Source organism: Bos indicus, chromosome 28 (assembly GCF_029378745.1).
Source record: "Bos indicus isolate NIAB-ARS_2022 breed Sahiwal x Tharparkar chromosome 28, NIAB-ARS_B.indTharparkar_mat_pri_1.0, whole genome shotgun sequence".
Classification (NCBI taxonomy): Eukaryota; Metazoa; Chordata; class Mammalia; order Artiodactyla; family Bovidae; genus Bos; species Bos indicus.
In genome coordinates, this window is record NC_091787.1 from 14,023,814 (window position 1) to 14,095,902 (window position 72,089).

At 40.0% G+C, this 72,089-nt stretch overlaps 1 pseudogene; it reads left to right on the forward strand.

Annotated features, from left to right (window-relative positions):
* Positions 1 to 1,212: 1,212 nt before the first annotated feature.
* Positions 1,213 to 33,641, forward strand: LOC139180330 (histone-lysine N-methyltransferase SETMAR-like; annotated as a pseudogene).
* Positions 33,642 to 72,089: the final 38,448 nt, after the last annotated feature.

A 72,089-nucleotide genomic window follows, 5' to 3' on the forward strand; every position in this document is an offset into this window, starting at 1 on the left:
GGATAGCATCCCCGACTCGATGGACTTGAGTTTGAGCAAGCCCCGTGAGTTGGTGATGGACAGGGAAGCCTGGCTGCTGCAGACCATGGGGTTGCAAAGAGTCGGACACGACTTACTGACTGAGCAACAACAACAGAGTGTATATTCGTTCAGCTTTGGTAGCTTTTCAAAGTGATTTACCCATTTAGAAAGGACCATAATGGGGACCTTCCCTGGTGGTCCAGTGATAAAGAATCTTCCTGCCAATGCATTCGACCCCTGGTCTGGGAAGACTTCACATGCTGAGGGGCAGCTGAGCCCAGTGCCACAACTACCGAGCGAGCACATGTGCTGCCACTACTGAGGCCCGCACGCCCAGAGCCTGTGCTCCACAGGAGAAGCCGCCGAAATGAGGAGCACTGGCGCTGAAACTAGAGAGGAGCTCCCGCTCGCTGCAAGTAGGGAAAGCCTGCTAGCAGCAATGAAGGCCGGCACAGCCAATAAATACATAAAAGTTAAAAAAAAAAGAAAGGACCACACTGGGACTTCCCTGGCAGTCCAGTGGTTAAAACTCCATGCTTCCACTGCAGGAAGCATGGGTTCCATCCCTGGTTGGGGAAGTAAGACCCTGCGTGCCACATGGTGCAGTTAAAAAAGTTAATTAAAAAAAATTAGGACCACATTTAAGCAGAGGCCCGAAGGACAAAGGGACATGGAGGCTGCGATGAGATTTCTCTCCTAACATCTCCACACTGTTTTGCCAAAAATATGTCCTTAAAGTGGTTAGAGTCAAACGGGAGAAGTCCCCTGCCTCCTGTCGTCTGTGGTCTCTCAGTGACACTCCGGTGAGAGGAGCCTCTGTCATTTTGGTCAGACCCCGGGCGACAGGGGATGATGACTGATGACTCAGCCTTCCTGACTCCACTGCCCAGGGCTCCGCTCACCACATCAGTAAGCCTGGCACTGGGGGGAGATGTAAACACAACATGTGTCGCCATCGATTCTAGCAGAGATGTCAAGAGCCAATGCCTGAGAAGAGGAGGAGAGAATTGGGGTAAATGTGTCAGTGGGAAAAAAGCCAAGCAAGGGACCTGAGAGTCATGTCTAAAGAATTAAGTAACTCTGGCAAATCGAAACAAAAGATCTGACTGCTAAAATAACCTGTGGTACCTGTCTCAGATTCCCAGGTGTCTCTATGTTTTGAGGAGGTCTTGGGACCCAGGGTTTGGCCAAATGTGTGGCCTTAGAGGAAAGCCGTCAATAGAGGTTGGAATTCTCAACAGAAATGAAAGGAGGCAAAAAACAAAAACAAAACGAAACAACAACAACAAAAAACTGGCCGCAGTAAAGCCTATAAATGGTGTGTGGGTGTGACGGCCTGCCTCTTTGTCCTGGTTCAGGAGGTATAAACAAAAATAGTAGAAATGGGTCATTTTGGGGAAAAGTTTCCAGTGGGAAAGAGAAGAGTGTAGTGTTTGCCCTTCAGTGTTTTAGAATTCCTTCCAGGTACAGAGAGATGCCAATGTGCTGCTTTCAGATGCTGCTCATTAAAGTTCCGTTTTTTTTTTTAATTTTAATTTTTTTTGGCCATCCACACAGCTTGTGGGATCTTAGTTTGCCCACCAGGGACTGAACCCAGGTGGGTCCACGGCAGTGAAAGTGCTGAGTCCTAAGCAGTAGTGTGAATGTGTGTGTGCTCAGTTGTGTCCAACTCTTTGTGACCCCATGGAGTGTAGCCCGCCAGGCTCCTCTGTCCATGGAATCCTCCAGGCAAGAATACTGGAGTGGGTTGCCATTTCCTCCTCCAGGGGATCTTCCCAACCCAGGAATCCAACTCGCATCTCCTGCATTGGCAGGCAGATTCTTTACCACTATCACCACCTGGGAACTGCCAGGGAAGTCCTAAGTCCCATCCTTTAAAGAAACAAGACAGCAATCCTGATTGGTGCATCGAAGTGAGGTTTCCTTTCACACACATGTGACTGATCCCTTTTTGAACCACATGCAGTGTCTTTAAGGTGTGAGCCCGATGTGTTGCAGACTGCACAGTGTCTAGGGCTATAAAGGACTGAGTCTTGTGCCAAGATCTCTCTCTCTCTTTTTTTTTTCCCTTTCTTTAGTTGGTACAAAAAGTTAGACATTTAAAAGTATCTCAGGCTCATCATTCTGAACTTCAGTTGAGTGTTCATGTTTATAGAGTTGTAAAGATTGGAATGTATATACTCTGTCACAGTTGTGTATATGCATGTTCTGAGAGAATTTCTCATACAAGATAATTCTTTCATTTATTTGTTTTTCCTTTGAGTTTTCTGGGAAAATAAAAGTTAAATTAGCTAAGGAAATGCTGATTAGCTGGGTTCCACATATATAGGTTTCCTTCTATAGGCATAAAGCAAAGACGAAAGGGATGAGCAGCCCATTTAAACATGGGGCCCCATGTGGTCCAGTTTGTATGACACATCACATTCCATTAAACACAAGTTTGACAACCGAGAAGTTAATTCAAATATTTACTGAGATTCTCAAAGAATGTCAAAAGAATATCTAGAGTCCTTAATTATTTCCTCATCTCTTGGCACATTTTCTGCCCATGCTCAAGATCTTTGCAAAGACTTTCTCAGTTCACCAAACCTCTTTCTCATCCCTGCATGCACTCAGAGTTCTTGTCTTTCCCCCTTTTTTCCACCCCCCCTTTCTAAGATTAAAATTATATGCATCCTCAGTTTGTCTATTATCTTCTAATATTCAGATCTTTATTTTTTAAAATTTTATTGAAGTAGAGTTGTTTACAATGTGTTGATTTCTGCTGTAAGCAAAGTGATTGAGTTATACATGTACATTCTTTTTCATGTTCTTTTCCATTATAGTTTATCTCAGGATATTGAATATAGTTTCCTGTGCTGTTTAGTAGGACCCTGTTGTTTATCCATCCTATACATAATAGTTTGTATCTGCTAATCCCAAACTCCCAATCCTTCCCTCCCTTCCTTGACAGCCACTGTTCTCTATGTCTGTGAGTCTCTTTCTGTTTCATAGGTTTGTTCATTTCTCCTTCTGTTGTATTTTATTATTATTTTAAAGTTTTCTTATTCCTTGGGTTCTTTACTTCCTGTAGATTAGTTACTAGCTTTTATTTATTTATTTGAAGGATAATTGCTTTACAGTGTTGTGGCAGTTTCTGTTGTACAACAAGTGAATCCCTCCCTCTTGAACCTCTCTGCCATCCACCACCTCCCATTCCACCATCTCACCCACCTAGGACGTCACAGAGCCCAGTCTGTGTTATACGCTAGCTATCTACTTTACACATGGTAGTGTGCATATGTCAGTGCTATTCTTTCAATTCATCCTACCCTCTCCTGTCCCACTGTGTCCTCAAGTCTCTTCTGTACATATGCATCTCTATTCCTGCCCCGTGGATAGGGTCATCGGTACCATTTTTCTAGATTCCATATATATGCATTAATATACATACTTGTTTTCCTCTTTCTGACTTACTTCACTCTGTGTGACAGACTCCAGGTTCATCCGCACCACTACAAATTCATTTCTCTATTATAGTCAAACAGGATCTGATGTCTGCTTATCCAGGAGGTAGGATGGGCCAATGCCAGCATCTGAATCTCAGACCCGAGCCAGAGCAGACAAAGAGGGAGTTGAAGAGCACCCATGATAAAGACATACATGATTTGATAAGATAGAAGCATAATAAAAAGTTAGAGTTGAAAAGAGAGATGGTTAGATACCATCACCGACTCAATGGACATGAACTTGAGCAAACTCTGGGAAATAGTGGAGGACAGAGGACCATGGAGTGCTGCAGCCCATGGGATCACAAAGAGTTAGACATAGTGACTGAACACCACCACCACCACCACTATATTAAATGTAAACATGCTGAGGAGATTGCCACATAAGAGTGTTTTTATAGTGTGGCAGGACAGATAAATACTTCCTTAATGAATAGTGTATTTAGAAAATTTCCATGTCATTTGTACTTGTCTGGAAAGAACTATTTCAAAAGCATCTAGATGTCTTGAGACTAAACTTCTCAGCCCTCAGGGAAAGAAGCAACTGCCTGTTGGCTCATTCTTTAATTCAAAATGTGTTTACATGGAACTTACCATGCATCCAGCACAGTCTTATATGGGGCTTCCCAGGCAGTGTTGGTGGTAGAGAAACCACCTGCCAATGCAGGAAACATAAGAGACATGACTGTGATCCCCAAGTCAAGATCCCCTGGAGGAGGGCATGGCAACCCACTCCAGTATTCTTGCTTGAAGAATCCCTTGGACAGAGGAGCCTGGAGGGCTACAGTCCCTGGGGTCACAAAGAGTCGGACATGACTGAGTGACTAAGCATAGCACCGCATAGTATTAGGTACTAGAAGGAGGACAGAGAATAAGACGAGCAAGGTCCTTACCCTCAAGCAGCCTACAATATAACAGGGAAGGCAGACACTGAGTAGGTTATTTCTCATTCAGACATTAAATGTGTGCATTCAGAGTTGTGACGAAGAAGTGTATGGTGCTATTGAAACTAGTCAGTCAAGGAAGCCTTTATGGAAGAATATAATTTTTTAAAAAGCAGACAGTTGCCTTCCTTTCTGTGGTGTATAAAACCAACTGAATATCTGTTGAGCTGTCCAGGTGCTACTGTTGTCATCTCTGGGCATGTCTTTCTCCTTCACTTGGGAAGACTACTTTAACATCAGATTTAGCAAAGAGCTTATAAAATGCTTGATAGCACACTGACCAATCAAAACATACCAAGCATTCTTTTCCAGAGGATTGGGAAAGAGATTCATTTTGAAATAATTATCTGGCAATATGTTAAACTTGAAAAAAATAAACATTAAGCCATAATTATTTTTCAACAGAACTAGAGACTTATTCATCCTGCTTTTTGAAATTGTATATCTATTTCAGAGCACTGGAAGCTCAATACTATGTTTTATGTTCTAAGGGTAAAAACATGATGTCTGTTTTATTTCACAACATGAATTGAAAGCATTTGTGGGACAGGATGTTGTTTTGGTTCAATAGGTTGTTCAAGGTTCCTTAGGAGTTTTATCCAGTAACTGCTTTCAGCTTTAAGACATTAATGTTTCCATTTGGTTTTCAGATCCAAAGACTGTGTAAGCAGATTTTTCTGTTTTTGATGCCTTATTCTACTGCGAGTGTGGTTTAAGGTCATCAATCATATAACACAGTAATAAAGGACTCTGGCTAAGAGTTTTTACACAAATAAAACTTGCGTTGGTTTGAGTGAGGATGGCGATTATTCAAGGATTGCAGAAATAGCTTGGAGTCAAACCTCAAAAATGTTCCAGATTTGCAGCTCATGCGCTGGTTGGGAAAGCTGCCTTTCAGCGTTAATTCAGGTAAGATGCTGGCCAGGCTGAAGCTAGGAAAATGAGAGGACCTGATGGGAACTATAAAGGAACTGATTCCCTTGGGCTATTAAGCAAGTCTCAGGAATCTTTCTGCCAGGAAAACCTGCTCTCTCCTTTCTCTGGGGATCAAAGTCCAGGGTTTGTGTTTCGGAACACAATGAACCAAGTTGAATTTGTCATGGACTCTTTTCTCTCAGATCTCCTTTCCCCTTCCAGGATCTGTTATTTCCATCTTCCCATGCTCAGAACTTTCCTAGCGCCCTCTAGAGGCCAGAGTTCACCACTTTGGAGCCCTGATAGGTCTGCTCTGGTAGGAAAGTTATGACCAACCTAGATAGCATATTCAAAAGCAGAGACATTACTTTGCCAACAAAGGTCCGTCAAGTCAAGGCTATGGTTTTTCCAGTGGTCATGTATGGATCTGAGAGTTGGACTGTGAAGAAAGCTAAGCGCCGAAGAATTGATGGTTTTGAACTGTGGTGTTGGAGAAGACTCTTGAGAGTCCCTTGGACTGCAAGGAGATTCAACCAGTCCATTCTAAAGGAAATCAGTCCTGGGTGTTCATTGGAAGGAATGATGCTAAAGCTGAAACTCCAATTCTTTGGCCACCTCATGCGAAGAGTTGACTCTTTGGAAAAGACTCTGGTGCTGGGAGGGATTGGGGGCAGGAGGAGAAGGAGACAACAGAGGATGAGATGGCTGGATGGCATCACTGACTTGATGGATGTGAGTTTGAGTGAACTCCGGGAGTTGGTGATGGACAGGGAGGCCTGGCGTGCTGCGATTCATGGGGTCGCAAAGTCGGACACGACTGAGCGACTGAACTGGGTGGCCCAATATTGCTACCTGTTTTGGTATTTTCCTCCCAATTTTATGCTTCACCGCTATTTCAGTTGCCTGTTGTTGCAAACAAGTTCCTACATACTTAGGGCTTAAATCAGCACACATTTATTTATACTGCTGAAGGTCAGAAGTCTGAAATGGTCTCAGTGGGTTGAAATAAAAATGTTGGTAGGGCTGTGTTGCTTTCTGGATCCTCTAGGAGAGAACCTGTTATCTTGTCTTATTTGGTTTCTATATTTGTCTTGTCTTACTTAGTTTCTTTCCATATTCAAAGCCTGGTTGAGTCTTGATCACTTCACGCATCTCTTAACTTTGCTTTTGTCATCACATTTTACTCTGACTCTTAACTCTCCTAGTATTACTATTTCCAGTCATGACACTCTTCCATACCCTTGGTGGTAACCACTAATCTAATTCTTATATGTTCATTTCCTTGCTTTGCATTTTAATTTTGCACGATATATATAAAACTTTATTTTTAACTCTGCTGGGTTTTTGTTGCTGCGTGGGCTTTTCTCTAGCTGCAGAGAGTGGGGGTTACTCTCCAGTTACAGTGTGTGGGCTTCTCATTGCAATGGCTTCTCTTGTTGTGGAGCACAGGCCCTAGGGTGCTCGGGCTTTAGTACTTGCGGGTGCTGGGCTCTAGAGCACAGGCTCAGTAGTTGTGGTGCTGGAGCTTAGTGGCTCTGTTGCAAGTGGGATCTTCCTGGATGGAGGAGGGAATTGAACCCATGTCTTCTGCATTGGTGGGTAAATCTTTATCACTGACCCACCAGTAAGTTCAGTTCAGTTCCGTTCATTCGCTCAGTCGTGTCCGACTCTTTGCGACCCCATGAATCGCAGCACGCCAGGCCTCCTTGTCCATCACCAACTCCCAGGGAAGCCCTAAAATATATATTTTTGTCTGTGAATTTTTTGGGTAATCTTTTGGTCACACTACATGCTATGTGGGATCTTAAGTTCTCAACCAGGGATTGAACCCTCACCCTCTGCGTTGGAAGCATGGAGTCTTAACCACTGGACTGTCAGGGAAGTCCTCATCTTCGAATTTTATATAAATGAAATCATACACTGTATATTTTATTGTGGTTGACTTTCTTTTTCCATTTAAAAATTTTTTGAAATAGATTTATAGAAAAGTTGAAAATATGGATCAAAACGTTTTTTTTTTGCACTATTAGAGACAGATGGCTAACAAAATGCCCCATCATTTTAGAATTCTATAGCAGGTATTTTTTATAAGCAGGGACATTGTTGTATAACTTAATACAGTCATCAGAAACAGGGAAATAGCATTGGTGCAGTACCATCTCCTCCATGGTACTGGAGGAGATTCCATTCAAGTTTTGTAAATTATCTCAAAAATGCCCTTTATAGCTAATGGACTCCATTCAGAATCACATGTTGCATTTATTTGTTCAGCATCTTTAGTCTCCTGCAATCCAGAATAGTTCCTCAATCTTTCCTTGACTTTCAGGACCAAGATACTTTTACAGATTACATATAAGTTATTTTGTGGAATATCCCTTAATTAGAGATTATCTAATATTTCCTCTTGATAATATTTAATTTATACATCTTTGACCAAAAAAACCTATAAAAATGATATTGTTCTTTTCATTGCATTCTGCCAGATGGCAAATAATTTTAACTTGTTCCATTATTGATGTTGTTCATTTTGATCATTTAATTAAGCTAAGTCTGCTGGGCTTCTCAGCTGTAAATTTACTCTTTTCCCCTTTATTACCAATAGATATTTTGTGAGAAGATTTTTTTTTTATGGTATTGAAGCACTTCATTTAAATATTCTACAAAGCTTTCAGTTGGTTCATATTAAATTTGAGTCATGGTTTCCAATTTTATTCAGTGGGTTACAGTGCTTTAATATATGATTTATTGTGATGCTCAAATGATGCCAGACAGGGGTCCCTTCAAGATAGCTCTTTGCCCCTTTGACATATCACCATCATTCTTTGAGCAATTTCCCATTTTCTGGCACAAGAAAAAAGAATGCTCCAGGATCATCTTCTATGTTCCCTGCCTATACGTTAGAACCAGCTATTCCTCTGATAAATTTAACACCAAGATTCCATTTAATGGATATTTAGAGAACAAGATCTGAGCCCCAGGTGTGGTTACTGCTTTTGAGGATGCTGCTGCTCCCATGCCCTCTTAGTAAACATAACTAGAGAATATATATGTGTATACACACATTTATATGTGTATATGCATATATCTAATGTGTATTTATAATATTCACAACCTCTCATTTATATCTATTTCCCCATCAATCTATGTGTTAAAAACTATGAGGCCACAATGATAACTCTAATTTTAATTCAGTACCATAGGGTTTATTCTAGTTTTCTTTCTCTTTTATACATTTATTTATTGACTCTGCTGGATCTTTGTTGCTGCATGAGTTTTTCTCTAGTTGTGGTGAGTTGGGGATACTCTTCAGTTCCAGTGGCTTCTCTTGTTGCAGAGCATGGGCTCTAGAGCACAGGCTCAATAGTTGTGGTGCACAGGCTCTGTGGCACGTGGGATCCTCCTGGCTCAGGGATTGAACCTGTGTCTCCTGCATTGGCAGGCAGACTCCTAACCACTGAGCCACAGGGAAGCCTTCTTTATTTATTTGTCTGTGCTGGATCTTAGTTGTAGCACTCCGAATCTTTGATCTTTGTTGCAGCATGCAGACATCTTTTTTTTTTTTTGCTGCATGTGGGATCTAGTTCCCTGACCAGGGATTGAATTCAGGTCCCCTCCATTGGGAGTGCAGAGTCTTAGTCACTGGGCTACCAGGGAAATCCTTTTTAGTAAAGTTTGATGAAAGAAACTGGACAGGAAAGTCCATCTTTCCCTGATAATGTATCACAACATCCCTTACTGTCACATTACCATTTGCCAACTGCTAAGAATGACAGCTGCCAAATGGTGTACAGGAATGTGTTTAAATGCCCATGGGATGTAGTAAATTACACTAGTATAGAGCCATTCTATTTAATCTTTCAAAGCATTTTCAAAGTTATCCTCTTCTTTGATCCTCACAACAACTGTGAAATAGGTTGAATTAGTAGCTCTAGCCTTGCTTTACACAGAAGTAACTAGGGCCCAGAGAGACTAAATGTTTACCCAAGACCATATGGCTAATGTTTGGCCAAATTTGGGCTAGAATTCAGGTCTCCAGCCATTTAAACTTGAGCTATTCCCTGGTGGGCTAGACGGTAAAGAATCTGCCACAATACAGGAGACCCAGGTTTCGTCCCTGGGTTGGAAAGATTCCCTGGAGAAGGGAATGGCAACCCACTCCGATATTTTTGCCTGGAGAATCCTATGGACAGAGGAGCCTGGTGGGTTACAGTCCATGGGATTGCAAACAGTTGGACACAGCTGACGACGAACACTTACTTCCTCTTCTGTGGCTCTCAGGGGCTGGCACGGAAGGGAAATGGGAGATAAGATGGAGGATGAATAATTAGGGATCTGAGCCTCCCACCCTTCTCACAGTTCTGCTGCTGTCCCCTTTACGTGTCACCATTCCAAATACTTTTTCCTTTGGAAAATAGCTCTGCTGTTGATTACAACATGAATCTACTAGTCTGTAAGCACATACTTGCTTTCTGGCACTCCGTAATGCTTCAGTTTTACTTTGTACATTCCTCACCATAGACTTGGTGGCAGCCATTTCGCCAAGGAGTTCTGGTTCCTTTTGCTGGGGAATGAGATTTAGAATACAGTGACAGGGCTCTAGGTATGCTCATTGTTTCTTACTGTTTTCAGGGACAGTACTAGGAAATTGCTTTTTTAAAAATCCTGGGTTTTTATCGATATGTCTAATTCAAGTCTAATGCCACAATATATCTTATTTTTAGATGCTTTTTCTTTAATACTTTTATTATTTTTCAAAAGCATTTATTTATTTATTTGGCTGTGCTGAGTCTTAGTTGTGGCATGCAGAATCTAGTTTCCTGACCAGGGGTCACTCCCAGGGCCCCCTTCCCCCTGCATTGGGAGTGTGGAGTCTTAGCCACTGAACCACCAGGGAAGTCCCCCAGTGTTTCTCATCTTCTCCCATTCCATTTTTATATTACCCTCTTTGCCCACTGTGAAAACCCTACTTCCCAAACGACACTGCAAATAGTGCTTACTCATTTTCTTTCAGAGAAGGCAATGGCACCCCACTCCAGTACTCTTGCCTGGCAAACCCCATGGATGGAGGAGCCTGGTAGGCTGCAGTCCATGGGGTCGCTAAGAGTCAAGACACGACTGAGCGACTTCACTTTCACTTTTCACTTTCATGCATTGGAGAAGGAAATGGCAACCCACTCCAGCGTTCTTGCCTGGAGAATCCCAGGGACGGGGGAGCCTGGTGGGCTGCTGTCTGTGAGGTCGCACAGAGTCGGACACGACTGAAGAGACTTAGCAGCAGCAGCAGCAGCATTTTCTTTATCCTGCAGTGCACACAAAACAGTATTAGAACAATACCACAATAGAACAGAACAGTACCCTAGAACAATAGAACAGTACCCTTATTCAAAACAAAACTGCTAAATAGAGTTCAAATTTTCTTTGTGATTCTTTAACATTAGACCATGTAATAATAAGTATGAACAGTCAGATAATTGTGTTCCAAATTTACTTGAATTAGTTATTTTTCTTATGTGGTTAAGAGTTCCATCCCTTAACCACAGTTGATTTATAGGTAGAGTCATTTGTTTTTGTTTGTGTTCCCTTTTAGAGTTTGGGTTTTAAAAATCCATTTTGATTTAACTTAAAAATATAATATTTACATGTTTTACAGGTGAATATATATATTTACTTAGAGAAGTCCTGATTTTGGTTTCTTCACTCTTCATTCAGCTTCCAACTATTCCATTTCATATGGATAATCATTTTCATCTGTTTTCTATCTTTGCTTCTGTATATATATGCTTTTTCTTCCTTCTTATAAAAATGGTAGCATACTCCATACCCACTTTATTGTTTCTAGCTTTTGCTCAGACAGTAAAGAGTCTGCATGCATTGCAGGAGACTTGGGTCCAATCCCTGGGTTGGGAAGATCCCCTGGATAAGGGAATGCAACCCACTCCAGTATTCTTGCCTGGAGAATCCCATGGACAGAGGAAACTGGTAGGCTACAGTCCATGGGGTCACAAAGAGTCGGGCACGACTCACAGACTAACACTTTCACTTCACTGTAAATTTTTAAGAATATGTTTGAATTTATCATCTTATAACTTTAGTACTTTCTGTTTCTTGTTTAAGAATCCCTTATCTTCCCATGAAAATGTTCTACCGTGTTATCCTTTAAATTTTTAAAGTTTTGCCTTTTTCATTTGTCTTTAATCAGTCTAGAATTGATTTTGCATGTGGTCTGAGGGAGCTATCCATTCTTTTTTTGCTGTTGTTTATTTATTTTTTAGTCCCATATACTTTGTTGAGTAGGCTGTTTTTTACCCACTGATCTATAATGTCATTTTATCGCATGTTTGCACACTTTCATGGGTTTGCTTCTGGACTTTTTTTTTCTGTTTTACTTGTCATGTCATCTGTTCCTGAGAAAAATCTCTTATTTTTAAATTTCAGACATATTTTTTCACTCTACTATTTCCATTTAAAAAAATAATTATTGTTTCTTTGCTGGAGGATTTTCTACTACTCATTCATTTGAATGTTTTTCTTCTATGTTCTTAAGAATACTTATAATAAAATCTTTGCTAATTCTGACAACTGACCAGTCTCCACTGATTGCCTTTTCTCTTGAAAATGCATCACATTGTTATAGTTCTCTATATGTCTAGCAATGTTGAATTATATCCTGGATACCATAAAGATATTTTGTAGTCTCTGAATTCTGTTATATTCCTCTGAGAGTGTTGATTTGGCAGGCAATTCACTTTGCTGACCTCAAACTCCTAAATCTATCTCCTGTGTAGGTGAAATCTCTGTTTAACTCCTTTAGCCTTAGCAGGGCCTCTTAAGAGTCTGCTCCACACATGCACAGTTCAGGGATCAGTCAGAGATTTGGGGGAGAATTTATAAACAGAATTTGAGACTTTTCTTTTTTGGCTCTCTTCTTTCTTAGATTTCTCCCCTCATTTTTTAGCTATTGTTTTTGCCCACACTCTGTTCTTTGGTTTGTCAAGCCATGAAGATTACAGGCTTCTATTTGAGTTTCAACCAACTAATGCGTGCCCTTGAATACAAATCCATTTGAAAATGGAAAACTCACCTGGTTCTGTTACCCTCATGTGAGTGTAGATTCCTCCCCAGTTTCTGCCTGCTTCTCATTGCTTTCCGGTTCTTTCAGCAAGTTGTCTTTTATATTTGTTCTAGGATTTTAATTGTTGTTGGAGAAGGAAATGGCAACCCACTCGAGTATTCTTGCTTGGAAAATCCCATGGATGGAGGAGCCTGGTAAGCTACACAGTCCATGGGGTCCCAAAAAGTCAGACACGACTGAACGACTTCACTTTCTTTCTTTCTTTTAGTTGTTGTATGTGTAGGCTTAGTCTGATAGGACCTACTCAATCATTATTGGGAGCAGAGTACTCACACTATTTTATTTATTTTGACTTTTAATTAAGCTTATAACTTGTATGACAATTGCCCTCACCTTTGTCTAATTCTTCAGAAATATGTTAGCTATTCTAGTGTAGAACCAGAAGTCTTGCCTAGTACACAATTCTACCTCCTAAGTGTAAGTGGAAGGACTTCAGAATTAGTCACACCAAAAAAAGAATATGTGAAATATAGTAGAGAAAATTTATGCTTTGCACATGCATCTCTAATGTCAGGGATGATGACAACCCGAGGCACAGACATGATATTCAAGTGCATGTCTTATGTGTTGGAGGAAGGTCATTTAATCATCAGGACAGAATATCTGAGGACAATAAGTGTTTTAGTTGAATGCAGAAAAACCTGGGAAGTCTGCAAATGGAGATGAGGGTTATTTAGTAGGAGGCTTTGTCAGGAGTCAGGGGAACTGAGAAGCTGAACAAAAGCAGTGTCAATGAGAATGCAGAAAGGGACCAGATTTGAAAGAGAATTAAAAAGTGGTAAGCTTTGTATTCAGTGATATGGTGTTGAAGGAAATATAAGGATTAGAAACATTTTCTCCACTCAAATTGCTGCATGCATCAACTCTTACTGGGCTTACATGTGTAATAGCATTCTATAAAGTCTAGAAAAAGAGGAAAAAATCATTCCAAATTCCAGTATTCTTATGAAATTCATATCTTTATGAATTCCCTTATTCAGAAACAAAGGTATATTTTTTCATATATGTAATCATGCCCCATGTTGAATGTCCTGGATACATCATAATTTTTATTATTTCCGTCATCTGACTGAATAAGAAATTTTCATTTTGCTGGTCTTCATAATTGCATTGTTTTTAATGTCTGCATAAAATAGTCCATTATTTCATACACCCCAACTTTTTAAACCATTATTCAATTTTTCTGACATTTATATTGCCACTAACACTACTATAAATAATGCTCCATGGGAGTTCCCTGGTGATCCAGTGGTTAGGACTTCATGCTTCCAGTGCCTGGAGCCCAAGTTTGATTCCTGGTTGGGGAACTGGCCAAAAAGATAAAAGCTCCATGAACATGTTTATGTATATAATTAGTTTTTCCCTTTTGTGGGACATAGATTATCAACAGTAGACATCTGTAGTAGAATAGATAACATTTAATATTGGTTTGGCTTCCCTGGTGGCTCAGATGGTAAAGAATCTGCCTGCAATGCGGGAGACCCAGGTTCAATCCCTGGGTTATGAAGATCCCCTGGATGAGGGCATGGCAGCCCACTCCAGTATTCTTGCCTGGAGAATCCCATGGACAGAGGAGCCTGATGGGCTACAGTCCATAGGGTTGCAAAGAGTCGGACACAACTGTAGTGACTTAGCATGCACACATGTATCTTAATATTTACTCACTAGAACCCTGACATTACAAAGCTCTTAAAGTATATGTGTGAGAATCCTATTCCAGATCATTACTAAGATAAGGGACTTTGCATGTTGATGGTTGTAGCATGTACCATAGTGCCTATTATTAGACTTGTAAGAGCTGCGTTTGGAATGAATAAATGAATGATTAGTTCAGTTGTCTCTTGCGAAGAGTTTCAACCCTTTTCTCACCGTCTAGATGCAGCTTGATTTCAAGTGTACCTGATGATATTGATGAAGTCTGGAAAGCCATGTAGATAGTCACCCTTGTGATTTGGATTTTACGAAAGTATGGAATGTTGCCCTGAGTACACAATCTGCAACAGGCTCTGTCTGGAATTTTTACTTGGCTTCTTGGGTCACTCACTACAGACCCAAGTCTTTCCAGGGCTCCCCTTTGAAAAAAAAGAGATCTTTTCTGGAGGAAAACTTTTCCCATTACTTTCTGCCTCAGTGTGACAGGTCTTTGCAGGACAGGCTAAACTTGGGCCAGAATGTTTGGATATCTTGGCTCAGTTCTCTCTTGGGCTTCAGATGACAACTGGGTTTATGCCCAATTTACACTGGATCACTGTTTTTATTTTGTTGTTGATGCTTCCTGCCCCTATTTTTTTTGTGTGCGTGGGGGGGCAGTAAATGGTAGGAAGCAATTTTGATTCAGATCAATGTGTAAAAAAGAAGTTTGGTTTGGGATTCAGGTAATCTGAATCATGAGGTCTTCCCAGGTAGCTCAGTGGTAAAGAATCCGCCTGCCAATGCAGGAGACACAGCTTTAATCCCTGGATCAGGAAGATCCCCTGGAGGAGGAAATGGCAATCCACTCCAGTATTCCTGCCTGGAAAATCCCATGGACAGAGGAGCCTGGTGGGCTACAATCCATAGGGTCACAAAGAGTTGGACATGAATGAGCACAATCAGAATCATAAACTTATGGAATGGAAAAATGACTTGTCAAAGTCATTTATCTTTTACTAAAAAAAAGAATAACTGCTGATGGCACTTTGTGCCAGGCCTTGTTCTATTAATTGCACTTTTCTACATGACTTCACTTAAATTAGTCATCACAACAACCCAGTCCTATGAAGTAGGTTTTATGATTTAGACTCTGTAAATTATGAAAATGATGCTTAAAGATCTTTTTTTTTTTTTAATTGAAGTATAGTTGATTTACAATGTTGTGCTAATTTCTGCTGTTGTGCTAATTTTTGCTATAACAAAGTGACTCAGTTACATACATACATATGTACTTTTTAATGTTCTTTTCCATTATGGTTTATCCCAAGATATTGAATATAGTTCCCCGTGCTTTAAAGATCTTAAGTCACCTTTTCATAAACACACGGACATGGTAGAGTCAGGATTCAGAGATAGTTCTGGCTGATACCAATGTCCATGCTTGTGTATCCATTTGCAAAGCACTTTCGTGTCAGTTCTACTCTAATCCACAGCTGCAGCATGAGGAAGGAGACCGTGATTAGTCCTGTGAGGCAGAGGTGGAGACAGAGAGTCAGAGATCGTGTTCTTCGCCATCCAAGTTCTCACAGGAAAGAGTGATAAGAGCCAGGCAGCGCATGTGGACTGTCTGGTTCCTCATCCCATACCCTTTTCACTCTTCCCCCTGGAGATCTCTCTGAATCTTCACGTTATAATTGAGGAAACAGGGGTCCAGAATATTGCAGTGATTTACCAAGGTCATACAGCTGGCCAGTAAACTAAGACTAGACTCCAGATTTTCTGCCTCCCAAACTGGTGTCTTTTTTATTGCATCTACATGGGAAACAAAACCTAATTGTTAAAGACTGTTCAATGTGAATTATATTTTAAACTAGAAAAGACATTAACAGACCCTCCAGTGCAGAGATCTTTACCACACAATTTTCTTTGGGTTCAAATGTCCTCCATCATTTGCAACACCTAGTTGATCTGTTAATCATCAAATATATAGTGAATGATCAATTTAAACGTGCTTAGCATCGGGACCAGCCCCTGAGTGGGGTCTCCATGGTCAGTCTATGAAAAGTCTCAGGATTAGCAACTCTCCCTCCTGCAGTATAGACCTCAAAGGAGCCAAAGTAAATAGAATTTTCCGCTTCAACAGCTGTATTTATTTTGGGCTGTTTCTCCACCTACAACGCCCATTTGCCGTCCTCAGAGCTTCTGAACCTGTTTATTTTCAGCCTCCCAGAGGCAGCCAGCTGTTGTGTTCTTGTGTCATGGCAGAGTGAAGTCTTCTGGAGGGAAGCAGGCCACTTTCAAAGCTTGAAGGAAATAATCCAAAAGTGAGTTTACCAACCAAGCCTATTTCCTGAGCAAGACACCAACCCCACTCTCAAATATCTTATTGAAGTAGCTTTACAAGAAATAATTGGAGATAGAACTTGAGCATTGAAAACTACACAATAAAATTAAAAAGAGCTAAGGAATATTAGAAACTCAGGTTTTAAGTGATATCAAGTGAATGTGACTGAACAGTCTCCTAGTCATTGTGTGTGTGTGTGTGTGTTTAGTTGCTCAGTCATGTCTGACTCTTTGTGACTCAGAGAAATATTAAGCTGGCCAAAAAGTTTGTTTGGGTTTTTCTGTAAGATGTAATGGATGAACTTTTTGGCCAACCCAGTATTTTGTTTGGGCTATAAGTTTGTTTTTTTGTGTTTTTTTTTTTAATTGAAGGATAATTACTTTACAGAATTTTGTTGTTTTCTGTCAAACCTCAACATGAATCAGCCATCGGTATACATATATCCCCTCCCTTTTGAACCTTCCTCCCATCTCCCACCCCATCCCACCCCTCTAGATTGATGCAGAGCCCCCGTTTGAGTTTTCTGAGCCATCCAGGAAATTCCTGTTGGCTATCTATTTTACATATGGTAATATAAGTTTCTATTTTATTCTTTCTATACATCTCACCCTCTCCTCCCCTCTCCCCATGTTCATAAGTCTATTCTGTATGTCTGTTTCTCCATTGCTGTCCTGTAAATAAATTCTTCAGTGCCATTTTTCTAGATTCTGTATATGTGCATTAGAATATGATATTTATCTTTCTTTTTCTGACTCACTTCATTCTGTATGATAGGCTCTAGGTTCATCCACCTCATCAGGACTGACTTAAATGAGTTCCTTTTTATGGCTGAGTAATATTCCATTGTGTGTATGTATCATTGGTCTATATTTCTGTTTTTGTGCCAGTACCATACTGTCTTGATGACTGTAGCTTTGTAGTATAATCTGAAGTCAGGAAGGTTGATTCTGCCAGCTCCATTCTTCTTTCTTAAGACTGCTTTGGCTATTTGGACTCCTTTGTGTTTCCATATGCATTGTGAAATTTTTTGTTCTAGTTCTGTGAAAAACGCCATTGGTAAGTTGATAGGGATTGCATTGTATCTGTAGATTGCTTTTGGTAGTATAGTCATTTTCACAATATTGATTCTTCCTACCCAGGAACATGGAATATCTCTCCATCTGTTTATGTCATCTTTGATTTCTTTCATTAGTGTCATATAATTTTCTGTGTACAGTTCTTTTGTCTCCTTAGGTAAGTTTATTCCTAGATATTTAATTCTTTTTGTTGCAGTGGTGAATGGGATTGATTCCTAATTCTCTTTCTGACTTTTCATTGTTAGTGTATAGACATGCAAGTGATTTCTGTGTATTGATTTTGTATCCTGCAACTTTGCTAAATTCACTGATTAGCTCTAGTAATTTTCTGATACTATATTTAGGGTTTTCTATGTACAGTATCATGTCATCTGCAAACAGTGAGAGCTTTACATCTTTTTTTCCGATCTGGGTTCCTTTTATTTCTTTTTCTTCTCTGATTGCTGTAGCTAGGACTTCCAGAACTATGTTGAATAATAGTGGTGAAAGTGGACACCCTTGTCTTGTTCCTGATCTTAGGGGAAATGCTTTCAGTTTTCACCACTGAGAATAATGTTTGCTGTAGACTTATCATATATGGCCTTTACTATGTTGAGGTAGGTTCCTTCTCTGCTCATTTTTTGAAGTGTTTTAATCATAAATGGGTGCTGAATTTTGTCAAAGGCTTTTTCTGTATCTATTGAGATGATCATATGGTTTTTATCTTTTAATTTGTTAATATAATGTATCACATTGATTAATTTGCATATATTGAAGAGTCCTTGGATTCCTGGAATAAACCCAACTTGATCATGGTGTATGAGCTTTTTGATGTGTTGCTGAATTCTGTTTGCTAAAATTTTGTTGAGGATTTTTGCATCTATGTTCATCAGTGATATTGGCCTATAGTTTTCTTTTTTGTGTTCATCTTTGTCTGGTTTTGGTATCAGGGTGATGGTGGCCTTGTAGAATGAGTTTGGAAGTGTTCCTTCCTCTGCAATTGTTTGAAAAGTTTTAGAGGGATAGACATTAGCTCGTCTCTAAATATTTGATAGAATTCTTCTGTGAAGCCATCTGGTCCTGGAGTTTTGTTTTTTGGGAGATTTTTGATCATAGCTTCAATTTCAGTGCTTGTAATTGGGTTGTTCATAATTTTTATTTCTTCCTGGTTCAGTCTTGGAAGATTGAACTTTTCTAAGAATCTGTCCATTTCTTCCAGGTTATCTGTTTTATTGCCATATAGTTGTTCATAATAGTCTTTTATAATCCTTTGTATTTCAGCATTGTCTGTTGTAACCTCTCTTTTTTCATTTCTAATTTTGTTGATTTGATTCTTCTCTCTTTTTTTCTTGATGAGTCTGGCTAAAGGTTTGTCAATTTTGTTTATCTTCTCAAAGAACCAGCTTTTATTTTTATTAATCTTTACTATTTTTTTTTCATTTCTTTTTCATTTATTTCTGCTTGGATCTTTAGGACTTGTTTCCTTCTACTATTTTTTTTCTTCTTTTTCCAGTTGTTTTAGGTATAAATTTTTTTTTATTTCTTGAGGTAGGATTGTATTGCTATAAACTTCCCTCTTAGAACTGCTTTTGCTATATCCCATAGGTTATGAGTTGTCATATTTTCATTGTCATTTGTTTCTAGAAATTTTTTGATTTCCCTTTTGATTTCTTCAGTAGCCTGTTGGTTATTTAGAAACGTGTTGTTTAATCTCCATGTGTTTGTGTTTCTCATAGTTTTTTTTTCTTGTAATTGATATCTAGTCTCATAGAGTTGTGGTTGGAGAAGATGCTTGATATGATTTCAGTTTTCTTAAATTTACTGAGGTTGAGGTTTGATTTGTGACCCAAGATGTGGTCTATCCTGGAGAATGTTCCATGTGCACTTGAGAAGAAGGTGTATTCTTCTGCAGTTGGATGGAATGTCCTAAGATATCAATGAGATTCATCTCATATAATGTATCACTTAAGACTTGTGTTTCCTTATTAATTTTCTGTTTTGATGATCTGTCCACTGGTGTGAGTGGGGTGTTAAAGTCTCCTACTATTATTGTGTTACTGTCAATTTCTCCTTTTATGTCTGTTAGTGTGGTTAAAGTTAGTGAAAGTCACACAGTCATATCTGACTCTTTGTGACCCCATGGACTATACATAAGTCCATGGAGTTCTCCAGGCCAGAATACAGGAGTATTTCCTCCTCTAGGGGATCTTCCCAACCCAGGGATCGAACCCAGGTTTTCTGCACTGCAGGTGGATTCTTTACCAGCTGAGCCACAAGAGAAGCCCTTATGTCTTATGTCTGTTAGTGTTTGTCTTATGTATTGAGGTGCTCCTATGTTGGATGCATAGATATTTAAATTGTTATGTCCTCCTCTTGGATTGATCCCTTGATCATTGTATAGTGTCCTTCCTTATCTCTTGTAATCTTCTTTATTTTAAGGCCTATTTTGTCTGATATGAGGATTGCTACTCCAGTTTCTTTTGCTTCCCATTTTCATAGAATATATTTTTCTGTCCTCTCACTTTCAGTCTGTATGTGTCTTGAGGTCTGAAGTGGGTTTCTTGTAGATAGCATATATATGGGTCTTGTTTTTGTATCTATTCTCTATTTGCATTTAAAGCAATTATTGATAAGGTGATCTAACCAGTCTATCCTAAAGGAAATCAGTCCTGAATATTCATTGGAAGGATTGATGCTGAAGCTGAAGCTGCAATACTTTGGCCACCTGATGCAAAGAACTGACTCATTTGAAAAGACCTGGGAAAGATCGAAGGAGGGAGGAGAAGGGGATGGCAGAAGATGAGATGGTTGGATGGCATCACCAACTCAATGGACATGAGTTAGAGTAAACTCCGGGAGTTGGTAATGGACAGGGAGGCCTGGGGTGCTACAGTCCAGGGGGTCTCAAAGAGTCTGACATGACTGAGAGACTGAATTAATATTCCTATTGCCATTTTCTTAATTGTTTGGGGTTGATTTTGTAGATCTTTTTCTTATATTTCTTGAGTATATAAGTCCCTTTAACATTTGTTGTAAAGTTGGTTTGGTGGTACTGAATTCTCTTAACTTTTGCTTGTCTGAAAAGCTTTTTATTTCTCCATCAATTTTGAATGAGATCCTTGCCAGGTAATGTAATCTTGGTTGCAGATTTTTCCCTTTCAATACTTTAAATATATCCTGACATTCATTCCCTTCTGACCTGAAGAGTTTCTGCTGAAAGATCAACTGTTAAGCATGTGGGGTTTCCCTTGTATGCTACTGGTTGCTTCTCTCTTGCTGCTTTTAATATTCTTTCTTTGTGTTTAGTCTTTGTTAGTTTGATCAGTATGTGTCTTGGCATGTTTCTCCTTGGGTTTATCCTGTATGGGACTCTTTGTGCGTCTTGGACTTGATTGACTATTTCTTTTTCCATGTTGGGGACATTTTCAACTATAATCTCTTCAAAAATTTTCTCATACCCTTTCTTTTTCTCTTCTTCTGGGACCCCTATCGTTCAAATGTTGGCACATTTGATATTGTCCCAGAGGTCTCTGAGACTATCCTCAGTTCTTTTCATTTTTTTAAACTTTATTCTGCTCTTCAGAACTTATTTCCATTATTTTATCTTCCGGCTCACTGGTTTGTTCTTCTGTTTTAGATATTCTGCTATTGATTCCTTCTAGAGTATTTTTAATTTCAGTAATTGTGTTGTTTGTCTCTGTATGTTTATTCTTTAATTCTTCTAGGTCTTTATTAATTGATTCTTGCATTTTCTCCATTTTGTTTTCAAGGTTTTTGATCATCCTTACTATCATTATTCTGAATTCTTAGGAAATAGGTAGTTTGCCTATTTCCTCTTCATTTATTTGGACTTCTGTGTTTCTAGTTTGTTCCTTCATTTGTGTAGTATTTCTTTGCCTTTTCATTATTATTATTTTTTTAATTATTGTGTTTGAGGTCTCCTTTTCCCAGGCTTCAAGGTTGAATTCTTTCTTCCTTTTGGTTTCTGCCCTCCTAAGGTTGGTCCAGTGGTTTGTGTAAGCTTTGTATAGGGTGAGATATGTGCTGAGTTTGTTTGTTTGTTTGTTTTTCTCTGATGGGCAAGGCTGAGTGAGGTGGTAATCCTGTCTGCTGATGATTGGGTTTGTGTTTTTGTTTTGTTTGTTGTTTAGATTAGGCATCCTGCACAGGGTGCTACTGGTGGTTGGGTGATGCCGGGTCTTGTATTCAAGTGGTTTCCTTTGTGTGAGTTCTCAGTATCTGATACTCCCTAGGGTCAGTTCAGTCATGTATGGATGTGAGAGTTGGACAATAAAGAAAGCTGAGTGCCGAAGAATTGATGCTTTTGAACTGTGGTGTTGGAGAAGACTCTTGAGAGTCCCTTGGACTGCAAAGAGATCCAACCAGTCCATCCTAAAGGAGATCAGTCCTGGGTGTTCATTGGAAGGACTGATGTTGAAGCTGAAACTCCAATACTTTGGCCATCTGATGCAAAGAAGAGTTGACTCATTTGAAAAGACCCTGATACTGGGAAAGATTGAGGGCAGGAGGAGGAGGGGACAACAGAAGATGAGATGGTTGGATGGCATCACTGACTCAGTGGACATGGGTTTGGGTAGACTCCAGCAGTTGGTGATGGACAGGGAGGCCTCGGGTGCTGTGGTTCATGGGGTCTCAAAGAGTCAAACACGATTGAATGACTGAACTGAACTGAGGGTTAGTTCTCTGGTAGTCTAGGGTCTTGGAGTCAGTGCTCCCACTCCAAAGGCACAGGGATTGATCTCTTTCTGTCCTCTGTTTCCACACAGGTATTGCACTCTTCTTTGATGTCTGAATGCTGAGTCTGATCAGGAAGCTGTAAGTTCCACTTGCATGAATTCTCTGAGCAGTTTCCTGTTACCGAGGCCGAGCTGTCTCTGCTCACTACACAAGAGGCCAATGAATCTGAGAGATGAGGTGTTGAGGCAAGGAATTCAACTTTACTCAGAAAGCTGGCTGACCAAGAAGATGGCAAACTAACGTCTCAAAGTAATAATCTTACTGGAGACTGGATGCCAGATTCTGTGTATGGTTGTTTTTTAGTGAGCCAGTATTTAAAAACTGAGAGCATGTACCTAAAAACTCAGGTTGCTGACTCCTTTCGGAAAAAAAAAAAAGATGTACTAATACGTATTTGTCCTCTTGTGGGGTAACTGTGGGCTGGAGAGGTGGGCATGTTAGGTGAAACACATACTCCCCACTTTGCCACAGTTCTCAGCTATAATGTGACAAGCATTGTGGTAGTTATGGTAGCTCATAAACTACTCATAGAAGACACTGCTAGATAGGTATTATCCTTCCTATTTTATAAATGGGGAAGTTGAGGCTCAGAAACGTTATGTGGTCAGCACAAAGTCACCTACCTAGTGAACAGCTAGAATTCCAACCCGTGGCTGCCTGAGTTCATCCCCTCAAGATGCTGTCTCCCGGAGAACTAGGAAGTAATAAAGCTTGGTCTTGAATTCAGAGTGACTCCAAGCCTAGCTTCCATTCTCAAATCCCATACTACATCAGAGGCATAGACCCTGCTATATGCAAAGGAAGCAAACAAATATTCCACGAAGAATCAAGAAGAAAAGAACCATTCCTACTGGGAAATGACTTAAGTGTCCTAGAATACATTTTGAAGATGTGTGTGTGCTCAGTCATGTCCAGCTCTTGGCAACCCCCTGGACTATAGCCCACCAGGCTGCTCTGTCCATGGAGCCTTCCTGGCAAGAATACTGGAGTGGGTCTCCATAGGCCTTAAATTACAAATAGACCAGACGATCGCCATACAGTTGACCTGTGCTTCTTGGGTTGATTGAAAGTTTTCACCATTAATGGCATACTGAGCTACGAAAAAGCACCATAAGGTATTTTTATGGGAAAGACTGAATCCTGTGAGGAAGCTAAATAAGGAGTACAAATTCCAAATGGCTTGGGCTCTGCCCATAAATACATGGCTGCACAGCATGTGGGATCTTAGTTCCCTGACCAGGGATCGAACCTGTGTCCCCTGCAACAGATACACTGGGAGCTCAAAGTCTTAACCACTGGACTGTGAGGAAAGTCCCCGGACAGAGTAAAGGAGCAGTAAGACCTATATTTTAGGCCTTGAAGGGCAGATCTAGGCCCATCATCTTCTGGAAGTGGACACCAAAGGCTGGACCTCAAGGAGACTGATGCCCTATGTCAAAACAAAATTCATCACTCTGTTTAAAACTTATCCTGGGTAGTAGAAATACAAAAGACTTAAATATCAGTTTTTCTGTTTTTAAAAAAAGTTTCCATAAGTTGCAAAGCTTGGAATCAAGTCCAGGACTTCCTGGGTTCTCTCTACTATGTGCCACCTTCCAGAAAACAGGTGGTAAAGAGGGGCGGGGGAGGTATTCCACATAGGGGGATGCTGTGTTTGGAATTTCCAGATTCTGTTTGGATAGATAAGGAAATAGAATATTAGAGGTTGAAGCCCATGACCACAATTACCAGCTTTATCACTTACCCTGTTAATCACAGGTTGCAGAGGACTGACCATTGCTGTTACTGCTGACATGCTGGGGGACTGTATTGCTATGGCACCCCACTCCAGTACTCTTGCCTGGAAAATCCCATGGATGGAGGAGCCTGGTAGGCTGCAGTCCATGGGGTTGCTAAGAGTCAGACATGATTGAGCGACTTCACTTTCACTTTCACTTTTCATGCACTGGAGAAGGAAATGGCAACCCACTCCAATGTTCTTGCCTGGAGAATCCCAGGGACAGGGGAGCCTGGTGGGCTGCCATCTGTGGGGTTGCACAGAGTTGGACACCACTGATGCGACTTAGCAGCAGCAGCAGCAGCAGTCTTCCCTTTTTACTCCCCATTCCCCAGCCATGGCCATTTAGCTCCACTGCAGAATCCATGCTGCTCTTGGTTTCTGGATCAGTCCTCTTCCTGACCAAGGTGAGTTAGAGGCTGGTGGGTAAACCATAAGCCAGCTGTAATGTGAGTAATGTGTAATAGCAGCAACAAAACCCCAAATGACAGTTACTATAACACTAATAATAGCATCACTTTTACTGACTTATTTCTGCATTCGGAACACTTTGTCAAATAACTTGTATGTTTTAAACCATTTAACTGTTAAATCATTGCTGTGCTGTGATTAATCACTCAGTCGTGTCCAACTCTTTGTGACCCCATGGACTGTAGCCCTCCAGGCTCCTCTATCCAAGAGATTTTCCAGAATGGGTTGCCATTTCCTTCTGAGGTCTCTATTATGAGGAAACAGTTCTCTGAGTGTCTCTTGTCACATTTCTGCATTTCTTGTGAGCAAGGTACTGGCTCCACCCTGTTCCAGACTAAGTTTTGAAGGATGTTTATATAACAAGAAACCTTGGAAGATAGAGATGTATCTCCTATCAGAATAAAGGACAGATGTGTTTATTGATTCGTGTTCCTTAAACTCAGGGCTCCTCTTTTGTAACAGAACTTTCTTTGCATCTCCATATGGGAAGTGGGACTTGAGGAGCTAGCACAAAAATGCTGATTCTCTGGCTACTGCTGTTGCTGTAAGTCATAAACTGTCCTTTGCCGCTGACCCAGGAATCTTATGTCTTCTATTATCATAAGAATTAGAAGGTAGATAAACTACTATCTTACTGTCATAAGATAGTAGTTGTCTACTATCATATGGCCGGCTGATCTATTAGCTTGAAAGTAGGGCAAATGCCTCAGTCTACACAGTCTTTCAAAGATTTTACTATTCCTATTTCACAGAATAGAAACTGAGGCTTTAGGAGATGTTTCAACTGCTCGTGTTCATTATATCTGATTTTGTCCAGTCTGTGGCCTGGATATTTTACCTTTTAGAGATTAAATCTCCACTTTGAAACGTATTTCTGGCACCCATTTCCCAGTTTTATTCTCTTTTCCTGAGACTCCTGTCTATCCATCTATCCCAGTGTTTATTCAGTGCATAACATCTATGTTGTTCTCATCAGTTCTCCTAGGGAAAGAAATCTTTCCTTGAACCCAACTCGCATAACTCATAGTGTTGTAGTGGAAATTAAGTAAAAATAATGGGTGGAAAAGCACTTAATACAAATGATTCTCAAATTTTAGGTGGATCTGAAATATTGGGATTTAATATTTTTCATTTTTTGGCGATACCACCTGGCATGTGATGTCTTAGTTCCCTGACCAGGGATTGAACCCTCGCCCTCTGCAGTGGAAGCATGGAATCTTAAGCACTGGACCACCCAGGAAGTCCTTGGAATATTTCTTTCAAAATACAGAACCCCAGACCCCATCCCAAGAGATTCTGAATCAGTAGATCTGGGTTAAAGTAAAACACTGAGTATTTCCATGATCTTAGTCCTCGCTTACCTCCTGTCCTATTGTTCCTTATCTTGCGCTTTACAGTCCAGCAGCTGTGAGCTGTGTGTCATTCTTTCTGCTCCTACTCTTTTCTACTTTGTGGCCCTTTTTCTTCTCTACCTGCAAGAGCTAATCCTCATCCTTTAGCTCAAGTGTCACCTCCTTTAGAAAGCCTTCCTCCTCTAAGGAAGGGATATCTTTTCTCCATTCTCCCAAAGCTTGCTGTCGTTTTCCTCTGTCATTTCTTGTGCCTTTATTCAGGTTATGTGTCTGTTTTTACCACTAGACTATCAACTCCTTGAGGGCAGGTAATTTTTCCTGTTCACTTTTATATTTTATATGGAAAGCCTTTTATGGAATAGTATAGGTTTGCAATTCTGGCTCACAATAGGCATTGGGCTTTGAAATCAATTTTTGTTGAATGAATTAAAGCATGAATTGATGGTAGACTGAATGAAGCCTTTTGTCTGCAGAAAATTTTCAATATAAAATCCTATTAATGAAAAAAAATCCTATTAATGATATTACTCTTCACTTTCTTAAGTACATTAATTTCATGTGAAATTAGACTAGATATATGAAGAGAGAGCAATAGGTTGAATTTTTTTTTTAATTTGAATTTTAGCATGTAGAGAGAGTAAAATTAGTACAGCCTTGTCGCCTCATTTTTTTCTTTTCCATTATTTTGTTACAAGATATTAAATATAATTCCCTGTGCTATGTAGCAGAACCTTGTTCTTTATCCATTCTACATGTCCTGTATTGGCAGGCAGGTTCTGTACCACTAGTGCCCCTGGGAAACCCATATATATAACGATTTGCACCTGTTAATCCCAAACTTCCAATCTTTCCCTCCCCAATCCCCTCTTCCCCTTGGCGACCACAAGTCTGTTCCTCTATCTGTGAGTCTATTTCTGTTTCTTGCTGTGCTGTGCTTAGTCACTCAGTCATGTCCGACTCTTTGCGACCCCACGGACTGTAGCCTGCCAGGCTCCTCCGTCCATGGGATTCTCCAGTCAAGAGTACTGGAGTGCGTTGCCGTGCCCTCCTCCAGGGGATGTTCCCTACCTAGGGATCGCACCCAGGTCTCCTGCATTGCAGGCGGATTCATTACCATCTGTTTCTTAGGTATGTTCATTTGTGTTGTATTTTAGATTCCACATATAAGTGATATCATATAGCATTTGTTGTTCTCTTTCTGACTTACTTCACTTAATATGATAATCTCTAGGTGCATCCATGTTGCTGCAAATGGCATTATTTCATTCTTTTTTATGAGTGAATAGTATTCCATTGTAGATATATATGTATCACATTTATCCATTCATCTGTTGATGGATATTTAGGCTGTTTCCATGTCTTGGCTATTGTAAATTGTGCTGCAGTGAACATTAGGGTGCATGTATCTTTTTGAATTCCAGATATAAGCCCAGGAGTTGGATTGCTGGATTATATGGTATTCTATTTTTAGTTTTTTGCGGAACCTCCATACTGTTCTCCATATTGGCTGCATCAATTTACATTCCTACCAACAGTGTAAGAGGTTTCCCTTTTCTGTACACACTCTCCAGCATATGTTATTAATATTTGTAGACTTTTTAATGATGGCCAGTCTAACTGGTATGAGGTGATATCTCATTGTAATTTTGATTTGCATTTCTCTAATTATTAGTGATGATGAGTATATTTTCACGTGTCTGTTGCTGGCTTCCTCATTTTACTGAGAAGGAAAGTGAAATTAGAGAGAATAAGAATAATATTACACAGCTTGTTGGTGATAAAGTGAGGTTGGAAGCTTCATTTCTGGTTTTTCAGTCTTAAGGTCTCTAGACTAATCATGGTCCCTCCCTTCCACCAAGTTATGGTCCTACCAAAGCCTAGTTAAGGTTTTCACCATCCTGGCCTTTTTTAACTTCATCTAATATTTTGTGACTGCAGCCATGAAATTAAAAGACGCTTACTCCTTGGAAGGAAAGTTATGACCAACCTAGATAGCATATTCAAAAGCAGAGACATTACTTTGCCAACAAAGGTCCGTCTAGTCAAAGCTATGGTTTTTCATGTGGTCATGTATGGATATGAGAGTTGGACTGTGAAGAAAGCTGAGCGCCGAAGAATTGATGCTTTTGAACTGTGGTGTTGGAGAAGACTCTTGAGAGTCCCTTGGACTGCAAGGAGATCCAACCAGTCCATTCTGAAGGAAATCAGTCCTGGGTGTTTATTGGAAGGACTGATGCTAAAGCTGAAACTCCAGTACTTTGGCCACCTCATGCGAAGAGTTGACTCTTTGGAAAAGACTCTGATGCTGGGAGGGATTGAGGGCAGGAGGAGAAGGGGACGACAGAGGATGAGATGGCTGGATGGCATCACTGACTCGATGGACACGAGTCTGAGTGAACTCCTGGAGTTGGTGATGGACAGGGAGGCCTGGCGTGCTGCAATTCATGGGATTGCAAAGAGTTGAACACGACTGAGCGACTGAACTGAATTGAACTGATATTGATAATACTATTATTTCACATATGAGTAATTTATACACCATGTTTTCTTTACATAAATTTGCTATCTCTGATGTATACTCAGTATTGGGGGTATTTTTAAAGCTTTTATTGTGTTTATCCTTGATGTTTAATTAGATTTTTGTTTCTCTATCCTGTGAATCAAATTTGCCTCCTCATCTTGACTGACTAGTTTTTACCTAATAGATTTTTCTAGAGAAACAACTCTTTCAATAGTATTTCTCTGTCCGTGGAATTCTCCAGGCAAGAATACTGGAGTGGGGTGCCATGCCCCCTTCCAGGGGATCTTTCCAACCCAGGGATCGAACCCAGGTCTCCCACATTGCAGGCAGATTCTTTACTATCTGAGCCACCAGGGAATCAGTAGTATTTAGGGGAGGAAAATATGATATATTAAAATATAAGCCTCCTTGTTTTCCCAGATTCATCCAAAATACAATCATCTCCATCTGTGTTTCTTCTCTCACTTTTATAATCAGATGTGGAAAATATTTAACATCCCATTGAGTCCTCCAGTTTCAATCAGTACACATGATAAATTGCGTGGGGGTGTTTGATTTGCCTTGCAATGGAAACCTTTATCTTTGCCCCGAGGCCTGACTGTAGTTTAATAAAAGAAAGGCCTTTTGAATAGGTCTTGTGAAATATGGGGTCCCAACCAGGTCTATGAATAATTTATTAGGCAAGGATCTTGTTTCTGTTTTTGAAATACTATTCTGGAGACCATTAGGGCTAGACCTATGCAGTAGTCACAAAGTTCTTGAGTTCCAGCTAGAAATATGCAGAAAATTATTGTTGCTACAACTCCTCAAACATATGGCTAGGTTCAGGGCAATCTGTTAACTTCTTGTGTTGCATCCAAAAGTTTCCAATTATCAACAAAAGATGGCATACCAGCCCGATTACTCCTGATGTATTCCAGTCAAAGATTCCAAGTAACCATAGTTGTGTGGGCGTATGCGGTCTGAAATAACAGGAATCAGTGAAAATTTCAAGTGTAAATACCGATCAGAGATCATTTACATATCACAACCAGACAAATGTATCCCACTGAGCTGAGTGTGCTTTCAACAGGAAGCAGGAATTTTTGGGCCACCTCCCAACCTCTGATTCTCAGTGGTTATAAAATATTTGAGATACATTTTGTTTCCAGTTTTGCAACAGACTTCTCCAACAGCTTATTTGCTTCATGTGTCAACAAACTTGAAAAACTAGCCTCTTACATAAGATAATGAGAAATGTGAAAAGCCAGTGTTGGTGACCTGGTTCCCCCAAAACTTGGGCAAAGATATTGCAGACTATGACTTGGAAGCAGCCTTATCTTGATGGGCCTTCAATTCCTAGATAACTCTTACTCTTTGGAATAAATTGGCTTGGGATCTTTTTAAAGGATGTTTACATTTAGTGACTCTGTAAGCCAAAAAATAGCAGAGTAGGAAAGGGGAAAGAGGCCTTTGCATCATTCCAGAAAAATAGTTGCTGCCTACTTTGGAGGGAAATGATCCCCAGGGATGAGACCACAAGGAGATCCTGGGAGCAGAATCCTGACGGCCCAGGTCCGGTGACCACACTCAATGTTTGTTTTTTTTTTTTAATCTGCTCAAACTTTAGCAGAAACTATCAAGCTTGATCTTCCCAAAATGCAGCTCAGATCGAGTCACCAAAGTTTTACTGACCCTTTATCATGTACAATAAAATTTAAGTGCAGATTCCTCAGTCCAGCTCTCAGTGTGTGCTCAGTCAGTTCTCTTTTGTGACACCCTGGACTGTAGCCCACCAGGCTTATCTGTCCATGGGAATTTTCAAGCAAGAATACCGAAGTGGGTTGCCGTTTCCTTCTCCAGGGGATCTTCTGACCCAAGGGTTGAGTCTGCGTCTCATGCATTGGCAGGTGGATTCTTTACCACTGAGCCACTTGGAAAGCCCCCGACTCTCAGCACCCTCCCCAATAATTTTTCAACTTATCGTCCATTAATCATACAGATTCTAATAGAACTAGATTACTGACTAGTCCATGAATTATCCCCTATCTTTTCTATTTTGTTGTCTTTATTCATGTAGTATGACAAATACTATGGATATTGGTACAGTTATGGTTTTCTCTGTTTTTTTTTTTTTAATTAATTTTTATTGGAGTATAGTTGCTTTCAGTACAGTTATTAACTCTAGTATTAGTGGAGTGCTGACTGTGTGCCCGGTACCATGTGATGACTGTCTGTGCATTGTCATATTTCATTCTCATGATGGTCTGGACACAGAGTTGCTGATTAATTGTTTAAGGTCACAGGACCTGCAAGTGACAGAGTAAGGATTTGATCCTTTCATGTCATATGTCTGACATGAGAGCCCTCATTATACTGCATCTGGACTTCCATAAAAAATCATATTTCTGAGAGAGTTCATTTTATCTACCATTTAAAAAATAATATGTAATTTTATTTGTTTTTTGTTGTTTTTAATCTTTGTTTATTTATTATTTAAAATTTATTTTTATCTTTTAACACCAAAAACATTTTGTACAGCATATTAAAAAGCAGAGACATTACTTTGTCAACAAAGGTCCGTCTAGTCAAGGCTGTGGTTTTTCCAGTGGTCATGTATGGATGTGAGAGTTGGACTGTGAAGAAAGATGAGCACCAAAGAATTGATGCTTTTGAACTGTGGTGTTGGAGAAGACTCTTGAGAGTCCCTTGGACTGCAAGGAGATACAACCAGTCCATTCTGAAGGAGATCAGTCCTGGGAGTTCATTGGAAGTACTGATGCTGAAGTTGAAACTCTAATACTTTGGCCACCTGATGTGAAGAATTGACTCATTTGAAAAGACCCTGATTCTGGGAGGGATTGGGGGCAGGAGGAGAAGGGGGCGACAGAGGATGAGATGGTTGGATGGCATCACTGACTCGATGGACATGAGTTTGAGTGAACTCCTGAAGTTGGTGATAGACAGGGAGGCCTGGCGTGCTGCGATTCATGGGGTTGCAAAGAGTTGGACACGACTGAGCGACTGAAATGAACTGAACTGATGGCTGATATAGGACTTCGTGGTGGTGCTGGTGTTAAAGAGCCTGCCTGCCAATGCAGGAGATGTAAGAGACACAGGTTCGATCCCTGAGTCAGGAAGATCCTCTGGAGAAGGGCACAGCAACCCACTCCAGTATTCTTGCCTGGAGAATCCCATGGACAGAGGAGCCTGGTGGGTTGTAGTCCATTGGGTCAGAAAGAGTGGGACACAACTGAAGCAACTTAGCATGTGTGCAAAGCCAATATAACAATGTTGTGGTAGTTTCAGGTGAACAGCATAATTTTATTCATTAAATGTCCTTTTTAATGCATTTTTGAGGTGGCAGAAATGTAAAGGAGAAGTTAATCAGCAGAAAAGACAACAAAAAGTTAATCCAAAGCATCAGAGCTATCACTTAGCTGAATTGCTATACAGTGAAATACTTTCATAATATTAACAAAAATTTTTTTGGAGAATAGTTGATTTACAATGTTGTGTTAGTTTCATGTATACAGCAAAGTTAATCAGTTATATATTCTCTACCACTTTTTTCTGGCTGCACTTGATCTTAGTTGCGGCAGTCTTAGTTGTGGGATCTAGTTCCCTGACCAGGATTGGAACCCAGGCCTCCAGCATTGGGAGCACAGTCTTTACCACTGGCCCACCAGGGAAAGTCCGCATTCTCTACCATTTTTAAAAATATCATCTTGCAATCATTCTGACTCCCTCCCTAACTACATTGTGAGAGTGGGGATCCTGACTTTCTGTTTTCTGTATCCTTTGCATCACCAAGGTCTTGCACAGAGTCGGTCTTCATTTGTTCTAGGCAACTCTCTGATTATCTGGAGATCAGATTCTGAAAAGGAAAGCAAACTAGGCCAAAAGGGGGGTTTGGTGTGGTTGATCTCTGCACCCCAGCTTCTCCCTCTGCTCCTCTTTTCTCCATCAGAACTGGAAGGCTGGGACTTCCCTGGTGGTCCAGTGGTTTAGAATCTGCCTTGCAATGCAGGGGATGTGGGTTCAATCCCTAGTCCTGGAACTATTAGGTTGGTGCAAAAGTAACCTTGGTTTTGCACTGTTGAAATTCGCTGTTTGATATTGCAATACATTTAAAAATAAATGTGGTTATGTTATACACGATTTTCATGTGCATTTCTTTCTCTTTTTTTTTTTGCTACTTATTACTTGCTATTTATTTTATGTTTATTTTAGATTATAGAAATAATGTTAGACAAAAAGCAAATTTGAATGATTTTTTTATTCGAGTTCAAAATGGATGGGAAAGCAGCAGAGACAGCTTGCAACACCAACAACATATTTGACCCAGGAACTGCTAATGAACGTACAGTGTAGTTATGGTTCAAGAAGTTTTTCAGAGGAAACGAGAGCCTTGAAGATGAGGAGCACAGTGGCTGGCCGTCAAAAGTTGACAATGACCAATTGAAAGGACTATATGAGAAATTGCCAAAGAACTCAACATCAACCATTCTATGGTCATTCAGCATTTGAAGCAAATAGAAAAGATTAAAAAGCTCAATAAGTGGGTGTTTCATAAGCTGACCAAAAATCAGAAAAATCATTTAGAAGTGTCACCTTCTCTCATTGTTGTTCTCTTATTGGTTCACTCAACAACCGTGAACCATTTCTAGATGGAATTGTGATGCACAAAAAGTGGATTTTATATGACAACTGGCAATGACCAGCTCAGTGGTTGGACCAAGAAGAAGCTCCAAAGCACTTCCCAAAGTCAAACTTGCACCAAAAAAACTCACGGTCATTGCTTTGTGGTCTGCTGCCCGTCTGACCTGCTACAGCTTTCTGAATCCTGGCGAAACCATCACATCTGAGAAGTATGCTCACCAAATCGATGCGATGCACGGAAAACTGCAACACCTGCAGCCTGCATTGGTCAACAGAAAGGGCCCCCAGTTCTCCTCGACAACGCCCAGCCACGGGTCGCACAACCAATGCTTCAGAAGTTGATTGAATTGGGCTACAAAGTTTTGCATCATCCTCCGTATTCACCTGACATCTCATCAACTTACTACCACTTCTTCAAGCATCTCGGCAACTTTTTGCACACAAAATGCTTCCATAAGCAGCAGAATGCAGAAAATGCTTTTCAAGAGTCCACTGAATCCCGAAGCATGGATATTTACACTACAGGAATAAACAAACTTATTTCTCATTGACAAAAATGTGTTGATTCTAATGGTTCCTATTTTGATTAATAAAGATGTGTTTGAGCCTAGTTATAATGATTTAAAATTTACAGTCTGAAACCACAATTACTTTTGTACCAACCTAATAAGATCCCACACGCCATAGAGCAACTGAGCCCGAGTGCCACAACCAGAGAGTCTGTGGGATGCAATGAAAGACCCCACATGGTGCGACCAAGGTCCTGTGTGCTGCAACTAAGACTTGATGTGGCCAATTAAAAAAAAAAAAAAGGAACTGGAGGCAGAAAGATGTAAAGGTTGTATCATTGCCGGATACTGGTGCGCTGGAGCTGTTTTGTACCACTTCGAGAGTATGTTTTCTAAGCTTTGTGTTTAGAGACGTAACATTGGAAACTTGAAATAATCAGCTGACACTACAGATTAGTTAGGACTCCCACCCCCCGACCAGGGAGCTGGTTTGCCAGTCTACTAGGGCCTGCCCAAAGATGTGAGGGACCCATGATTCCAGTTGCCTTTTGTCTTTTCCCTTTAACTCTCTCGACTTTTGGACCCACAGAACTTCATTAAGTGCCTTCTTTAAGCAGGTACTCTGCCAGGAGATAAGAAGAATACTGTGATTACTGCCATCTGGTTCCTTGCTGAGGAAATAACAGATACATGAGTAATGTGAATAATTGCTAACTAATGATCTTGGGTTTTTTTTTTTTCCTCTTCATTTGTCTTAAAATTAAAAGTATGCATATTTACATATATGAAAGTATAGAAAAAAATGTAAATGCCATGAGGACAGGAACTTTACTTTTCATTTGTGCGCATGTGTGGGTGCTCAGTCACTCAGTCGTGTCTGACTCTTTGCAACCCCCTGGAAACCCACCATATTTCCTCTGTCCAGGAACTGGAAATCCAAACACCAGGGACCTGCAGTAAAATCTTCTACTGCTTTACCATATTCTCCATTTGCTTCTTTATCAATAATTGAGAAATGCATATTAACATCTGTCACTATGGTAGTGGGCTTCTCGGCTTCCCCTTCAAATAAAGTGCTTTATTCTGTGTAGTTTTTTCAGATCTATTTTCCAGGTCACTAGCAGTTTTCCTTTCATCTGTGTCTAAACCAATATTTAAATCTTCCACTGAGGTTCAAATTTTAACTATTTATTTGTAGTCTTTGAAAGTGAAAGTGTGAAAGTGTTAGTTGCTCAATCCTGTCCAACTCTTGCTACCCTATGGACTGTAGCCTGCAGGCTCCTCTGTCCATGGAATTCTCCAGGCAAGAATACTGGAGTGGATAGCCATTCCCTTCTCTAAGTGATCCTCCCGATCCAAGAATCAAACTCATGTCTCCCACATTGCAGACACAATTCAGATTCTTTACCATCTGAACCACCAGGGTTAGACTTTTAAAAATGTCGTCTTTTTCTACTTTGTCTCATCAGTGTTGATACTTCATTATTTTTTTTATAATTAAGCCACTTAAAATGTTACTGAAGTAGAGTTGATAATATTGATACTTTAAATATTTTTTTGTTTGTTTTGGCCACACCCAGCGGCATGTGGCATCTCAGTTCCCCAGACCAGGCATCAAACCCATGCCCCCTGCAGTGGACATACTGATCCTTAATCACTGGATCATCATAGAAGTTCCAGATACTTTAAATACTTTTGTACAGTTCTTTAAACTTAGTTGTATTTGGTATCTGGTAATTCCATCATCTGCTGTTTAAAGCTGATCCTGCAGTTATTTATTTCATGATGATGATAATGACAACTCGCTTCCAGATATGCTCAGAGACTTTTAAAATTGGTCCCAAATTCCTCTGATATCCTTAAGGTCCGTCTTTAAGTATGCTCCTCAAGAGAGGATTGGCTCCTGCTCTGTCAGATGTATTATGGTGCCATCAACCTGAAGCTGCTCAAATGATATGAGTTCTAGCTCCAAGCCTGCGTGTGGGTGGGCTCATGATGAGCTAGGAATGACCACGGGAGATTATTTTTTTTCTTTTGTTCTGCTCCATCTAGGACCTAAGGCTGAAACACAATAGCATTCCCACTATCCATCTTCTTGTGGATCCCCTCCCCCCGTTTCATCCACTGTCCTCATTGTCTTTAAGGGGCTCCTGAATTTATCCAGTGGTCTTTAATGCAAACTCTCACATTGCAGTGGTCTGAGGACTTGTATTTTGCCACTCACGCTTAGGCTGTTAAACCAGAATTGTCAGCTGCTAGTGACTTCGCTTTCACTTTTCGCTTTGATGCACTGGAGAAGGAAATGGCAACCCACTCCAGTGTTCTTGCCTGGAGAGTCCCAGGGACGGGGGAGCCTGGTGGGCTGCTGTCTGTGGGGTTGCACAGAGTCGGACACGACAGAAGCGACTTAGCAGCAGCAGAGACTTGTAAAATGACCTCCAGGGAAAGTGATTCCAGTGCTTACTTTCTTCCTTGGACTTGTATTGGGTTGGCTAAAAAAGTTCATTTGGGGTTTTCATAAGATGTTACAGAAAAACCGGAGCAAACGTTTGGACCAACCCAATACTTTCTTATTTCCTCTTCTTTCCTACCAGTTCAGCTATGTGTTTAAAAGTAAGAATTTTGTGTTTTTAGAAAAATTTTTCTGATATTCTGTACTCAGAGATCCTTTCTGGAATCTAGTTGCCTTAAGTGCCAAAAATAGATGTCCTGTGTCCAGGCAACAACTTGCCATCTCAGTTAAGAGGAATCTCTGCCCTTATTACCCTTTTCCTCCTCCACAAATTTTATTCATCCTCATCCTCTTTTCATTATCTTATCTATCCCAACTAATAAATAATAGGAGCTCTCATTTGTCTTAATGCTTGCTATGTGCCAGTCACTGCTCTAAGTTCCTTACACGTTTTATTTCATTTAGAATTTAGAGCAGTCTTGTGATGTAGGTAAAATTTAATCTTTCTCTTGTGGAAGAGGAGACGGAGGTTCAGAAAAGTTAAGCTTAAGACACATAGAAATCTGTGTGCTTGTCCACCAAACTCTGCTCTTTGTCATGACTGAGAGACAAACTGATATGATGTTCTCAGTCAACATCTTGAACTCAAATAGGTTTAGAAAATACAGTTCGTTAAAATTAAAGGATGTTCTTTGCAGAGGAATCTCAGAGCATTTAATACATTCAGTGTGCCCTGAGTCTTTAAGGGAGTGATGTGTGTAATTTTCCCCAAGCTCTTTTCAGCACAGAACTCATTTTTCCTGGGGGAACATCTGCAATGTGTATCATAGAACATATTTAGAGAACTGTAGCTCTAAAATAATGAAATTTAACCCTCTCCTTCCATACATCTAAGCATCAAAAAATTTTGGAAACTTCAGAGAAAAATGAAAAACAGTCTTTAACTTTATAGTGATGATGATGATAATCTACACCAAATGTAAGTACCCAACTCAACCATTCTTCTAATCAGGCAGATTTGTCTTCAAGTGACTTTTCCAATACTCGAAACTAACCTCACATGACTTATCACTGAGGGCCTTCAAAAGACTATGTCACAGTCTACAGAGTTAGCGAAGGGGGTTCCCCAACTTCCTACTATGTGGACAGCATTTTTGGCACAAGTGTGAGCATCAGAGAGACACCAAAGGGGCAGCTCTCACTGGGAATTGTATATTCAGTGATAACTAAAATCCCAGAAGTCTCACCAAAAGGAATACACAAAAATGTTAACCATATTATGATTATTTTTATTTAACTGTATCTGCATTTTTAAATGTCTGCAATATGATGTGTTATTTTTATAAGAAAAGTCTTTTTTAATTTAATTTTTAAAATGTTATTTTACTTCATTTTTTTTATTTGGCTGCCTTAGGTCTTAGTTGCCGCACGAGGAATGTTGGTTGTGTCGTGTGGGATCATGCGTTGTGGGGCATGGGCTCCAGTTGTGACTTGCAGGCTAAGTAGTTACGGCGGAGGGCTTAGCTGCTCTGCAGCATGTGGGACTTTGGTTCCCAGACCAGGGATCGGACCCATATCCCCTGCATTGCATTAAGTCACTTAATTTGATTTATAAATTGACTAATATTATGTTAGTTTCAAGTATACAACATAATGACTTAAGAAAGGTATTTTTAAAAAAGGAATCTTGTAATCACTTAAAAGGGCAAATGCATTTAAAATATTTCAGAGTCTGGTGAAGAATCCATTTTCTAATGCTGGGGATGCTGGGAACTAAAATCCCACATACTGAGGAGCAGCTAAGCCCAGGTGCCACCCCTGGAGAAGCCTGTGTGCCACAACAAAGACCAGCACAGCCAAAAAAAAAAAGGGGAGGGACTCACAGTTCCCTTTAAAAAAAATTCAGAATCTGAAGCTCAGAGAGGAAAGTGACTTTTCCAAAGTTACACAGTCTGTCAGAGGTCAAATTGGGATTTTCAACTGCCTGGCTAGGACACTTCTCAAGATACTGTAAATGACCCCATAGTCACTCAAGATGAACTGCTGGTGGGGCTGCCCTTAGGAAAGACTCCCCCAAAGAAGAAAAACATATGTCTTCTGGGCGAGTGGGTCCCCTTCCTCTCTGGACAAACAGGAAGCTATGTTGCCAATTCTGCGGATTCTCTTGCCCATGCTTCAGGGTTACAGCTATTTTTCTCGCCAGAGGGGTGTCACCAAAGGAGAGGGACTGGGTTTACATTAGGAGTGTGGGAGAATTCGCCTCTCTCCAGGATGTCATCCTGTAATACACTGAGCTGCTGTTTTTTTTTCCAGGCTATTTATTCCTGTTGAGCACCCCCGGAAGACGTGGAGAAAGAATTCCCCTCTAGGGAAGGGTGGCTGGAGCCACCTAATGTGAAAGTTTGGGGAATCTTTGGTTGCTGAGGTTGAGAGATTGGGAGGTCTGTGGTGATTCTGGAACTCATTTTACAAAATAGACAATGAAGTAATTGATTGATTCACTGTTTTCCATTAAGATTGCATTTTTGTGGTTTTTCTTGTGGAAGTAAGAGCTCAGAGGGATGATGGTATAACACTGGGGAAGGGATGTTGGAATTATGTTGGAGCCTCACCCACCTGTGTTTGGCTTCCCATACAATTTGAGCTGTGGAAGTTGAAAAGTGGGGATAAAATGAGGACTAAGAGCATAGATCCTCTCTCACAGTGACATAGAGCTGGAAGGAACACCCAGAAAGCCGTGGTGCCAACCTCTTCAGTTTTCACATGAGGGAAATAAGTTTACAGATGAGGCAATGGTGGATATTTAAACATCCGTTTAATACCTAGTATGTACTAGAGACTGAGCTAGGCGTTGAAGGAATAGCAAAAAACAGTACAGATGAGTCCCTGCCTTCTGCAATCTAGGGACCCAGGAGGTAAATGACAAAACAAACTCCAAACCAGAATCCAGATCTTTTAGGTCCAATTGATGATATTTCTTATATTTTGCATCTAATATACTTTAGGCACCTAAGCTTTCCTATGTGATTTTGGACTTCTCACTAAACATGTATGTAGGCTTCAGTTTTACTAACATATGGAAAGAAACATATATTTGTTCATTATTTATTTACCAAATATTTACTGAGAACCATTTATATCTCAGGCATATAGAACTCAGAATAGAATCTTTTTGCTGAGAGTCAATTTCCATCTGTCAGCGAGCATTTCTTTCTGAACAGTAGCCAATAGGTAGCTGGAAATTCTGGAGTTGGCTCTATTTTCTTTTTCTCATTCAAAGCTGACTGGCGTGCATGCTCAGCTGCTCAGTCATGTCCTACTCTTTGTGACCCTATGAAGTGTAGCCCGCCAGGCTCCTCTTGACATGGAATTTTTCAGACAAGAATACTGGAGTGGGTTGCCACTTCCTACTCTAGGGAATCTTCCCGACCCAGGGATTGAACCCAATGTTTCTTGCATCTCCTTCACTGGCAGACAGATTGTTTACCACTGAGCTACCTGGAAAGTCCCAAAGATGACTTACTCCTCCAAATACTTAAATCCCAATTTGGATTCCTCCCTCCCTCTCTTCTTCTTTCTCTTCTTTCTTTCTATCCATCCATCTTCTTTGTACTTAATGTGTAAAACTTGACACCAGTGAATTGATTTACAGTAAGAGGTTTTAGAGTCATATAGGTGAACACTTACAATTGGCAGTTAGGATACTCTTGCCTTGTAACTGCTCCACATTGTAACTTTTATTTATTTTTCCTAGATGAGAACTTTTCCTAAATCTCAAGACTTTATTTAACATAGAGAAGGTCAGTACTGGATTATATCCACCACAATATCAGAAAAACATGTTGCTGGCATTAATCCCAAAAAGGGCAAGACAGAGGGAGAGAAAAAGGAAAAATACAAAATGACATGACTGATTCTTGACAAGTCCCGATAAAAAGGAAGAAAAAAACTACTGGTGGTTATCAGAGCAAAGAAAGTACTGGTCCTTATCAGGGCAAATAGTGTTATCTCCCAAAGTACAGAAGAATTTCCAATATTAACCAACCTGTACCCTTCAAAAGACATTTTCTCATAGCTGAAGAATCACATTCATGTTGGCAGCTGACTTATAAAGGGCAGGAATGTGGTTTCTTGGACCACTGCCTCATTAGAATGGAGGAAGTGTAGAAGTAAGTGGTGCTTATCTGTTTGTTTTTTTCAGTTCACTTGTATGTATATTTTTCTCTTATTTTTTAGGAAATTAATGGAAAGTAGTTACTTGAAATTAGCAAGAGTTTATGGGCATAGTTCTAAACTGCATAGTAGACCTTTCAGGGTCTTCAATAAGTAAACAAGATGAATCTACATACTTTTTTGAAGATCTTTTTTAATTTAAATTTTATAATGGAATATAGCTAATTAACAATGTTGTGATAGTTTCAGGTACATAGCAAAGCAACTCAGCCATACAAATACATGTATCCATTCTCCTCCAAACTCCTCTCCCGTCCAGGCTTCCAGATAACACTGAGCAGAGTTCCCTGTGCTACACGGTAGGTCCTTGTTGGTTCTCTTTTAAATACAGCAGTGTATCCCAAACTCCTTAACTATTTCTTTCCTCCATCCTTCCCCACTGGCAACCATTAAGTTCGGTCTCCAAGTTTGTGAGTCAGTTTCTGTTTTGTGAATAAGTTCATTTATATCATTTCTTTTTAGATCCTGCATATTCGCAGTATAATGTCTCTTTCTCTGATGATCATTGTTATATCAGCATAAAGATGGGCCATCTCATCAAGATGTTCCTCCTATTAAGCTGGTAGCTCTCTCAGGCACTCTGTGTCCACTCACTGCTCATGGTGTGTGTGTGTTTCAGAAGGTTCTGGGAGCCCTCAGCATGTACAGTTGATGGATCTATGGTCTAATTGGCAAAAAAGACGAGTCTTCACTGGAGAAGCACAAACTGGCCCCCTCTCTTGGCAGGATCTTGATGCTGGGAGGACTTGGTTTTTCTCAGGCTAGGAGCACTTTCCTGGAAACCAATTTTGTGCCATTTCAGGCATTTTCCTATGGGTGGGAAAAATGGCATTTTTTTTTTTTTTAAGTTTCACCTTCTCCAGAGCATGATGATCCCAACCAGACAGTAGGTTGGAAGAAAACTGTTCTCCAGAAAATCCCACTTGATACTCCATTCTACTGTTTTTTTTTCACTTAATGTATGTACTTCTGTTTCCTCTACAATACTGTGCTGCCTATTGCAAATGTAAGTTTTTTTGCAGTGTCATCAGTAAATGCTTTGTATATCTTAGCCACAATTCTTTCTTTCTTTCTTTTTTTTTTGTGAACAAATCACTTTATTGCAGCATCATCTACAAAACCAGGAGACTAAAACATTCAAATGTTCATGAGTAGAGGACTGGTTGAATAAACAATACTATATCCACAGGAATAGAATACTATGCATCTGTGATAAGCAGTGAGGAAGAGTCCTATCCACAACTTTGAAATAATCAAAATATACTGTCTGTGGAATCAGCAAGGAAAAGAAGAGCTTTTGAAAAAGGAGAGGAAGTGGAATACAACCATAGGTGTGTTTTTGCTTATATTTTTTAAGACTAAATAATGGAAAGATAAGTCAAGAAAGCAATTTTTAAATATTGCTGCCAAGTCGCTTCAGTCATGTCCAACTCTGTGCGACCCCATGGACTGCAGCCTACCAGGCTTCTCTGTCCATGGGATTCTCCAGGCAAGAACACTGGGGTGGGTTGCCATTTCCTTCTCCATTTTAAATATTACCTAGTTATTATTCTAACTTTCTCTCTCTCTCTTTTAATGTGTATTTATTTGGCTGTGTCAAGTCTTGTTTGTGGCACACAGGATCCTCACTGTGTCACGTGGGACCTTTCGTTGCAGTGCACGGATTCTCTAGTTGTGGAGCATGGGCTCCAGAGTGCCCAGGCTTCATTAGCTGGGGCTCATGGGCTTAGTTACTCTGGGGCATGTGGGATCTTAGTTCCCCGACCAGGGATTAAACCTGTGTCCCCTGCATTGCAAGGTGGATTCTTAACCACTGGGCCACCAGGGAAGTCCCCACAGTTCTTCTTATTACACTCTAATGCTGTTACCACCATGTGTGTGTTCAGTCGCTCAGTTGTGTCTGACTCTTTGCAACCCCATAGATGGTAGCCTGCCAGGCTCCTCTATACACAGAATTCTCCAGGCAAGAATACTGGAGTGGATTGCCATTTCCTACTCCAGACAATACACTACCACTAATGATTGTTACCAGTCCTTTATAATTCCTACTCTGAGTCATCTCAGTATTGTATCTGAACACTCAACAACTGTAGTATTTAACTATGGAGAAAACTCCAGAAAACTATGTTTTAGAAACCTGCCTTTAGGTCACAGGAAATTCAACTCAAATTGGTGTTAAAGAAAGAGAAACAAAAAAACCACTGAAGTTTCACGGCTGGCAATACTGTGAGCTAAGAGAACTTGAAATTTTCTCATTACAAATGAGAAGAAGTGCTGGATAATTTTTTTCTAGATTTTAAACCATGAATTCAATTTCTTAAATAGTTTTGGACTATTCACGTTATTTGTTTCATCATGGATGAGGTTTAGTATTTGTAGTTTTGAGTAATTGGTCCATTTCATCTACTACTACTAAGTCACTTCAGTCGTGTCCGACTCTGTGCGACCCCATAGACGGCAGCCCACCAGGCTTCCCCGTCCTTGGGATTCTCCAGGCAAGAACACTGGAGTGGGTTGCCATTTCCTTCTCCAATGCATGGAAGTGAAAAGTGAAAGTGAAGTCGCTCAGTTGTATCCGACTCTTAGTTGTCATATTTTTGAGTGAAGAGTTGCTCACAGTATCCCTTTATTTATTTATTTTCCTATATGTAGGGTCTGTAGTGATATTTTCTCTTTCATTGTTGATATTAATAATTTATGTCTTCTTTCTTTTTTGTATGTTTCACTACAGGTTAATTTGTGTTTTATTGATCTTTTGACATAATGTTTTGGTTATTTTGACTTTATTATTTTTCTTTTTTCAATTTTATTGACTTCTGCCTTTATCTTTATGATTCATTCTTTCTGCTTGCCTTGAGTTTATTTTGTTCTTCTTTTTCTAGTTTAAGTCCTTTCTGTAAGCATTTAATGGTATAAATTTCCCTCTAAGTACTGCTTTTAATCATTATGCAAATTTTGATATGTTGTATTTTCATTTTTGTTGAGTTTAAAATATTTTCTAATTTCTCTTGAGACTTCTCTGATGCACAGGTTTATTTAGAAAGATGATAGTTAATTCCCAAGTGTTAGGAGATTTTCTGTTGTCTTTCTACAGTTATTTCCATCTTAGTTTTGTTATTGTCAGAGAGCATACTTCACCTGATTGCAGTTCTTTTAAATATTGTACAGTTTGCTTCATGACCAGGCATATAGTCTATCTTAGAGACTGCCACATGCACTTGAAAATAATATGTATTCTGCCACTGGAGGCAGAAAGTTCTAAAAATTTCAGTGAGATCCTTTTGGTTGATGTTGTTCAGTTCATCTACAATACATCCTTGCTGATTTCCTATTAGTTTTTAAAAAAATAATCCTGCATTTTTTAATCCACACCTTGAGGCATGTGGGATCTTAGTTCCCCAACCAGCGATCGAACCTGTACCCCTTACACTGGAAGGCAAGATCTTAACCATTAGACTGCTGGGGAAGTTTATCCTATTACTTTTAGCAGTTACCGAGAGAGGCAAATTGAAGTCTCTAACTATACTTGTGAATTTGTCTGTTTCTGTCTTTAGTTCCATCAGTTTTTGCTTCGTGCATTTTGAAGTCCAGTTAAAGGTACAAACATATTTAGAGTTGCCATGTCTTCTTGGTGAAATGAGCCTTTTATCATTATGTGATACTCTGCTTTATCCCTAGTAAATTATTTTGCTCTACAGTTTACTTTGATATTAATACAGCCACTCCAGCTTTCTTTTGATTGGGGTTTGTCTAGAACCTCTTTTTCCTTCCTTTTTCTCTTAACCTACCTATCTCTTTGGGGCTTCCCAAGAGGCCCAGTGGTAAAGAATCTGCCTGTCAATGCAAGACCCGAGGGTTCAGTCCCTGGGTCGGGAAGATCCCCCGGAGAAGGAAATGACAACCCATTCTAGTATTCTTTCTAGAGAATCTCATGCACAGAGGAGCCTGCCAGGATACAGTCCATATGGTCACAAAGAGTTGGACATGACTGAGCATTCACACACTTCTGTCATTACATTTGAAGTAAGTTTCTTAGAGACAGCATAGAGTTGGGTAAAGTTTTTTCATCTACTCTGACATTCTGTCATTTATATCTCAACTGAGGATGATTTTGTGACGTAGTTGTGACAACCAAAAATTTCTACAGATACTGGTAAATCTTTCTTCTTGTCTCTCAGTACTTCTCTATCTCTCCTGCTCTATCAGCTAGCTGCCTATCTATCTATCTGCCAAATGTCTCTCTTTTAAAATTTGTTTTTATTATTGAAGTAGGTAGCTCAGACAGTAAAGCGTCTGCCTACAATACGGGAGAGCCGGGTTCAATTCCTGGGTCAGGAAGATCCCCTGGAGAAGGAAATGGCAACCCACTCCAGTACTCTTGCCTGGAAAATCCCAAGGACCAAGAAGCCTGGTGGGCTACAGTCCATGGGGTCGCAAAGAGTCGGACACGACTGAGCGACTTCACTTTCACTATAGTTGATTTACGTTTAAAAGCTGTTGTGGTTGTTCTGGATCTCCACTGATACAAGCAGGCTTTCTCTAGTTGCAGTGAGAGGGGGCTGCTCTTCCTTGAGGTGCGTGGTCTCGTTGTGGTACCTTCTCTTGTTGTGGAGACAGGCTCTAGGTACTCAGGTTTGAGGAGTAGTGGCTCTGGGGCTCTAGGGCCAGACTTGGAAGTTGTGGTGCACAGGCTTAGTTGCTCTTCAGCATGTGCAGTCTTCCCGGACCAGGGATTGAACTTGTGTCCTCTGCATTAGTAGGCAGGCTCTTAACCACTGGACCACCAACCAAGTCCCTGACGAATGTCTCTTGTGAGTAAATCTGCTCCAGTTGAGTGGCATTGCCCTAGAGACTTCAGTATGCATACTTAACTTATTATAGTCTCCCTTGCCAGTACATTTTCTGGAGAATGTAAGAATCTTCTAACTTGATTTCATTTGCCCCGTCCTACCTTTTGTGCTGCTGTTATATGTTTTGTGTTACATGTTCTAAACTCTAAAAAATGTTATTGTTGTTTCTTTAAAGAGTTAATTTTTTAAAAATATTTTTCCACAAGTGTGTACTCTTCAGTGCTTTCCAATTCCTCCCTATTTTCTGTGTTTCTAGCTAGGAAAATTTCCCATCTGCCTAAAGAAATTGCTATTGTACTTACATCAATGGTGTGCTGCTGGCAACAAATTCTCTTCGTTTTTGTTTGACAAAAATATTTTTACTGTCAAGCAACTCTAGATTGGCAGGGTTTCCCCCCCACTTTAAAGAAGTCATATTACATTGTCTTCTGACTTCCATAGCATCACTTTTGAGTTCTATGGGAAGCAAACACCAAGATGGGATTAAAAATGCGAGGAAGATTTATTGGAGGAAAAATGCCTGTGAAAAATAAAAGAAGGAGAGGTGTAGGAAGGGAGAACCTTCAGACAACCAGGAATTTCTGCCACCAAGATGGGAAGGAAGAAAGAATTGGGTCATAAAAGCTTCAGACTATGCAACAGTTGTAAGAAATGCTTGGCTAGACCAGTGGAGATCTCCTGAGTATAAGTTGGCTGTTAGAGAAATCCTGCTTCTACTGAAGTGGCCTGGTTCTAATACCTTCGTTGTACTCATTCATTGGGTGGAAGCAGCCCAGAGGGAGTATGACTTGGAGTGAAGGTTTCTGTGGATCTGAAAGTGTAGCAGCTGTCAGATATGCTCCCTGCAGCAGGCTTTCTTGAAGGAATGTCTGATGAGTGCACTTCCATGGACACCACACATAGTTTCTTTAGCAAAGTTAGATGTCGGGCACTTCCCTGGTGATACAGTGAATAGGAATCTGCCTGCCAATGCAGGGGACGCGGGTTGAATCCCTGGTCCAGGAAGATTCCACATTCTGAGGTGCAGCTAAGCCTGTGAGCCACAACTACTGAGCCTGTGTGCTGTAACTACTGAAGCCCTTGTGCCTAGAATCTGTGCTCAGCAGCTAGAGAAGCCACTGCAATGAGAAGCCCACATACAGCAATGGAAGATCCAGGACAACCAAAAATAAATATTTTTTAAAAAGCTTTATAAAAAAAAGTTAGGAGTCAGTCTTATTGTTCCCAGGTGGCACTGGTGGTAAAGAATCTGCCTGCTAATGCAGGAGATATAAGAGACATGAGTTTGAACTCTATGTCGGGAAGATCGCTTGGAGGAGGAAATGGCAACCCACTCCAGTATTCTTGCCTGGAGAATACCATGGACAGAGGAGCCTGATGGGCTACAGTCCATGGTGTTGCAGAGTTAGATATGACTGAAGTGACTTAGCACATACAGTCTTACTGTAGCTCCCTTAAGACAATGGGTGTTTCTCCCTCTAGCTGCTTTTATGAATTTCTCATTGTTTTTCAATGGCTTCTGTAATATGTTCAGGTATGAGTTGTTGTTGTTGTTTTTTGTATTTACCATGTTTGGGGGATTATTGAGCTTCTTGAATTGGTAGGTTTATGTCTTCCTTCATGTCTGGAAATTTCTCAGTGATATGTTTTCAAATATTCTTCTGTTCCATTATCTTGCCCACCTCTTCTTTTGGGACTCCATTCCAGGTGTATTACATAGAGTATGTCTCACTGTTGGACATATTCTTTATTCCCAGTTTAGTTTCTTTTTGTGGTTCAATTTGCATAGTTACTATTGACTTGCTTTTGAATTTTAAAATTTTGACTGATTTTAAAATATATACTTTGTTTATTCTGAGTTTTATGTTCTGTTTGCTCTTAAGGCAGCCTAGTGAGTTCTTTGATGATGACTTTCACCAGAGAGGTATCTTCTTTTTTCCTTTGTTAGTTAAGGTGATGGCACCCCACTCCAGTACTCTTGCCTGGAAAATCCCATGGACGGAGGAGCCTGGTGGGCTGCAGTCCGTGGGGTCGCTAAGAGTCGGATACGACTGAGCGACTTCACTTTCACTTTTCACTTTCATGCATTGGAGAAGGAAATGGCAACCCACTCCAGTGTTCTTGCCTGGAGAATCCCAGGGACGGGGAAGCCTGGTGGGCTGCCGTCTCTGGGGTCGCACAGGGTCGGACACGACTGAAGCGACTTAGCAGCAGCAGCAGCAGTCATGGACTAAGTTGAGGCTGGATTTACAGTTTTAGCAAGATTCTGTCAATCCCTGGTTTGTCTCTGTCCTTTAGGCACGTCCTTTCCAGGCTTTTGATTGAGAGCCTGGATTGTCTTTCTGTTCCCAGCCCTAAGAATGGCTTTTTCCTCTGGACTTTTAGTTCATCTAATTCTCTACAGTTCTTTGATGCCTTTAAGATGTTTCTTTCCTTTTGTCCATTTGTTTAAAGTTGTTGCAGCAAGAGCTTTGGCCTCTTGTGACCTCCTACCCTGTATCCAGGAGCAGAAGTGTATCTAATCTGTTATTCTTAATAATATGACAGATAATCTTATAATGCTTCATTGCATACAAATGTGCTGCAGCTCTAGGACATATTCTTAGATAAAATATAGGTACATTCATAATTTTAGCAGACATTGCCAAAATGCTCTCCTTAGAGATTGTACCAGTTTACACTTCCATCAGCAATGTACAAAAGTGCCTGTTTCACAGCAGTGTGATGGTGGTGGTGGTTTAGTCCGTAAGTCGTGCCCAACTCTTGAGACCCCATGGATTGTAGCCCACCAGGCTCCTCTGACTGTAGCCCACTAGGCTCCTCTGTCCATAGTCCACCAGGCTTCTCTGTCCATGGGATTTCCCAGGCAAGAATACTGGAATGGGTCACCATTTCCTTCTCCAGGGGATCTTTCTGACCCAGGGATAATTTCAGGTGGTCTCCTGCATTTCAGGCAGATTCTTTACCAACTGGGCCACCAGGGAAGCTGTTACTGTGTTAACTTTGCAGGTCTTTGCGCACAGAGTGACACGACCAGAGCTTTGCATTAAGGTTAATTCAGGGACAGTTTGATAGACGGATAGGAAAAGGCCAAGGACAAAATTTACTTACCTCATCGTTTTGTTTTGTTGCTAATGATCTACCAAGTGCAAGCCAACTGTATTCATACTTGAACACATTCCCCAACGTTTCCTATCAGGCTTCTTTTTTAGCTGGAAAATTGATGGCTCAAAGTCCTTTGGACTTTGGGCACAGGACGAATGTTAGATTTTTTAACTGCTACAGTAGAGTACATCTGTTTGTCACACCAATCTCAGCATTGGAGTCAGGAACAACCAGTTTTTGTGGGGAAAAAAGAAAAAAAGAAGACGAGAAGGGACAGAAATGGCTGTGGTTTCCCCTTAGGGCTGTAGCAGAGGAGACTATCTGGGGACAGCAAAGAACATGAGATGATGTCTCTGTTACGAAGAAATCTGTTCCTGCCTCATTCTTGGCCCAAACAGCCATAAGCCTGATAAAACAATATTGCATGTTAGTTTCAGGAATGTAACTCAGCCATTTCAGTGTTTCCTTTCTGGGTCTCTGTGGACTGCTAACCCTCACTTTAACAGTAAGGCTATATTATCCTCATTTTCTCCGGCCATCACTTGGCTGTTTTTCTTTCTCCTGGGTTCAGTGAGTCATTTCCTCAAGTCTTCCCTGGTTTGGCTTCAGAAATTTAGGATAATCATCAAGAGCTGTCCTCTTCTCCCCTTCAGGCTTAAATTCCTCTCTGTTCGAGACCTTTCGCTTCCCAGTGTGTGAGGTGGGTGGGCTCCAGCTAATATCCTTCCTTAAATCCTGGTGTGTGTGCTAGAGAGAGCCTGACAGACTGATTGTGAGAAAGATGTAACAAAATGAATGTACAGAGAGAGACAGAGAGGCAGACTCATGACTCATCCAAATTGCTGATACAGATGCATTGTTAAAATACATAAACTTGTGGAAATTTCTTTCAGACAAACATGAAAACTGTAAATGCTTTGTGAGGAACATCACTTAGTTTCTGTTCTGCCTTCTTGGTATTTGTGTTCTTACCTGATGTAGTTAAGCACTCGAGTCCTGAAGTGAGACAGATCTGGGTTCAAAGCACACCTCCAAGCTTTCTGACCATTGGCAAGTTATTTGACTTGCATGTGTTTTCATTTTCTTTTTTTAAATTTTATTTTTATTTTTGGCTGTTCTGGGTCTTTGTTGCGGTGTGCGGCTTAGTTGCCCTGTGGCATGTGGGATCGATTGCAGTTCCCTGACCAGGGATTGAACTCACGTCCCTTGCATTGGAAGGCAGATTTTTAACCACCAGACCACCAAGGAAGTCCCTGTTTTCATTTTCTTGTCTGTAAACATGGAGAGCATCTAGTGTGTGTCACAGAGGACTGGTGGAACAACTAAGTGAGGAAAGTCACACAGGAAGTACTTCATAAATTGTAGCAATTATTATTATCATTTCTATGGGAATTTAATTTATGCCCACTATTGGCTCATATTGTTTTTCTGTTTACATGGTATTTAGTAAATACCTAGGTCTAGATCAGGTTTTGCCAAACTGCAGCCTACTGGGCAAGACTGGCCCACACCTTGTATTTTAAATAAAGTTTTATTGGAATAAAGCCATAATCATGTGTGTCTATATTGTCTATGGCTGTTTTGCTCTATTGTGGCAGAGTTGAGTATTATAACAGAGATCACATAACCCTCAACACCAAAAATATTCACCAGATGGCCCTTAATAGAAAAAGTTTGCCAGTTCCTGACCTAGTCATATTTTAAGTGTCTTAAAGTAAATAAATAGATGTGGACAAACTCGTAATTCTGTGTCTCAGTTTCTCTAACTGAAAAATGCATATTTTAGATAAGATGACTCCTAAATAGGATCTTTCTCGAACTATTTGGCTGTTCATTGTATCTTGTGAAATCTGGGAATTTGCAGTTGGTTTGTTCTTTCTGGTGGGCTTTTCTATAAGCTAGGGAGAGAGAAAAAGCAGAAAATAACCCTAAGTAACTTAGATGTCAAATATCAAAGTAAATCATGAGAAGTGATTTATTTCAGAGAGGAGGAGGCAGTTTTGTGAGGTTTTCACTTTTTTCTCTGCAGCCAGGTGCAGGAGATCTTGGTAACCACTGGGCCCCTTTCTGGCTGAGTTAACAATTTTCCCAATTCTTTGGCTTAAAAAAAAGATCATTCTTTCTGTCTCCCCACTGCCTGCTCTCCATACCACTTCCTCTTTAGGTTGGCCCCCGGCTTTTTGTCTTCCTCTAGCCTGACTTATTCTCCAGTGGTTTCTCAGTCCTCGGTTCTCCACTCCCTCCCCCAAATGTGATGAAGGCGGGCTGCCAAATCTCCCGGCCTCCCTCTGCTACGCCAACTGTCCTGCTTCCAGCAGGGCCTCCAGCTCAGGGCCTGAACTCCACGCGGCAGGGGGACCAGCAAGTCCTAAAAGGGAAACACCACCAACCAGTAATCTTATGTCCTTTGAACTTTTGGGTTGGGAAGCGGAGAAGGCTGGGGGATGTTTGACAATTTCCACTGAGTACCTAGAGAACAGCCTTAGACAATGGGTCAGGACTTTGTCTGAGCTCTCCCCAAACACAGTGCAGAGTCCTTGGGTTAGTCCCTTATCTTCCTTGAGTCTCAGTTTTTCTGTGTAAAATGAAAATAATTTCTTCTGTGTTCTCCTCACAGGGCTTTATGCTGGTCACATGTATGGTGAAAGAGCTTTTTTTTTAAAATAAATGTTTGATATTTACATTTTTTCCAATTCAGAATTACCTCATGATCAATGAATAATAACTCAGCCATCAAAAAGGATGAAATAATGCCATTTGTAGCCCCATGGATGGACCTAGAGATTATCATACTAAGCGAAGTAAGTCAGAAAGAGAAAGATAAATACATATGATATCACTTATATGTGAAATCTAAAATATAATACAAATGAACATATCTAGGAAACAAAAATATACTCATGGATAAGAGAACAGATTTTGGTTGCCAAAAGGAAGGGAAGGATTGGGAGTTTGGGATTGTGCTGTGTGCTAAGTTGTTTCAGTCATGTCCGACTCTTTGCAACCCTATGGGCTGTAGCCTGCCAGGCTCCTTATCCATGGCATTTCCAGGCAAGAATACTGGAGTGGGTTGCCATACCCTTCTCCAGGGGATCTTCCTGACCCAGGGATCCAACGCTCATCTCTTATGTCTCCTGCCTTGGCAGGTGGGTTCTTTACCACTAGAGCCACCTGTGAAGCACCTTGGAATTAGCAGAGGCAAACTATTACATATACGTCAGATAAACAACAAGCACGGGGAACTATATTCACTATTTTGTGAGAAACCATAATGGAAAGGAATATGAAAAAAAATTACCTAATGCTTATTGCTATAAGAACACCTGTCCTTATTTTTTTTTGGCTGCATCGGGTCTTAGTTGCAGCATGTGAGATCTTTCGTTGGGGAGTGTGAACTTAGTTGCAGCATAAGGAATCTGGTTCCCTGACCGGGGATCCAAACTGGGCCCCTTGCATTGGGAGCATGGAGTCTTAGCCACTGGACCATCAGGGAAGTCCCAGAACATCTGTCATTTTATGGCCCCCCCAGCAGCATCCACCATCCTTCATTATAGAACCCTGATTTCCTTTGGGAGAGTCAGCCTACAACCATTGTGTACCATCTTGCTGAGGTAAAAAAATCCAGCTGCCTGTGCTCTTGAAGGCCCACATTGTTTCTTTCTTCTTTTTCTTTTTAAATTTTTATTACAGTATAGTTGATTTACAATGTTGTGTTAGTTTCTGCTGTACAGCAAAGTGAGTCAGTTATACATATACGTATACCCACTTTGTTTTCGATTCTTTTCCCATTTAGGTCACTCAAGAGTATTATATAGAGTTCCCTGTGCTATATAGTAGGTCCTTATTCGTTATCTGTTTTATATGCAGTGGTGTGTACATGTCAATCCCAATCTCCCAATTTATTCCTTTTTCCCTTCCCCCTCTGGTAACCATAAGTCTGTTTTCTACATTGGTGACTCTATTTCTGTTTTGTAAAAAAGTTCATTTGTGTCGTTTCTTTAGATTTCACATATAAATGACATCATCTGATGTTTGTCTCTGTCTGATTTCACTTAGTATGATCATCTCTAGGTTCATCCATGTTGCTGCAAATGGCATTATTTTGTTCTTATAATAACAAACTCCATTTGCTGAGTAATATTCCATGGTAGACATGTGCCACATCTTCTCTATCCATTCTTCTGTCAGTGGACGTTTAGGTCGCTTCCAAGTCTTGGCTCTTGTAAATAGTCCTGACATGAACAGTGGGGTGTAGATTGTTTCTTTCCTAGCCAGAAGGTGTGCAGTGGCTTCAGCTCAGTCCACAGCAGCTCCTTGCTGGGATTTTGATTTTGAGTGTGTGAAACAGTCAGTGAAGGGATTGGTGTCCTTTTATCCTAGCAGCAACATCCCTACCAGGCTCTCCACTACAAAACCATTCCTACTTTAATTCCCGATTTCTAAGCCCCTGACGCTAAATTGGTTTCTGCCTGTTTCCGATTGGAGGCCTAGTTCTCCAATTTTCCTACATTTATTTCTATAAATTTTGTTTCAGTTGGCCAAAATTTATTTCTGTTACCTGTAATCAAAAACCTCAAATAGCACACATGTTGAGAACCATTTATGGTGCACTTATTATATGTAGGGCCATGTACTTAGGGCTTTGCATCATTATTTAATTTAATCTTCCTGGGACTACCTTGATGGTCCAATAGCTAAGACTTCGCAGGGAACTAGATCCTGCATGCTGCAACTAAGGATCTGTGTGCCACAGCTAAGACTCGGCACAGTCAAATAAATAAATTGTAAAAATTAAACTTTCAAAGAGCTGCATATTATTTCTAAGTAACATGAGGAAATTGAGGCTCTGTGAGGCTGGATAGCTACCCACATTGGGTAAGGAGCAAGTGACAGAACTGGGTATTGGAATGAAGATGTCTTTGACTCTAAACATTTTAACCTTGATACTATCTGAAAATGGTATAAAAGCGAGCATTGTGTTTTGTAGCATGTGTTTTTGGGTTAGAAATTTATTATGAACCCCTCTATGTCAGTAATATTCTTGAAAAATATGACTTATGATGGCTACCTAATAGTCCATCATTTGAGATTTCAAAAAATTTTTAACTATTTGGGTGCATCAAGTGTTAGCTGTGGCAGGCAGGATTCTGTTTGCAGCAAGCAGGCTCTTCATTGCAATGTGAGAGCTTATTGACATGTCGAATCTTAGTTCCCCCATCGAGAATTGAACCCCATTCCCTGCATTGGAAGGCAGATTCTTAATCACTGGATTACCAGGGAAGTCCCTGTCATTTGGATTCACTAGCACTTACCTAACGAAATTCATTTTTTGGTTGAATTATAAAATGCACTTAGTGAATATCCTTAAGCTTTCCTTATTGTGTCTGTATCTATCTCAAATTTTCTCCTTAAAGTAAGTTCTTAGATGTGAAACTTCTGGGTTTAAAATTCCTGCATAATATTAAGGATTTTGATGCGTATTGACAAAATGCCCACCAGAGAAATCTTATCACATTTTGTTCCCCTTAGCAATGTGTATGCTGCTGCTGCTGCTAAGTCGCTCCAGTCGTGTCCGACTCTGTGCAACCCCATAGACGGAAGCCCACCAGGCTGCCCCGTCCCTGGGATTCTCCAGGCAAGAACACTGGAGTGGGTTGCCATTTCCTTCTCCAAGCAATGTGTATAGATACCAACAAAAGGGCTTTTTCAATGGGGAAAAGTGCTGAAAAGATAGAAAGAGCTCATAAATTAATGCCCTTCTTATTTTTAAAAACGGAAAAATGCATTTCTAAATTATATCTACTACAGGGAAATCATAAAGAAATAAAAAAAAAAGTAAGGGTCCAAACTTAAGATATAACTTGAAATGAAATTAGTATTCAAAGTATAGGCATTGGGTTCCTTTATAGATCCTTGGAGAAAGGGAATGGCTTTAATTTTGAGGGTTTTTTTAAAAGAGTAAAATCAGAGGAAAGCAAGGGGATGATGGTGATGATGATGATGGAGAGGAGGAGGGAGGGGTAGATGATCCCACAATGCATCTGTGGTGGTCATAGTATATGCTTAGATTTTCTTTATTTCTGAGACTTTGCCTCTGCATTCCTGCAGGAGACAAAGGAAAGTGAGGTTTGTCCCCAGGCTTTCAGTAGCCCCTGTGGTAAGAAGGCAACTGGGCCACCCAGATGTACATATTTGAGGTAATAAATAGAGATCAAAGCAGTATGACTTGAAGGGAACAAAACTCTTCCTCCTCATATACAACCCTTTTTCTTCCTGCATAAATACACATTGGTTTCTTTTGTAAGACTGCCTACATTAAGATGAAAAGCTGACATCTGAAAATTTTATTGCCCACCATGAAAACTCTAGCTATAATTACATCATAAATTTTTATGCTAATCGTTTAGCTAGATCCAAGAGAATGAGATATAGGACTGAATTGTTTTCAAAGGGACAGGGGAGCTAGAAAAGTTAAAATTATCATAGTGAGGAAGAGATACTTCTGGGAAGTTTTGGAGACAGTTGGGAAACAAGTGGGAGCTTGAGGCTTTGGGGAACCTGGAATGAGGATATGAAGAGCCATCGATAGATAGGAAGTAGGATGTGCAATAGGGGGAAATAAGAATGAACTCTGCGCTATTTGATAGAGTAGTACAGGTATGCTGTAGCAAATGCCAACAGTGTGTCAGGGTTTCATGTGAGAAGTGAGGCATCCAGCAACTCAGTGTATTTCATTGATTTTAGGATCCAGTTCAGTATCTCTGAAAGTGGGATGCATCCTATAATCTGCAGTGTGTCATTTGGCAGCATTTTTAAAAATTAATGGGACATACAAAATTGTGCATATTAAAATCTATGATGTCTTCAACTTTTGTGTGTGATGTGTGTGAGAGAGGGTACTGTTCATAACAGGAAATATCTGACTATTTACTCCATTTAAATATTGACTAGTTACTCCATTTACATTAATAGTTGCTATCCTCATGGTTTTCATTTATTTTTTTCTTTTTTAACAAGAACCTTATAGATTACTGAACCTGATATTCCACTGAAGAGGACATGGCTCTGAGGTATTAGGTGACTTTGTTTCCCCTCCTCCTCTTCTCCTCCCTCTCCTCCTCCCCCTCCTCTGCTTCCTCCTCTTCCTCTCCCTCCTTCTCCTACTCCTCCTTCTCTCTGCTCTGTCTCACACTTTAAATGGCTGTGAGGCACGATGACATGGTGAATTCAGTTGTCCCTTTGAATGAGGAGGGTGCCTCTTGCCTTATGGGCCATGGAAGGGACACCTATACAGTGTTCTCTCCCTTCACTTGGGGAATTGGTCAGAGAAGTGTTTGTTATTTAAGTGTAGTTTTGGGTTCAGGTCAGCCTGGATGAAGCAGACTTGGGGAGCCCCTTCCCCTTCATCAAGCACTGTATTACAAGTCTCTCACCATTATAGCAAAGTTATTCTCTATACATTATCAGTCAGTCAGTTCAGCTGCTCAGTCGTGTCCTACTCTTCACGACCCCATGGACTGCAGCATGCCAGGCGTCCCTGTCCATCACCAAATCCTGGAGCTTACTCAAAGGCATGTCCACTGAGTTGGTGATACCATCCAACCATCTCATCCTCTGTCGTCCCCTTCTCCTCCTGCCTTCAATCTTTCCTAGCATAAGAGTCTTTTCCAATGAGTCAGTTCTTTGCATCAGGTGGCCAAAGTATTGGACTTTCAGCTTCAGCATCAGTTCTTCCAATGAATATTCAGGACTGATTTCCTTTAGGATTGACTGGTTTGATCTCCATGCAGTCCAAGGGACTCTCAAGAGTCTTCTCCAACAGTTCAAAAGCATCAGTTCTTTGGCACTCAGCTTTCTTTATGGTCCGACTCTCACATTCATACACGACTACTGGAAAAACCATAGCTTTGACTAGATGGACCTTTGTCAGCAAATTATGTCTCTGCTTTTTAATATGCTGTCTAGGTTTGTCATAACCTTTCTTCCAAGGAGCAAGTGTCTTCTAATTTACTGGCTGCAGTCACCATCTGCAGTGATTTTGGAGCCCAAGAAAATAAAGTCTGTCACTGTTTCCATTATTTCCCCATCTATTTGCCATAAAGTGATGGGACTGGATGCCATGATCTTAGTTTTCTGAATGTTGAGTTTTAAGCGAGCTTTTTCACTCTCCTCTTTCACTTTCATCAAAAGCCTCTTTAGTTCCTCTTTGCCTTCTGCCATAAGGGTGGTGTCATCTGCATATCTGAGGGTATTGATATTTTTCCTGGCAGTCTTGATTCCAGCTTGTGCTTCATCCAGCCCAGCATTTTGCATGATGTACTCTGCATATAAATTAAATAAGCAGGGTGACAATATACAGCCTTGACATACTTCTTTCCCAATTTGGAACCAGTCTGTTGTTCCATGTCCAGTTCTAACTGTTGCTTCTTGACCTGCATACAGATTTTTCAGGGGGCAGGTAAGGTGGTTTGGCATTTTCATCTCTTTAAGAATTTTCCACACAGTCAAGGCTTTGGTGTGGTCAATAAAGCAGAAGTAGATGTTTTTCTGGAACTCTCTTGCTTTTTTAATGATCCAATGTATGTTGGCAATTTGACCTCTGGTTCATCTGCCTTTTCTAAATTCAACTTGAACTTGTGGAAGTTCTTGGTTCACGTATTGTTGAAGCCTCACTTGGAGAATTTTGAGCATTGCTTTACTAGTGTGTGAGATGAGTGCAATTGTGTGGTAGTTTGAGCATTCTTTGGCATTGCCTTTCTTTGGGATTGGAATGAAAACTGACCTTTTCCAGTCCTGTGGCCACTGCTGAGTTTTCCAAATTTGCTGGCATATTGAGTGCAGCACTTTCACAGCATCATCTTTTAGGATTTGAAATAGCTCAGCTGGAATTCCATCACTCAAGCTATAAATTATAGCTTTTAATATTAATTCATGAAAAATGTGTGATTTTGAGTTGTTACTCTCCCAAGAGTGCTTTGTATTCTTCACTTCAGTTTACTTTTGCAGAGTGTAATGGCCCTTCTTATATTGGAAGTTCAGTGAAGTCATTTCATGAAGTACATTGAAGAGGAGGAGAGGAGAAATGTCTTTTCATCCCTTTTCTCTCCTACTTCCATTTTTAGTTAAGCAGATCCTAGGCATTTCCCCTGGTTCTAAATGCCCTCTTGGTGACCCTCCCAGTGTAGTATACATGATTGTATATGTGATGATTGGGTCCTTATCTTCCCAAAGTCTCCTCCCATTCTGCGCCTTTGAAAGAAGGGAATCTTTCTGTTTTTTCTTTCCTACCTACTTTCCTTCCTTCCTTTCTTTCTTCTCATTCTTTCTTCTTTTTTTTTTTTTCCTCTTTTACTACCACCTCTTTTCTTTCTGCTGATAGTAATGCCTTGACACTCCAGTCAAACTAGATTTCAGATATTTCCACCTCGGACAACTCTCTTCCACTTCTCAAATCCTCTTTCGTTCTCTCTCTCTTCCCACATATCTATAATAAAATGTACTCTTCTATTTGTGAATCCCCAAATGACTAGGATCATAAATCTGAAGTATAGGAGGCAGCAATATCCAGGAAAAGGAAGCTGTAAAGATTCTTGTCTTTTTATTGCTTTTATTCAGATTATAAAAATAATACAGGGTGGCTTAAAAAATTTGAAGGATAGAAAAGTGTATGAAAGGGAGAGAGTCTCATATAACCTTGCCTTGAAGAGGCAACCACTGTTAACAGTTTGGGACATATTGGTTCTGTTTTTTTTTTTTTCCTAATGGTGTTAACTTTTAAAGTATATTTAGGCATAATGGAGAAGAGTTGGTTTCCTGAAACTCTTAAAAGCCTTTGAAAATACCCAGACTCGCTCTTTGGAATCTGCCTTAAACCTCCAATAAAATCTGGTCTTCCTCAAACTGAACATTCAAAATATATAAAAAGAATTCTTAATTTATTATTTTAATAACTACCATTGCTAAAAGTATTGTATTGCAGTATTTTCTTAATAAACAAAGTGGGGTTCAGGTTCATGGCCTAATATTGAAATTTGGCCACCACTATAATATTATTTCTGTAAGAAAATGTGTACCGACAAACTTTGGGAAGATAAGTGGGAACAGCGAGTATTTACTTCCAAGTGAATGAAGCCTTTGGTCAGAAGCTTGCTCAAAAGGACCAGACTTGGACCAAATTTCACTTCATTAGGTGGTAAAGAAAACCTGTCTTAGGATCCAGCTCTGGCTTAGATGATAAAACTGTGGGCAAGTCATTGAACTTTGGTTGTTTGGATCCCGCTATTAATAGGTAATATTGTAGCAGATATTATCTGTATGCATGAACATGACACTGTGACTGCCAGGAAGGCAACAAATAATGCCTTGAGAATGGAAAAGTGGGACTGTTTTGTTTTCAAAAAAAGTTCAGTGGAGTTATTTTGCATGCGTGCGTGCTCAGTCGTGTCCAAGTTATTTTAGAGGAAAAAAAAGTTGACTTTAGGCCTGAAACTAGCAAAGGGCAGCAAATTAAGAACAGCTGAGTCAAACAGGCAGTGAAAGTGAAAACCGGGGAACCAAGGCTATTCCAAGACTTTTCAAAGGCAGCAGGGTCTGCATTCTTATGCTCCCCTCTGCACACTGCTCTCTCATAATTTTGACTTCAAGGTGATGGCTCTGGCTGTGAGCTTGACTTTGAGCCACGTTTTAATGTCTTGAAACTTGTCTTCCCCAGTCTTTCCGTCTTTCAGTGTCCCCATGTCAAATTCTCAGAATGGAAAAATGTGATTGGCCCAGATTATGTCAGATGTCCTTCATCCTCCAATCAGCTGTAATTGGAGATTCAGTTGGGGTGGAGGGTTGGGAGCAGATTCTCTTAGAAAAAGCTGTGGCAGCAGTGGCTGCCATCTCTGACATGAGGAGGGAAAAATGGGGCTTTGTAACTTCTAAATTAACAACTTTTATTTCAACTTAATTCAATTAAAAAATACTCAAACCTCTTCAGTTCTAAAGACACACTTTTTCATAAGTTAATGTATCTAATATCTAGTCACGCCTCAAAATCACTGTTCATGTCATGAAGTATAATGTAGTATTTTTTCTTCTTCCTCCCCCACAGCCAAAAACTATCATTAAACTGGTGAGTTTTTTTTTTTTTTTTTAAACTGAGGAAATACTGCATATATTATCGGCAGGGCATCCATTGCTTTCTGTAGAGGACATAATAAAGTTGCTACTACATATGGGGCAGGGTTGGAAGATAGGAAAATATTACAGTGTCTTCTTTCCACCACATCTTAAATCCTGCATGGAAAGAAAAGGGAGGCTGTTTTCGTCTTTGCTGTAAGAGATGAAGTCCATTAAAGATTCTGAGGTGGTCTCAGGATTTATAGCCCTGAGAAGCAAACATTTATTTTAGAGAATAATAACTATCAGAGCTGACTGAGCAGGAAGCCGACACTAGAGCACGTGTGGGCACAAAATGTAGCTTTGTATGCAACCAAATTCCAGGCAATTGCCTCGTCTAATTCAGGCAAATTTTTTTTTTTTTTTAAATGCTTCCTTTGGAACTGAAGTTCTTTCTACTTGGTTTCAGCCCAAAGGTGAGCATTTTTTTTGGGAAGGTTAAATCTTTTCAGATGTTTTTGAGATGTACAAAGAGGAAAAGCTAAACCATCTTCTATTATGCATGCTTCTCACTTCCATTACCCAAATGGGTTTGAACTTTACTATTTTTATTCTGAGAGTCCCATGATCTGCTCAAAAAGTAGCTTATGGAAAAAAAAATTCTTTTCAAATCAGTCCTGAAAATAGCTACTTTTATATTTTCATAGACAAGTAAACTTTTGAAACTGTGAGAGGTACGTATCAGGCCTATATATAGAAACTCATCAACTGGAAAACTGGTAGATAGAATTTGTTAAAATCCAGAAAAAATAACTTGAATCAAGTCTTAAAAAATAATTAACCTTGAAAGCATCCATAAATTGGGAAAATGGAGCCCTCAAATGAATTATTGAGACTGCCTGTATAGTGGATCAGCTTTGATGCTCATTAGCTGCGTGTGGTTGGTTAAATTGCTTTCCCTTTCTGTGTTTTAGGTTTCTCATTTATAAGAGTGTCATTATAAAAGGACTTATTTCAAAAGACTGTTGTGAGCAATAAGTCAGATAATCAACCCAACGCACATAGAACAGTGAGTGGCACATTATAAGCTATCAGTACATGTTTTCTCTTCATTACATGGAGACCACCTGAAGATAGCTACAAATACCATTTTGTTAAGAAATCAAGGGACTTTACTGGTGATTCAGTGTTAAGACTCCGAGCTTGCAATGCAGGAGGTGTGGGTTCCATCCCTGATCAGAAAACTAGATCCCACATTCTGCATGGTGTGGCAAAATAAACAAATTCTTACTATAGTAAAAAATAAAAAAGAAAACATTGCCATTTTAGTGATTACTTGGTATTTCAACTCATTATTTTCAAACTCAGTGGAAATTTTTTTCTTATTTAGGTGACTTCAAAAAAAATTTTTTTTAACATGCAACCTGCCAAATGCAGATAGATTTTACCATTGGAAACGGCAGATTCTGAGTACAAGCGTTCATTCTGCAGAGTAAAAATTCCATGCTACTCACTAGACTGCACATTTGGAGGTGCTCTCCTGACACTGGATATATCTCTGGAAAAACAAAAGATGACTCATAGAAATAGTAGACTGTGTTGGCTTCCAGCAGGCCCTCTGAGCCCATCAACACCCCACCACCCCCAGTGTTAGCTTTGCCTAAGAACCATTCAATATGGGGTATCACTGATGCCATCAACAGTTTTTAAATGATTTAATATATTTCTTTTTTATGTTGCTAATGGATTCCTGATTTTTAATTTTAATTTTGTAAGCTGGCTCCACATTTACATCAGTGACCATTTCACAGAGTGCCTTGAAACAAGGCAGACACTCTGTTCTAATTATAATAAGTGAAGGACAGATTTCCCACTGTAGATGACATGTTCCTGAAATTTGTGCTGTAGACTAGTTTTTTTCTAAATTGAGTATTTATCATTGTGCCTTTCCAAGGAATTATAATTTCAGGTACCTTTTTACTTGTCTATAGATATTTAACACTTAAGGTTTAAGTGTTTCTTCCCTCTTTCTATTTCACAACTTGAAAACACCTCTCTCTTCTCTATCAAGAAATTCATGGTTTGTGGACATCTCTTTTGAATAATCAGCACACCCCCCAACCCCACCATATACTTCTTGCAGATTTTAATTCCCAAGGATAGGTTGTTTTCAAGTCAGAGCATACTTACAAATATGTTTATTTCATCATTTAAAAGCAGATAGAAAATAAATTTCAAAGGTAGATAGCATTTCTTAATTGACACATTATGTTTCTAAACTATATATCATTTAGCCAAATAATATTGTAAAACATATGGCTTCCCTGGTGGCTCAGACAATAAAGAATCCGCCTGCAGTTTGGGAGACCTGGGTTCGATCCCTAGGTTGGGAAGATCCCATGAAAGAGGGCATGCCAGCCCACTCCAGTATTCTTGCCTGGAGAATCCCCATGGGCAGAGGGAGCCTGGCAGGCTACAGTCCATGGAGTTGCAAAGAATCAGACATGATGGAGTGACTAAGCACATTGTAAAATATATAGCTTTTAAAATAATTAAATGCCCATGATATGTTATAATTTTAGTTATCAGAAACTTTAAAATGAAATTTCTTTTGCTGAATATTCTTAATAAACCATTTTAAACTTAAGAAAAAAAGGTAGATGATGTCTCAAATTTTATAATCCTGAAATGAATAATTAGAAATAGTATCAAGCCTAAGAAAATGAAGGATGAAAATTTTGGGTTAAATCTCTTAAATGTAACAAAAAACCTTGTTACATTTATGACTCAAAAACCAAGGTATCTATTTTCCCTCAGCATAAATAATACGTGTTGGCTAGCTGGGAATGGCTGTAATTATGTGGTATACAATAAAGGGTTCCAGAGATGCCAAAAACAGAAAAATGGGTGAACCAGACCAGAAATCATGTATTGGGTAAACAGCTTCCCAGACAAATGAATTTAGCTGATTTTAAAAAAGCAGTTTCTTTTACTTTCAGTTTTATGATCTTTATGGATAGATCCAAACTCATAACTTAAAAATTGAGGTACAAGTGTTAGTATCATATATTTCATTCCATGAAACAGTGTAGTCATAAATAACAGAATGAATCGACCGGCTTTGGGATATTACTTTTAGGACTTTAAATACCAAGCAACCTAAAGCTAACCTTTGTACAAGTTATAAAATAGAGTAGGGAGCTACTTTCTTGATTGATATCCTGAGATTTGTTTTTGTTTTTGTTTTGTTTTCATCTCGGGAGAAAAATTTAATTCAACTTAAATTTTAATTCAACTTTAAATTTTCTCTGGTAGGAAGATGCACAATATTTTTAAAATTTATTCTTAATTGGTGGACAAGTGCTTTACAATGTGGTCTAATATTTTTTAATTTATAGTATTTTTCACCCAGAGATAGTCATTCTTAATTGTTATCTTTAGTATATATATATATATTGCAACCTCTTATTCCCTCACCATTTACAATCCAGATTTTAAAGGAATAGCATGTATGTAATGTAATACCATGAGTATTGCTCTGAAAGCAACTTTTTAACCTAGCAGTATATATCATAGGCATGTTTCCATGTCAGTCTTCAGAAGTTCTGGCATTTCTTATTTATGTAAAGGTTCCAGCAAATCCAAGAAAATTGGTGACTTTGGAGGCATCCATTTACTGTAGACTTGCCAAAGGCATTGCCATTGAGATGTTTTCAAAACAGTTTTATGAGAAGTGGACACGAGTAAGTGGGAGCTGGACCAGCACATTGTTGTTTAGTTGCTGAGTTGTGTCTGACTCTTTGTGGCTCCACGGACTGTAGCCCACCATGCTCCCCTGTCCACAGGATTTCCCAGACAAGAATACAGGAGTGGGTTGCCATTTCCTTCTCCAGGGAATCTTCCCAACCCAGGGATTGAACCCACATCTGCTTGGCAGGCAGATTCTTTACCCCTGAGCCACCTGGGGATGTCTGATAATGGATTGTGCCAATAGATTGATGTGTGACAATGTTTAATGTCCTCTTTGAGGATTCCTTTGATGTGGCACTAAACTCCTGCTTTAGCTGGTAAAGAAGTGCTTGGCTAAAGATAAATGGGACCCCTATTTGCAGTTACAGTCTGTTGGAGGGGAACCAGATATCCTTGTTTCCTTATCTGTGAATGATAACATTAACCAAACAAGACATCAGATTCCAATCAAGAAAACAAACAAACAAACAAAAAACCAAGTTATTTTTAACAAAGGAAATTTTTTGACCGTCTCATTCAATAGGTATTTTACTTGTTGACAGTCCACTAGAGCACTCCACTAATAATTTTTCATACATTTTACATTTAATCATCATGACAACTCTGTAACCTAAAGTATTCTTCCTATTTATTTGAGTTTCAGGTGTACCACATAGTGATTCAATATTTTTATGGATTATACTCCATTTAAAGGTATTATAAAATATTGTTTAAATTCTCTGTGCTGTACAATGTATCCTTGTAGCTGACTTATTTTTTCCATAGTCGTTTGTACCTCCTAATCCCCTTCATCTATCCTGCCCTTCCTAGCTTCCCTCTCCCACTAGTCCTCCCTGGAACCATGGAGGCTACCCAGGGAGTCACGGGGCTAGTGCTGACTGGTAGGTGGTTCCACTGGAAGTTGGAACTTCATCCTCTTATCCTGGCTACTGTGCTGGGGTCCAGGTGATAGTGTTCCCTCTGGTGAACAGGACTGTGCCCTAGAGTGGGTGTGGGCTCAGCGGGGTCTGAAAGCAGCCTGTCCATTGGGGGATGGAGTGTGTCCCTGTACAGCTAATTGCTTGGCCGGGGGTGTCCCAGTACCAGGAGGACAGACTGGTGAGTGGGGCAGGGTCCTGGTGCTAATAAGCTAGAGGGAGGATTCCAGAATGAATTGAACCAGCACTACCATCCATGTGGTAGAAGGAGCTCCTTAAAGTGGCTAATGCCAGTATCTATGTCTCCAGGGTGAGCTCCAGTTGCTTCCTGCTCCTCTGGGAGGCTCTCCAAGATCAGCAGGTAGGTCTGACCCAGGCTCCTTTCAAATGTCCTGGAGCATGTGAATTTTCTATGCGTCCTTTAAGAGTGAAGTCTCTATTTCCCACAGCCCTCTGGCTCTCCCCAAAGTAAGCCCTGCTGGCCTTCAAATTCAGATGTTCTAGGGGCTCATCTTCTGCATACAGGACCCCTGGGCTGGGGAGTCCAAAGGGAAGCCCAGACTCCTCACTCTTTGGGGAGAACCTCTGCAGTTGTAATTATCCTCCATTTGTGGATCATCCGGGGAGATGGGTCTTGACTATATCATGTCTACTACTGATCTTGTGGTTCCTTCTTCATGCCTTTAGATGTAGAAGATCTCTTCTGCTCTTTCCCAGCGTTTCTCATCAGTAGTTGCCATGTAAAGAGTTGTAATTTTGTTATGCCTGTGATAGGAAATGATCTCAGGATTTTCCTATTCCACTATCTTGGCCATCATTCTAACAGAGAAAATTTAATCAAGAAAATCTGTCAAATAGTATTGGATATGGGCTAAAAGGGAACATTGAGGTAATTGAGATAAATACTTTTGTGGAGCAATTGTGATCCCCATGGCTGGAGAACTAAAGGGAGAGTTAGATGTGCAAAATCTGTGAACTTGGAGAGGCCCTGAAAAGCTGGGGATACAACCTCCACAGAGAGGGTGGCACCACCTCTTACTGGTATCTGTGAGGATGCGGCAGGCTCCAGCAGTGCTGGGAGAAGCTCGAAACTGGAAATAACCTGTGCTTCTGGGGCCAAAGGACATCCCTGGACAGTAATGACAGGGACAGGTGGCACAGGGGTGGGGCAAATCCCTTCTTCCTCCTACAGCCTTATTGTCTCCCTCTATTGTTTCCATTTGCAGAACCTAAGAGAAAAGTGCTGTACTCAGTATGCCAGAAAATTTGGAAAACTCAGCAGTGGCCACAGGACTGGAAAACATCAGTTTTCATTCCAATCCCAAAGAAAGGCAGTGCCAAAGAATGTTCAAACTACTGGACAATTGCACTCATTTCACAAGCTAGAAAGGTAATGCTCAAAATCCTTCAAGCAAGGCTTCAGTAGTACGTGAACCAAGAACTTCCATATGTACAAGCTGGGTTTAGAAAAGGCAGAGGAACCAGAGATCAAATTGCCAACATACACTGGATCATTGAAAAAGCAAGAAAATTCCAGGAAAACGTCTACTTCTTCATTGACTATGCTGGAGCTTTTGACTGTGAGGATCACAACAAACTGTGGAAAATTCTTCAAGAGATAGGTATTTCAGACTACCTAACCTGCCTCCTGAGAGATCTGTATGCAGGTCAAGAAGCAACAGTTAGAACTGGACAAGGAACAACGGACTGGTTCCAAACTGGGAAAGGAGTATGTCATGGCTGTATATTGTCACCCTGCTTATTTAACTTATATGCAGAGTACATCATGAGAAACACTGGGCTGGATGAAGCACAAGCTGGAATCAAGATTTCCAGGAAAAATATCAACAACCTCAGATGATACCACTCTAATGACAGGAAGCAAAGAAGAACTGAGGAGCCTCTTGAAGAGGGTGTAGGAGGAGAGTGAAAAAGCTGGCTTAAAACTCAACCTTCAAAAAACTAAGATCATGGCACCTGGTCCCATCACTTTTGGCAAATAGATGGGGGAAAAGTGGTAGCAGTGGCAGATTTTATTTTCTTGGGCTCCAAAATCGCTGTGGACAGTGACTGCAGCCATGAAATTAAGACACTTGCTCCTTGGAAGAAAAGCTGTGACAAACCTAGACGGCATATTAAAAAGCAGAGATACCACTTTGCCTACAAAGGTCCATTTTTTCAAAGCTATAGTTTTTCCAGTAGTCATGTACCTATGTGAGGGTTGGAACATAAAGAAGTTTGAATGCTGAAGATGCTTTCCAACTGTGGTGCTGGTGGAGACTCTTGAGAGTCCGTTGGACTGCAAGGAGATCAAACCAGTCAATTCTAAAGGAAATCAAGCCTTGAACATTCATTGGAAGGACTGATTCTGAAGCTGAAGCTTCAAAACTTTGGCCACCTGATGTGAAAAGACCCTGATGCTGGTCAAGATTGAAGACAGGAGGGACAGGAGGAGAAGGGGGCAAGATAAGATGAGATGATTAGATGGCATTACTGACTTAATGGTCATGAATTTGAGCAAAATCCAGGAAATAGTGGAGGACAGAGCAGTCTGGCATCTGCAGTCCATGGGGTTGCAAAGGGCTGGACTAGACTTAGCTACTGAACAATAACAACAACAGAAAGTACTCTCACAGAAGAGAAATGGCATTTGCAGCGCCCCAGTCCAGGCATCGTGGAGCATGTGTTGGGTTGGCCAAAAATTTCATTTTGGTTTTCCATTACATCTTAGTGAAAATCCTGAATGTACTTTTTAGCTAACCCAATTTATATAAAGTGTGAGTTTGCAGCTGATAGGTGCTTAATCCCTGGTGGAGTGACCTGGATGTTCCTGTTTCTCTGATTATGAGTTATTAACCCATAACTGCAAACAAAAAAGCCTATGAAAAAGACAAGTTGTCTAACTAAAGCCTAAGTCATGGTAATTAAGTACTCCATTAATCTGTGTTTAGTAAGAAAATCTGATTAATTTTGTCAACAAATAAGCAATGGTTTCCAAAATTATCTTAAAAATTTTTCTGAGAGAAAAACTTAAAATTGAAGAACTTCATATATCAATTTAATATTTGAAAAGAGATTTGGGGGAAATGTTGGCATTATTCACCTGAGAATTTGAACACTTAATCCAACTCCGCATTCTACCTGACATATTTAGAACCAGTGTCAGACTTGTAGTAAATAGCTGTAGAGTATAAATAGACACCATGTAACAAGGGCTAGTCCTTCTTTTCTGCTCCTGTTATTTAATCCCTTCCTTGAAGTAGCTCTGCTTTTGTGTTTTTGTTTTATTTTGGCCACACATGGGCAGCATGTGGGATCCTAGCTCCCCCATCAGGGATCGAACCCTAGCCCCCTGTACTGGAAGCGCAGAGTCTTAACAACTGGACCTCCAGGGAAGACCCCTTGAAGTAGCTCTCCTTTTACAGTCCTTGAAAACAATCATGTAAAAACCATGTATATGTGTCAAAACAGCCAGTCACTTAAGGAAAAAGGCAGGAGAGAAATCATTTTGGTTCTGCTTGAGTGGAACTCCTGATTATTTTATCATTTCCACTTTTTATTCAGTTTTGTTGGGAAGCAGAACATTAATTTATTCACTTTATTTAGTGCCTCCACTGTGTTAACTTTGTTTAGTGCTAGGGATATAAGGAGATTGAGCCTGCTCTTAAGGGACTTAATGATCTAATAGATAAAGATGGCTATGTGTGCAGTGCCTGAATTGTCAGATACCATGACAGAATCGGGGCTTCCCTGGTAGCTCAGCTGGTAAAGAATCCACCTGCAATGCAGGAGACCCTGATTCGATTCCTGGGGTAGGAAGATCCCCTGGAGAAGGGATAGGCTACCCTCTCCAGTATTCTTGAGCTTCCTGGTAGCTCAGTCAGTAAAGAATCCACCCGCAATGCGGGAGACCTGAGTTTGATCCCTGGGTTAGGAAGATGCCCTGGAGGAGGGCATGGCAACCCACTCCAGTATTCTTGCCTGGAGAATCCCCATGGTCAGAGGAGCCTGGTGGGTTACAGTTCATGGGGTCACAAACAGTTGGACACGACTGAAGCGACTTACCATGCACACATGCTCATGGGAGAATCAGGTAGACAGTGCCTTGAAGACACTTAGAGGAGTGGTCAGTTCTGCCTTTGGGTTGGTGATAGATAGGAAAGTCTCCCTTGAGGAAGTGACATTTGAGTCTCAAAAATGTGAATATGGAGATCAATCAAGTGGACAGTGAACATAGGTAAATAACCTTCATTGATTCTTCTTTCCACCTTCTGCCTTTTTGTGTGTGTGTGTGTGTATCAGATATTATATGTGGAAATGTCAGACATATTGTACCAATGGAAGAGTGAAAGTAAGTAACCGCAGTGGTAACAGGGCCAAAAGAAAGAAGAAAGAATTGAAAAATATACCGATCTTTGCCAGGAAGAGCAAGTGTGTGTGTGTGTGTTTAATTGCTGGTTTGACCTTGAGCTTTTTCAATACACTATTTCCACTTCTGTCTAGCTAATCCTTTGGTCCCTTTAAATGTTATTTTAGACATTTTGCCTTTGGCCTCATAAAATGCAAATTATACTATGCAAAAGCAATTTTAATATAGGAATTAAATACAGATTCCATTTGTTTTTTACAAAGTATGGCCTATGATCAAGGAATATTGAGCAGCATAACTGAGGGTAGAATTTAGCTTGGAGTTAAAACATGGCAGTAACTGAAGCGTATTTGAGGGAGGAATTCAGTCACAAATGTGTGGGTTTGGATGGTTTGGATTTTGAATAATGTATTTGGACATGGGTTGAAGGATGGGTCTGGGAGTCTTTTTGGTTGAATTTCAAGAGGAAAACATATCATCTAAGTGTTTTATTTCTCTTTTATTAAAAGAAGAATACGTGATTGGATACCTTATGACTTCAGTGAAAGTACATTGCAGGAATTGACCGTATTCCACTGTCATCTGTGTTCCAGTCACCAAGATCCAACTGCAGAGAAAGGGATTATCCCTGGCCATGGAGATGACGTTTTATTGGAAAAAGAATTTAGAATAGTGATTTTCAAGTGAATCCTGGATCTTCTGGAAAACATTTAATGTGTAGATTTTCAAGGATTCCTCCTCCATCTCCCTCTGTGAGATTTAGATTCAGTTTGGGAAGAGTCCCATACATTTGTATTTTTAATAAGTACTCCAAGTAATTCTAATATAGATGACCTTGGACTACACTTTAAGAAAGGCACCAGAGGGAATTCCTGGCAGTCCAGTGGTTAGGACTTGGCGCTTTCACTGCCTTGGCCTTGGGTTCAATCCCTGGTTGGGGAACTAAGATTCCACGTGTTGAATAGGGCAACCAAAAGAAAAAAAAAGGCACCACAGAAATTTCATTCTGAGATTTTTCATATTTGAAATTTCTACTTCATAATGCAGAATATAGATATATGAAAAGGCCAAAGGCTTGGAGCAATTCTTATTGATATTCTTCTTACTGATTTCTGCTGAAGATGACTTTCCTAGCCTAACTAATGCCTGCAAGTATGAGAGTGATGATAGTGTATGATCTTGTTAGTTGTCTTGTTCTTTTCCTTCTCTCTTTCTTTTTAAGATTGTTCAGGGGCCATGCGTTAGATTCCTGGTCAGGGATTTTAAAAAACCAAAACATAAAACAGAAGCAATATTGCAATAAAAATTTGATAAAGATTTTTAAAAAAATGGTCTACATCAAAAGCTCTTAAAAAATATTTTTCTATTTTTCATATCCTTTCCTGTTTTTCCCTCCTTTCTTTCAGTTTTTCTGTATCTACATTGTCAGTATACTGAGACATTACCTACTACACTATCTCCTTTATAACCATAATTTAGCCTTAGTTCCTAATCATAATTTAATGTTTAGTCCTTATGTTGGCTATCTCCCAAATCATTTTGTGTGATGAGAGTTTAAAGTAGATTCCTTAGAAGACTTTGTAAGAAGGGCTCATAGGAGCATTATTTCCTAAGTATATTCACAATAGTTTATCTGTTGCCTTGTTATACTATTAAACAAGTTTAGTTGGATATAGAATCCTTGATATGGGGGTTTTCTTATTTCTTTTCTTGAATGCCTCAAATTTTATCCTTTTGAATACTTCAAATATATTAATTCTTTGTTTCATGGCACAAAATGTTCCTGTTGTAAAGTCTAATTATGATCTTATTATTTTTACTTATAAATGATTTGGTCTTTTTTGCCTGATAGTCCAAAGAATCTTTTCTTTTTATTTAAAATATAATATATTGGGACTTCCTTGGTGGTCCAGCAGTTAAGACTCTGTTCTTCCACTGCAGGGGGGCACAGAATCCCTGGTTGGGGAACTAAGATCCTGCATGTTATGCCGCACAGCCAAAAAAAAAGTATATGTGTATATATATATATATATATATACACACACACACACACACACACACACACACACACCTTATTTTTTTGGGCTCCAAAATCACTGCAGATGGTGACTGCAGCCATGAAATTAAAAGATGCTTGCTCATTGGAAGAAAAGCTATGACCAACCTAGACAGCATATTAAAAAGCAGAGACATTACTTTGCCCACAAAGGTCCGTCTGGTTAAAGCTATGGTTTTTCCAGTAGTCATGTATGGATGTGAGAGTTGGACTATAAAGAAAGCTGAGAGCCAAAGAATTGATGCTTTTGAACTGTGGTGTTGGAGAAGACTCTTGAGAGTCCCTTGGACTGCACGGAGATCCAACCAGTCCATCCTAAAGGAAAACAGTCCTGAATATTCATTGGAAGGACTGATACTGAAGCTGAAGCTTCAATACTTTGGCCACCTGATGCAAAGAACTGACTCATGGGAAAAGACCCTGGTGCTGGGAAAGGTTGAAGGCAGGAGGAGAAGGGGACAACAGAGGATGAGATGGTTGAATGGCATCACCGACTTGATGGACATGAGTTTGAGTAAGCTCCGGGATTTGGTGATGGACAGGGGAAGCCTGGCATGCTGAAGTCCATGGGGTTGCAAAGAGTCGGACACGATTGAGCAACTCAACTGAATTGATGAATATATATATATATATATATATATATATATATATATATATATAATACCTTTTACTAGAAAAGTCCCAGAGTGGACTATTCTAGGTTGATTGCTCTAAGTTCTGGAAATTTGATTTAATAGGTAGATTTATATCATCTTTTATTTCATGAATGTTTTCTTAAATTACAGTTGTTAGTGTTACTTTGCCCCATTGCTCTGATTTTTCTTCTTCAGAGCCCATTATTGTACAGAAGTTTTCCTCCTCTAGTTCTACTCTAATCACTTCTCTCAAATCTCTTTAAAAATATTTTTTTATTTTTTACTTAGAATATTTTTCTCCTTCCACTTTCCATTTCTCTTCAGGTTTTATTCATTGTGTTCATTTACTATTTTTAATATATTTATCTGTGCCAGGTCTCAGTTGCAGCATGTGGGATCTATTTCCTTGACCAGGGATCGAACTCTGACATTGGGAGCCTGGAGTCTTAACCACTGGACCACCAGGGAAGTCCCTTGTTTACTCTTTAGTTTCTTCTTATCGAGTGTTAATTTCTTAATTTAAACTTGTTTAATTCTTTCCCCAGTCCTTTATTCTCTCTGTCAAATCTCCATTTTCTCCATTCATATTAGAGTGTCTTCAATTCTAGTTTATCTCTTCTTTAGTAATTCTTATTATTTAAAAACCTTTCTTTTCATCTGTTTTGAAATTATAAGTTACATTTTTCAGATTTTTGTAGGGTATGTCTGACATGTTTTCATGATCTCTAGGGATACCTTCTACATTATTTGACTTCTTATTCCTTTTTTTGGGTCATAATTCAATTTATTTCTGTTGCTCATTTTAAAGTGAAAGTGAATTTCTTTAGCAAAGAGATACAAACACATGGCCCCATATTCCTTAGATCTTCCTCTGTTCCCTTCTTCCATTTGTATTTGATCGTTTTTCTCCTTTGCCCCTATTTTCTGTCCTATTTAATTGAATCCTATTTCCAGTAGTTTTTCCTTAATACAGAGATTTGACTTGGAAGAGAGCTTGAGAGTTTGCAGGAGCCAACCTGCTTCAGCAACAACACTCAGACCTATTGCCATCCCGTTGCA